Here is a 72089-nt window from a genome sequence, read left to right on the forward strand (position 1 = left end):
GACTCTCCTGAGCGTTTTCAGTCGAGGTCCTGCATCTTTCATCCCTAATACTAATCTATCACAAATTTGTTCCTCTTTTATGATTTGATAATCACATGAGTCAGACATATTGCAGATAGTTTGCCAATAGACGGATATACTGGTTTTCTAGATTTTTTATCATAAACTCATAGACTTTAAAGTCAGAAGGGACCGTCATGATCATCTAGTCTGACCTCCTGCACGTTGCAGGCCACAGAACCTCACCTGCTTCTGAAATAGACCCCTAACCTCTGCTGAGTTACTGAGGTTCTCAAATCCTGGTTTAAAAACTACAAGTTACAGAGAATTAACCATTTACACTAGTTTAAATCGTCGAGTGACTCATGCCCCATGCTGCAGAGGAAGGCAAAAAACCACCAGGGTCTCTGCCAATCTGACCCGGGTGGAAATTCCTTCCCAACCCCAAATACGGTGATCAATTACACCCTGAGCACATGGGCAAGACCCACCAGGCAGACACATGGGAAAGAATTCTGTGTAGTTACTCAGAGCTCTCCCCATCTAGTGTTCCGTCTCCAGCCATTGGGGATTTTTGCTACTGGCAGTCACCAATGTGCCACATGCCATTGTAGGCAATCTGATCGTACCATCTCCTCCATAAACTTATCAAGCTCAGTCTTGAAGCCAGTTAATTTTTTTGCCCCCCACTGTTCCCCTTGGAAGGCTTTTCCAGAACTTCACTCCTCTGAGGGTTAGAAACCTTCGCCTAATTTCGAGCCTAAATTTGTGATGGTCAGTTTATATCCATTTGTTCTTGTGTCCACACTGGCGCTTAACTTAAATAACTCCTCTCCCTCCCTTGTATTTATCCATCTGATGTATTTATAGAGAGCAATCATATCTCCCCTCAGTCTTCTTTTGGTTAGGCTAAACAAGCCAAGCTCTTTGAGTAGGTAGGTTTTCCATTCCTCAGATCACGGTTATTGAAAATACTTTTGAAGCCCTTTATAAGATTTTTCCATGGGTCCTCCTGGTCTGCTGCTAACATATCCAGATGGTACTGGAGTACGTGGCAATCTTTGCCCTTTTCAGCTAATAGCATGCTTGCTCTTAGCTTGTTTTCCTTTTTTTTATCCAGACCCTTTGTAATTTTGTAGCTTTCCCATTGTGATCTAAAAATGTCCAGTTGCTCAACACATCCCTTGTCATATCTATATGCACAGAAACAGGAATCTGGTATGCTGCCAAGATGGTGTGTATTTGTATTTTGCAATATTTTAGTTTCTGATTTCATGTATTTGTAGGAACTTAGTCACTCATGACACCATGTTCAAACACCAGAAAAGAGTGAGCCAAGACAATGCAACACTTAGGCATTATTTCTTCCCCCACATGTCCTCTCTCATCAAGTTCTTCCTGAAAGTAGATTTTCTAAGTTCCTAGACATTACCATACACATAAGTATACTATATTTCCCCCTATGGGGAAACTATCATAGCACCCATGGCACAATTCTAAATAATATAAATTAACCATCATCCTAAACGTAGCTGTATTAATGAGGACCGTCTCCATTTCCATGAGGTTTCCCCATGGAGAACAACACTGAACAAATATGGGTCAAAAATGTATTAACTTAAGATAACATTATGCACCAGTGGGCCATGGATAATAAAAACAATAGTCTCTGTTGCCAAGCTGTTTAAATGATGAACTGGGTATGTGGCTCTGAATTCTTAACATGCTAACTTTTTTTAATATGTTATATAATTTGGTATTCATTTTCGCATCTTAGATTTTAGTTAAATCCCTAAATCTGGTGTAATTATTGATACAGTGCAATAGCCGTGTACGTCACTTATAAAATTCAAAGGCCCTGGCCTAAAGAATAGAACAATTATAATGGAACAAGGTTCTCTTACATTCTTTCTTGTTTGCCTATCACCATCTTTGCTTTTGATAGAAAAATATTTTTTCATTGATTTTCCTCAGAAAATAAATATGTAAATGTTAAGAGGGGAAGAGATGTCACAACACAGACTCAAATTGTGTAACTCAAATCTCTTTTGGGGCTCTGTTCAGATAGAGGAAAAAAACTTCCAGTACATCTGTGTAACTAGTTACTAAAAAGAAAAATCCTCAGGACATCCTTCTGTTAAAGGAATGAGGCTTGAATTTTCTTCTTGTATTTACAGAAGCATACTAATAAGGTAGAGCCACCAGACTATCCTTAACTGAGATTTCATTTCAGTCCAGTTATTCAGCAGACTGTTAAATACAAGGGGCCAAATCTTATTTGCCTTACTCATGAAAATATTCTGACTGACTCGAGTGGAGCTACCTATGTGAGTAAAATAGGAGGATGTGGCCCACTGTCTTAAAAAAACCCCAAGTAAATCAGACATCTGCGAAGGGTCATGCGGGAATTGTTAGCACAATATAGTTGAAAGCATTTTCTTTGCTGACCCAGTAACAGATGGTTGTGTGAGAGTGAATCGTTTACATGACATATTACATACACTGTGTATGCAAGGCAGGCCACATTTAAGGAATTCTGCTCAGAAGCTGATGAAACTTGCAAAGATTTTCTCAGTTAGAACTACTGTTTCTCTCTGGCCTCTCATAAGAAGGCTGTAGCTTGATTTGCATATTTAAATATTTTTCCTTGTTAAAAGTTTGAGGTACAAATTTCCTTTAAAGAGCCAAACAAACAAAAACGATCCTTTAGCTTTAGCAGTGGTTATTATTTACTATCTGTATTGCCATAGCCACCAAAGGCACCAACCAGCCTTGGGGCTCCATTGTGCTAGACACTGTACAAACTTATCAAAAGAACTATCCCTGCTCTGAAGAGCTTACTGTCCCCATTGTCAAGAGAGAGGGTATGTTGTAGTAATTGGGTCTACAAATTTACCCTCATTGTGAGCTTAACTGTAGAAAGAGAGCGAAGGGTTATAAAAGGACCCAATAACCCATGATAACAAATCAGAAAAGGTACAAAAGGTAAAAACAGACGGAATCAGTCCAAACAAAAAAGCCTACTGATATAATTCAAGGACTGTGTTAAGACCATGCCTGGTAAACAAGAAAAGTTTGGGACCAGAAATCAGTGAAGCAAAATTGGAAACTAGGCCTAAGTGATAGACAAAATAAAGAGGGGATGGACTATTCTGCCCACTACTCCCTTTGTGGGTCCTTAAAGAAAGAGATTTTGGGGAGAAAAATTGGCCACTGGAGCAAGCTTCACCATCATGGCTGCAACCCCTGCCGTTTTCTGGTACCTCAGGCCTTCTTCATCCTGATCCTGAGAGATGTGAGACCAGTCCAGAGAGACCCAGATGACATTGCCACCTTTAGCAGCTACAGCTGAATCCCCAACGCTATCTGGGATAACACCGGATTGGGCTTTAACAACAACAGCTCCAGCCCATCTCAACTAACTTCTCTTTTCTCCAAAGGGACAGTTATTAGACATCTAAGAGACTGTCAGTAGGGGAGGGGAGTTCCTTCAAAAAAACCCAAACCCCTCTCTCCAGCTAAAGGGAACAAAGGATGGTTGTTAAATGAAAGCCTTATTTAATACTTTACATTTCAAATGTATTACCTGCCTTTCCTTCTCTTCTTTATCTTTGGTAAGAGGTTAAAAGGATTTTTAATGATGTGTTTGCCATGGTACTAAGCAGGCGGAGGTCTCTGTATATCAAACCCCAAACCTTGTTTAACACCGTTCAATGTTGGACAGTGACAGGGTCACGTTAACACCTTTGAGCGCCTATATTTCCATCTTCAGATGGTGGGAGTGGGGAAGGGATGCAACATAGTAGCAGAGTGATCACAGTATTGGGTCGCAAACTCCATCTTTATATATAAATCCACCTGAAGAAATAAAATTTGTTCTATATGATTATTTTTAATGCACTATGAGGGAAGGGGAGTGAGGGGGGAAAGCAGGAGGTGGATGATTACAGCAGGGAAGTGGGAAAGAGAAAGGAAGGAATATAAGGCTACTGAGGGAGGGAATAGGAGAGGAAAGAAATTGGGAGGGTGGGGAGTGACTGCTAGGTGTAGATCGGCGCAAACAAGCCAACCACTAGACAGAAAATAATGTCCAGAGTCTAACGTGAAGGAGACATGGAGTAGGGGCTGCTTAGCCCTTAGTGGCTTTTGGAGAGAGGTGCCCCAACCAGGCCACAGTCCAGGAGGCAATGGCAGGTGGACCCAAGCTGTATCTTCACCCCATTTTGCTCATCCTGAGCTGCCCTGGCCTCTTGCTTTGGGAAGAATCTTTGCTTCAGGTCTGACTCTGCCCTGCTCTTAGCTACCCCCCCCCCCCGCCCACAGGGGGCCACTTCAGACCTGATGTCCTGGGTGGAATGGTCTCTCCAGGTGATCTGGTGATGGGCAGGGAGTACCCAGTTGGTGATAGATTCTAAGGAATAAAATAGAGGGTCAGTCAGACAGGTTGTTTTGATCAATCAATCATAGCAAAGCTTGTAAATGCTCAGACTTATATTGCTTCTCTATTCACTATTTGTTTAAAATGCCAAAGCTGGAGCATGTAGCGCCTGAAGCCTTTAGTCACTAGTGAAAGCGGGAAACATTTGTAGAGACAGGATCCTTAATTAGATTGTAAACTCTTTGGGGCAGGGGGCATCTTTCTTTGTTCTATGTTTGTACTTCAGCTAGTACAATGGCATCTGTGACTAGGGCTCCTAAGTGCCATGGTAATACGACTATTACTAATAATAATAGGAGCTCCAATATGTTTCCAAAAGCAACCTCTTGTCTCAGTGGGCCATAATCAGTTATTAGCATCTAAACTGTGACTGAAGTACACCATAATTTAGTTGAAGCAAGCATGTCTTCTAATTTTAAAAAAATACCATTGATTAGATTTCTATATTTTGCAGTTTTGCTTGTCTAGAGTTTACTTGTAGAGGGGGCGGGGGGAAATTTTCTGGCAAAACCATTCAGAAATCAGCTTCAATTTGAACAGCTGCACTGTCTCTGAACACAGGAATTATTCATAGCACATAAAGGGAGACAACATCTTGAAAATATTTTAAGGAAAACAAAATTCTGGGAGGATCATACTTGAATTTTACATCTGTATAAGTCAATTCAGGAATGAGTCTGTAAAATGGGAATATAAGTAAATGAAATGATTTGAGGCCATTTTATCCTTTTTGCATTCGCACGTGGGGACATAATTTGGCAAAGGTGTTTGTGTGTAGATTTGTCAGGTTTAAAGATAAGCAGCAGCACAGTCTAACCTCCTACCTCTGTTTCTTTCTCTCCCTCACACTTTCTATGTGTCTGAGAGACACACACTTCTTACTGGAATTCAACTTATTGGCCTGAAAAACATGGACCGAGAATAAGTTACTCACAGAGTGTTTTCCTTATGGTCCTGATTCAGAAAGTTATATATCTTTAAGCATAAGAGTTGTGCCATTGGGACTACTCATGAGCTTAGAGTTAGGCACTTGCTTACATAGCCTACTAATGTACTGCTTCAGCAAAACATCCCTAATCAGGATCGCAAGTAACCGTGAGATAGCCGCTGGGGGTGTGCTTATCTCCCCACAGGGACTTAAAGTTAAGCAAAGATAGAAAGAAAATAATGCCACCTTCTCTCAGCTCTAATTTTGAGTAGTCAAACTTTTTACATGATCAGCATTAGTAGTACCCGAAAACATCATTATGTCTCACTAACAAATATAAATACTCCAAGACTTGTGCTCAGATGTTTAAAGAAGCCCCTGGGGGCTCCTAAGCACTATGGTACTACCGATAATAAATAATATTTTTTAAATATTATAGGATATGCTACGAGTCCAAACTGTGCTACTTGCCTTCTCTCACGTCAAAGCACAAATGAAAACCTTCAGAACAAAATAACACTTATAAATATATTTTATTCATGGGGAAATCACATGTTCAATTCTGGTGCGCCTCAGGCAGCCAGCTGGAGTGTAAATAGAGCACCCTGGGGCTTTCCCTTGCACCTGTTATAGATAACAACATGCTTTAATGGTGGGTTGTTTCCAAATCATAACAGTTCACAATATGCATGATCACGCTGTGTACTCTATCCATGTATTTCCCATTCATTTTCACTATGTTAGACAGGGAGTAAGGCATTGATGGAAATTACTTATGAGCCCATACTTATACTTTACAAATATATTGGGTTTTGCTCTAGTACACACTGAAAACTGTGCACAATAGTCCCAGCCATATTCACTCTCCTGCAGAGATGAGGAAAAAACCAAACGCTTCCCCCATATTCACATAATTGGCTGCAAGAAACTTTCTAGGGCAGAGCATATGGCCTACATGTCTCTCTACAAGTGGTGTGATCTGCACTGGCCCTTGGCGCTTCACGCATGCACAGGTGTTTAGTAATGGTCATTACTTTGGTTTAAGAAGCTTGTGTGTTTTGGTGGTGTTTTTTTGGCAGGCTTTATCTTTAATCTTTTATCTTGTTGACTGGGCAACAAAATGGCAGATGAAATTCAATGTTGATAAATGCAAAGTAAATCACATTGGAAAACATAATCCCAACTATATGTATACAATGATGGGGTCTAAATTAGCTGTTACCACTCAAGAAAGAGATCTTGGAGTCATTGTGGATAGTTCTCTAAAAACATCCACTCAATGTGCAGCGGCACAGAATGTTGGGAATCATTAAGAAAGGGATAGATAATAAGAGAAAATATCATATTGCCTCTATATAAATCCATGATATGCCCACATCTTGAATACTGCGTGCAGATGTGGACGCCCCATTTCAAAAGAGATATATTGGATTTGGAAAAGGTTCAGAAAAGGGCAACAAAAATGATTAGAGGTATGGAGCATCTGCCATATGAGGAGAGATTAATAAGACTGGGACTTTTCAGCTTGGAAAAAAGACTAAGGGGGGATATAATAGAGGTCTATAAAATCATGACTGGTGCGGAGAAAGTAAATAAGGAAGTGTTATTTACTCCTTCTCATACCGCAAGAACTAGGGATCACCAGATGAAATTAATAGGCAGCAGGTTTAAAACAAACAAAAAAGTATTTTTTCACACAACGCACAGTCAACTTGTGGAACTCCTTGCCAGAGGATGTTGTGAAGGTCAGGACTATAACAGGGTTCAAAAAAGAACTAGATAAGTTCATGGAGGAGCTATTAGCCAGGATGGGCAGAGATGGTGGCCCTAGCCTCTGTTAGTTAGAAGCTGGGAATGGGTGACAGGGGATGGATCTCTTGATGATTACCTGTTCTGTTCATTCCCTCTGGGGCACCTGCCATTGGCCACTGTCGGAAGACAGGATGGTGGGCTAGATGGACATTTGGACTGACCCAGTATGGCCGTTCTTATGTTCTTAATGGTTAGTAAGAAATAAGACATTAACAAATAGGGATATGATCAGGGCAGTCTAATAGCTAAAACCCCAAAGCTGAAAAGGTCAGATTAAGTCAAATAGGCTGGATCAGTGGTTAATACCTGCTCTTGACTAGGGCATTGCAGTGGGAGAGGGTGCACCAAGCAAGGGGCCAACTTGTTTTTGAAACTCTTTGGGGTTGGGAATAGGAGTTTCAGGGCCCATTGTGAAGGTCTGGGATCAATATCCTCATATAGCTGATACAATGATTCAAACCACTCCAACCAGGGTCCTTTGGCTGGATAGATGAGATTGATTCTCCTAATATAACGTTTATTTCCTGTATTGCACATACAGTATGGAGCAATTTGGAAAGTAAGTAATAGCAATCATAGCAATAGCATAGCAGTCATAGATCGCTTCAAATATCTCACGACACCCAGGGATAGATCCATGATTCAGAAACTCAACAGATGTTGTGACTCAGGGTGTTGGTGATGCACTTGGCAGCTTGTTTGAATGTACAAACACTGACGGGTACATTTGCAGTTCAGCATGTGCATAAGTTAGGCATACAATTCCTATTAATTAACAGAAGTTGCATATCTAATTCCCCATGCATTACACAGAAAACATCCCTATGTGTGTGTGTGTGTGTATGTGTGTATATATATATATATATATATATATATATATATATATATATATCTCAGTACCCAGTAGCACTGCTATAGACAAATGTTCACCAGGATTGCCAATATAACCCTGTTTACAATGTTATTTACTTAGTGAATCAAGAGCAGAAAGTTATTAAAAAACAAATCAGGATTGTAATGAATTTTTCTGAAGTGTTTAAAAATTAACTGAATCATTTGAAGTTTCAGAAATAATAATTTTAAAAACAAGTTTGCCTGTTGATGTTGTTTAGTGCTTATGTAAATAGATTCAATAGCTACTAGCTAGGATGGGCAGGGATGGTGTCCCTAGCCTCTGTTTGCCAGAAGCCTCTGTTTGCCAGGGGCACCTGGCATTGGCCACTGTTGGAAGACAGGATACTGAGCTAGCTAGACCTTTGGTTTGACCCAGTATGGCCGCTCTTATGTTCTTATTCACATTCTTGAATTGCCTACAAACTAATCCCTGGTGAGATTTTTTTCTCAGATACAATACCTAAAGTTTGATATGAAACTGCCTGCTATTAATAACTGTTTTACACGACCGTTTCTTTTTACCGACAACTAATAATAGAGATTACACTATGCAAGCTGATAATATAGTTAATGGATGGAATTTTCACAAGTGACTAGTGACTTTGGGAGCCTCAGTTTTTAAGTTCCTGGCTTGAAATACCTTACAGGAGATTGGTTTTCAGAAAGTACTGAACACAGAAAAACAAGTCACTTTAGGATGTCTCAAGTTGGGCACTCAAAATCACTGGCCAATTTTGAAAATTTAGACCACAATATATGTACTGTGAGCCTAGACTGAAAAGGATACCCAGAAAATAGGGGAACATGGAGATATATACATTTTTACAGTGATTCTTTGAGTAAAGTGACCAATACTAAAAGGCCTTTTCATATCTTCAGTGTCAAACTTGTACAAAGGTTTGTTGTGTTTTCACTACTGTAGTTGGACTATGGCCTAAGAGAACTAGTAGCAGCCGTTCTGCAGCATGCTGACATTGGCTAACGAGACTTGGAGTTAATAACAGACTGTGCTGGCTTGTTTTGCTGGCACCTGGTGTGGATCATGGTTGCGTTGGCCCACATTGTTAAAGGTATTTGGCAGTGCAATACCCAACTAATTTAGGTTCTTACATCAGTTAGACTGAGTGCAGCAATGCCTAAATACCTTTTAAAATCTGGGGCTTTGTGTTTTACCTGCACAAATGCCTGTGTGATGTTTTTAAATCAAATCTGGGAATCCTGAAATTGACAGATGAGCCTTATTTTTTTGCCATGGTTAATTTTTAGACTTGCAGCGGTAATATTCTCAGCATCCAAGAGGAAATGATCTCATACAAAGGAAGATACCTTAGCAGTAAAGTTCCCAGGAATAAAAGTCACCACAGCATTTATTCAGGTGATGAAGGCAGGCTATCTTACTAGGAAGAGAAATCTGTCACTGTGATAATAGCACTAATTCTGGCAAGTGGGGCAGAAAAAGAAGGAGTAGTGGCAGATTCTGTGCAGGAGCAGCTGGGTAAGTACTGATGTCAAAAGCAATTCTAAGAGCAGTGAGTAAACATTGTTAATTCCTTTCAAAATGTGACTTGGCTTTGTCTTCACTACCCGCCGATCCGGCGGGTAGCAATCGGTCTATCGGGGATCGACTTACCGCGTCTAGTGAAGACGCGGTAAAATCGATCCCTGATCGCTCTGCCGTCGACTCCGGAAATCCACCTCGGCAAGAGGCGGCAGCGGAGTCGGTGGCAGCGCGGCAGAGGTCGACTTTCCCGCGTCCTCACCGCCAGGTAAGCCGACCTAAAATACGCAACTTCAGCTACAGTATTCACGTAGCTGAAGTTGCGTATCTTAGGTCGGACCCCCGCTGCAGTGTAGACCTAGCCTTAATAGAGAAGGCTCAAAAGGCTTAAGCTTTACCAATCAACTTGATCTGACTTGCTTAGGTGGCCATGTTGCATGCAGCTGTTACTCTCCACTACTACTTTCATCAACAATATTACATCACTATTGGTTCTGTTTGCCTATTCGTTATTTTAATAGTCACTTAAAATCCCAAAGAGCCTTGGCTAAGATGTGACCCCTTCAGCTCTGAAACTGGTTGTGGGTGTGTTTTTTTGTTTTTGTTTTTGTTTTAGTAAGAATACTAATGGGCTACAGAGGATTCAAGTCCAACCGCATTCTTTTCTGAAGTGGTTTTATAACTTTCATATAAACTATAAAAGTAGATAGTAATGGGCCACAGAGTGTAGATGTCAAACCACATTAGAACTGCTGTACCACACCCACACGCAACGTGCATGTTAAGTGTGCTGAAGAAATACAGTGCTTCCTATTTACCTCCCAAAGGATCCTGCTTTCAGCATAGTGAGTTTTTCTCCAAAATAAGATTTACTCTGCCACTAAATTGAAAGCAGAAGAGTCGTCTGCTGTTCTTAGACCATAACCCTCCCAATGCCCCTTTCTATGAAAAACCATGGAACGTGATCAACTTGCAGGATGACTGTCTTCTTATTTTGGGCGGGGGTCAAGGGAATTATGAAACTCAGACTCAGAGGTTGTGTGTCAGGTAGCAAATTAGATGCTCTTACAATAAATTATCTCTCACTCAGACTCCCTTAGATCTATTATCACCCACTCCACTGGAGTGTGAAGTGGTCAAAGTTTGTGTAACTTCACAAGTACTGTTCTTCTTAAAAGGTGAGGAGTCAGATGTATGGGTAAGAGGTGTATGTTAATGCTGGGTTGTGGGTATTGTGGAAGCATTGAGCTTGCTGGTGTTTCTGCTTTATTTGGACTGAACTGAGCAGGGCCAATTTTCTTACAGAACTCTCATAAACAGGCCTCCTCTTTACTTTGCTGTACCTCCAGGATCCTTTGACGTAACCACAAAGATAATGCAAAAGTAACATGACATTCTATTAACTATACATTATCTATTTACTTCTGACCATTGTAGCAACTTATTCCAGAATTTGTTATCCTACCCTCACCCCTGGTAAGAAATATATTTTCTATTATTTTATCTATTTATTTTAAAATGAAGCAGAGTATCCCAATGACAATCTCTGGAAATACTTAGCTGCAGGGAGCAAGCAGATATTCTGAAAGCAACATTAGCAAAGCACTCAGATGGTAGAAGACACACGGTGGTGTTAAGATTGTGTATAGTGTATTTTATACACAAAAAACATTATGTGCTGGAAAGCAAAATGTGATACAACATAACATAGATGGAGGTCGAGAACTAAATCAACAAAGACATGTTTATTAATGTAGGATAATGTAATGCATCAATAAATAATTCAGGTTCAATAAAAATAACAAGGTACCTCATATGGGCTTCCCACCATATCTTCATAGCAAAGCAATATAATCGGAATAGATTTATTTTAAAACATATTAAAAAGATAATTTTCAACCCAACTTTTAAAAGCACTGTGACCTGATCGTGTTCTCATTTACATGGGTTTAACTCCCGTTAAACTCAAAGTGTAACTGAGACCAGAATTTGGTCATAGAAGAAAAATTCATGCCTTAGAACTAGGTACCTGACTCCATTGAAGTAGTTGCGTAGATATACATCCAGGCAGGTTTTTGATTGGTAGACTATAGAATAGTAGACCATGTTTCTTTATAGAAAGGAATCCTAGATGTAAAGGATAAGAAGGCTTAGTAGCTAAGATAGAAAACTGTAAATATTCAGCCAATATATTGTACATCGTAGTCTGGATAATTTAGACAGGGCCAGCTTTCGAGGCACTTACATTTTAGAAAGGATGCCATTGATAAACATGGAGCCAATAAAGATTAGTAGCAATTTGAGCTGTAAAACTGGTGCTTGTGAAATGTTTAGCTGAATCATTTGCAGTCTGGTGAAGAGAATACAAAGCTGAAAGAGCAGCAGCAGTAGGAGGAGGAAAGCCATATTAAAGATATACTAATAAAGACTGCTTCTAAGATTGGCATAGAATCATAGACTTTAAGGTCAGAAGGGACCATTATGATCATCTAGTCTGATCTCCTACACAATGCAGGCCACAGAATCTCACCCACCCACTCCTGTATCAAACCTGTGTCTAAACCATTGAAGTCCTCAAATCATGGTTTAAAGACTTCAAGATGCAGAGAATCTTCCAGCAAATGACCCTGCCCCATGCTGCAGAGGAAGGCAAAAAACCCCCAGGGCCTCTGCCAATCTGCCCTGGAAGAAAATTCCTTCCTGACCCCAAATATGGCGATCAGCTAAACCCTGAGCATGTGGGCAAGACTCACCAGCCAGACACCCAGGAAAGAATTCTCTGTAATAACTCAGATCCCACCCCATCTAACATCACATCACAAGCCATTGGGCTAATAGTCAAAGACCAATTAATTGCCAAAATTAGGCTATCCCATTATACCATCCCCTCCATAAACTTATCAAGCTTAGTCTTGAAGCCAGATAGGTCTTTTGCCCCCACTACTCTGCTTGGAAGGCTGTTCCAGAACTTCACTCCTCTGATGGTTAGAAACCTTCGTCTAATTTCAAGTCTAAACTTCCTGATGGTCAGTTTATAGCCATTTGTTCTTGTGTCCACATTGGTACTGACCTTAAATAATTCCTCTCCCTCCCTGGTATTTATTCCTCTGATATATTTATAGAGGGCAATCATATCTCCTCTCAGCCTTCTTTTGGTTAGGCTAAACAAGCCAAGCTTTATACCTCAACCACTGAAGAGAACTATCTAAGATCATTAAACATAACTTTTTATTTAGCTTTACTGGAATATAATTCAATATGGAAACTTCCCATACCCCCTTTTGGTGTGTTGTAGGAAAGCACAGAACTGATTTTACTGATTTTATTTTTGAGTGTTTAATATTCCAGTAACAGGGAGGAAGGATTGTCTTATGTTTGAGGTACTATTAAGATTTTCACCATGTAGCTATGAAACATAAACAAAGTACACATTTGAGAGCCTTAATTAATAAAGAATTAAAGAAGGGTAACATAATGCCAATCAACATGGCTTTATGGAAGATGGCTCCTGTTGAATTAACTTGATATATTCTGAGATTACAAGTTTGGTTGATAAAGGTAACAGCGTGTGATGTAATAGACTTCGGTAAGAGTATGGATCCCTGCCAGAATTCCTGGCCCCTTCCTCTTCTCTCCTGATGCACTGAACAGAAGCTTAGCTCAGCAGAGAAACAGGGCAATAAATCACAAGGCTTTCTTCAAAAGAGTTCTTTGCCAGCCTATGTTACGTCATGCTTATTTGACAAATATACAAGAATATTGCTGCTGTAGCTGTATATTTAAGAGAGATTTTTAAAAGTCTTATGCATTTCTCATGAGACTTACATTTGAATGGAGAAGGAGATTAATTTAATACTGGAGGAGGGTTGTGTGTGTTTGTGAGTATTTAATCCAAGAATGTTCCCGGAGTATAGACCCATATGTTTGTATGTCACATATGTCATATTTAGTAGACATTTGAATATGAAAATACAGCTACTGCTATATCTCTAAATACAGCTCTTAAGGAACTGAAATAGCAGAATAAGATATGCATTTCTCATCCTTTTCAGAGCAAAGTTCATTCATGAATTAAGTGACAGTAAGTCTCTTAAAGTCAATATAGTTATGTTAGATCTGAATTTGATGTACAACTTACAGAAAACTGCCAAAACTTCACTTATACATTGTTTCGTTTTCTCCTATTGGGTAGGGTTTCTTCTGTAGTTGACCACATAAGAGGGTCTGTTGAACTATTTTTTATAGTATATTGAAAACAAAACAAAATTTGACATCAAACCCTATATCAATAAAAAACAAAACTAGAAGAACTGCTACTAGTAAGACTTTAAAAGTTTGTGTTTAGCAATATATATTACAGGAAATTTTATTTTGAACTATGCCCCTTAAACATTTGGGACACACACTACTTCAGAGAAGTGATTGAAAAGGCTTGCTGGAGGGTGTACGATACAGCTAAAATCTTCCAGTTGTCTTTTCACATAGAAAATACTACTGAAAATACAGATCAGGCAGTAGCCTGAAAAAAGTGGCATAAAATAATAGTTACAAAACTTAATTTCCTTTCTGTCAATCCTCACCCAAATATATTTAAACTCAGAAGAGAGGAAATGAGTCAGTCATTCCTAACTGAGTACAGAAAGGATGCTGTAATTTTGGTTGTTGTTACCTTAGCCAGTATATGAAAATATTTATCTGAAAAGCATACACTGACCCTGACTAAACTATTTAAACAGTAAGAAGCCTTTTGAGGAGACTTTACAGAAACAATCTATAGGTACAAATATCTTCTTTTAATAAACAACAGTTTACCAAGAGAATGCAATATATATGGATCCATTTTCTATCACTTTCATAAACACATTTAACTGAGTAGGTTCATCAGCTAAGATGAAGGGATGGGACAGCTTCATGACTATTTAAAATTACTAAGAAGTAAATGCAGTACATCACCAGAAGTTAGCTATGTTTGTTAAGCCCCATTTATTTCCCAAAGGATTATTACTAATAGATAGAGCTGGTCAGAAAATGTTAATTGAATAGTTTTGACAAAATTGAAATTTTCCATGAAATCATATCACTTTTGATAACACTTTCCAGATATTTGTAATCTTCCATTTTGGAAAACATCATTTAAAAAAAAATTTTGTTTTGAAGTTTATTTTACTAATTTGTACATATTATTTTTACATTATTTCATATCAATAGCACTAGTGCAAAACATAACATGTCCGCATTATGTCCTATTGACATAGTCAGAATATGTCATTTTTATTTTCCTTAAAAAAACCTAAGGGCAGCTGTTACTTATTTTCTAGATCCAAGTGGCTTCTGTTTGTGTTGTAATGAAACAATTTGACACTTTAAATAGATAAAGTGTCAGTGTCACTCTTTCATTACAACACAAACAGGAGACAGTTGGATCTAGAAAGTAAGATAACATGTTTCAATATGAACTATGTAACAGCTCCCCTTCATGTTTTTATTAAAAAAATTAAAATATTTCAAGTAAACTATATCATGACATGACTCGACATATATGACATGACTTGTCATATGACATGGCATCATATTACATTACTGATAGCTCATGAAATAATAGAAAAATAAAATTGAGGAAAAAAACACAACCTTTTTCTGAAATGTTATATGCTAAAATATACAACTTCTGTGTGCTTGAGCTGAGGAATGAGGCAACCCTATGCTATCCTTCCCTACACCCCCATAGCAACACAACTCATGGTTTAGCCTATAGTGTTTTGTTTAGTGACCACATGAATGAATAACCCTCCTGTCTGATGGCTGTCTTCATAGAGATCACATCTTTTGACACTATGGCTGAATTGCTTTTCATTAGCTTTTTGGTTTATGAAATATTTTGGGTTTGATGTTGTGCCATATGAGAAATTTGTATAAAAGTCCAATTTTGAAGGCAGATAAATGTCCATGTGTATATGTAGTGCTGACACAACCCATCACACCAATGATTACTTTGACTGTAATCTAATAGAGCATAAAGACCATTTATGGCTAAAATAGTAAGATCAGTAGGAACAACGGGGACAATAAAGGTTTTATTGCTCCACTGGTGCTTTCCTCCTCTTTGTTAGTAGAAACAGTACCACTTAATTTTTTCCCCTAACACTTAAAAATGTCCTCAATTATATCACTGCTCAAGCGCCAACTGCTGCACTTGACATCCCATAAATCTTATTCTAAATTGTTTGTGGCAGAATTGTACAAGGGATCGAAGGATTCATTTACACTGATTCCCTATTCTCTTACTGAAAACGTGTCTGCACATGCAAAGGACGAGATTATCCAATTTGCTTCACAGCCTCTTAGCCGTCTCAGTAACCGCAGTGTACCTGGGATGCAGGGGATAACGAAGGAAGAATTAAATCAGGGCTCTGCTTGAACCCGCCACTCCCAGCACTGCTTAATCTTTAACATGAATGGAGTGACATGTTGGTTTGTCCCTTAACCCCCACCTCTCCCACCCATTAACAATAATTTACTGTTAATTCTTGGAAGGGACTTTCACAAATGTTTCTAATTATGAAATGGTAAACAAACCACACGTTCTATTGCAGAATATCTGTGATTAGTGGCTCCTGCTTCTGTCCCTGCTGCATTGCTTCCTTTTATACAAGATAACCGTAAGGGAGAGTGTTTGGGATTATCACCCACCAAATCCAGAGCAGGCCTGAGCATGAACATAACTCCTATTAACATTATGTACAGTAACTTTCCCACTACTGAGTTTGGGCCCAATTTACGTTGTTAACAAAGGAAGGTCCATAACCTTGACTAGAGAGGAGCTGCTTGTATGCACAGGATCAGATTACAGGATTGGAATTTCAGATTATAAAGCTTTCAGGTGGTGGGGCCATCTCTTCCTATGTGTTTGTATAGCACCACAACAAGATCCTGATCCAGGCCTCTGGGCACTACTATTGCAGCATGAAGAATAATAACAAATAACTAGGGCTGTCGAGTGATTAAAAAAAGTAATCGTGATTAATCATGCAATTAATTGCACTGTTAAACAACAATAGAATACCATTTATTTTAAATATTTGTGGATGTTTACTACATTTTCAAATATATTAATTTCAATTACAACACAATACAAAGTGTACAGTGCTTACTTTATATTTATTTTTTATTACAAATATTTGCACTGTAAAAAAACAAAAAGATTGTATTTTTCAATTCACCTCAGACAAGTACTGTAGTGCAATCTCTTTATCATGAAAAATGAACTTACAAATGTAGAATAATGTACAAAAACCTGCATTCAAACAGTGGCGGATTTAGTGTTAGTGGGGCCCTGTGCTCAGCTTCATTTTTGGGGCCCCTCCTTGGGACCCAGGCAAGAAAAAGGAATATTCTCTCTTATCTCCCCCCGCCCCCGTTTTTTTCATTCTTCATCCTCCTCCTGTAAGTAATAGGAAGTAAATGAAAATAAAGTGAGGTACCTTGATTGTTTTTGTAATCTAACTTATTTTTCCACAGACCACTTGAAAATCGCTGAGGGTCTCGGTGGACCACTTAATAATCTTTCCAAATATTGTTTGTACCATTAGCTAACTATTGTAAAGTGCTTTGGATAAGGGAGTTGGGGTGTGGAGTGCTTACCTGGGGCAGCTCCCATTTGGTGTGAGGGGTGCAGGTGGGGAGGTGTGCAGGAGTCAGGGAGGGCAGGGAACTGGGGGTGTGTGAGAGGGGTGCAGGAGTGAGGGCTAGGAGTGTGTGAGGGGGTGCAGGAGTCAGGGAGGGCAGGGGGCTGTGTGTGTGTGAGGGGGTACAGGAGTCAGGACTGGGGGTGCAAGGTCTGGCCAGGAATTAGGATGCAGGAGGGGTCTCATGGTTGGGGCAGGAGATTGGGGTGTGGAGCACTTACCTGGGGCAGCTCTCATTTGGTGCGAGGGGTGCAGGTGGGAATGTGGGGTGTGTGTGCAGGAGCTCCCATTTGGTGCTCAGGGTGGGGGTGGGGATGTGGGGGGGTGCAGGAGTCAGGGCATGGGGTGTGGGGGGGTTGGGTATATGTGGGGGGTGCAGGAGTCAGGGAGGACAGGGCTGGGTGTGTGTGAGGGGGGTGCAGGAGTCAGGCCTGGGTTCGTGGGGGTGCTCTCAGCCCTCTGCCCCCTGCCAGCCCCCTGCCCTGAGTGGCTCATGGTGGGGGGGGTATGTGTATGTGTAGGGGGAATGCGGGGGCCCTGCCTTTGCTCCGCCCTGCCCCGATTTCACCCCCTTCCCCAACGCCCCGCCCCCGCCTCTTCTCTGCCTCCTCCTCTGAGCGCGCTGTGGCCCCGCTCCTCCCCCTCCCTCCCGGAGAGACCTGAGCATGGCAAACAGCTGTTTGGCGGCGGGGGAAGCACTGGGAGGGAGAGGGAGGGGTGGGAACGTGGCACGCTCGGGGGAGGAGGTGGGGAAGAGGTGGGGGAGGGGGTGGCTTGGCTGCCAGTGGGTGCGGAGTCTGCAGCAGGATCCCCAGGAGCCGGCAGCACCAAGCATTTGCCCCAGCAGCTGCCCGGCCCTGGGGGCCCCTGTCATTGGCGGGCCCCGTGCCTGGGCACCCTGTGTTTCACTGTAAATCCATTTCTGCATTCAAAAATAAAACAATGTAAAACTCAGTCCTACTTCTTGGTCAGCCAATCACCCATACAAACAAGGTTGGTTACACTTTGTAGGAGATAATGCTGCCTGCTTCTTGCTTACAATGTCACCTGAAAGTGAGAACAAGCATTCACATGGCACTGTTGTAGCTGGCATTGCAAGATATTTATGAGCCAGATGCACTAAAGATTCATATGTCCCTTCATGCTTCAACCACCATTCCAGAGGACATGCTTCCACGCTGATGATGGGTTCTGCTTGATAACAATCCAAAGCAGTGCAGACTGACGCATGTTCATTTTCATCATCTGAGTCAGATGCCACCAGCAGAAGGTTGCTTTTCTTTTTTGGTGGTTTGGGTTCTGTAGTTTCCTCATCAGAGTGTTGCTCTTTTAAGACTTCTAAAAGCATGCTCCACACCTCGTCCCTCTCAGAGTTTGGAAGGCACTTCAGATTCTTAAACCTTGGGTTGAGTGCTGTAGCTATTTTTAGAAATCTCACATTGGTACCTTCTTTGCGTTTTGTCAAATCTGAAGTGAAAGTGTTCTTAAAACGAACATGTGCTGGGTCATCATCCGAGACGGCTATAACATGAAATATATGCAAAATGAGGGAAAACAGAGCAGGAGACATACAATTCTCCCCCCAGGGAGTACAGTTATAAATGTAATTGACGCATTATTTTTTTAATGAGCTTCATCTGTATGGAAGCATGTCTTCTGAAGTGGTGGCTGAAGCATGAAGGGGCATATGAATGTTTAGCATATCTGGCATGTAATTACCTTGCAATGCTGGCTCCATAAGTGCCAAGTGAACGCCTGGTATCACTTTCAGGTGACATTGTAAATAAGAAGCAGGCAGCGTTATCTACCGTCAATGTAAACAAACTTGTTTGTCTTAGCGATTGGCAGAATAAGATGTAGGACTGAGTGGACTTGTAGGCTCTAAAGTTTTACACTGTTTTGTTTTTGAGTGCAGTTATGTAACCAAAAAAAATCTGCATTTGTAAGTTACACTTTCACGATGAAGAGATTGCACTTCACTACTTTTATGAGGTGAATTGAAAAATACTATTTCTTTTGTTTGTCATTTTACAGTGCATAAATTTGTAATAAAAAATAATAATATAAAGTGAGCACTGTGAACTTTATATTCTGTGTTGTAATTGAAATCAATATTGAAAATGTAGAAAAACATCCAAAAATGTTTAATAAATTTCAATTGGTGTTCTATTGTCATAAGTGTGATTAATTGCGATTAATTTTTTTGAGTTAATCGCGTGAGTTAACTGCGATTAATTGTCAGCCCTACAAATAACATGCAAAACAGTAGGTAAAATGTTTAAACCAATGAAGTAGCCACGCAGATTAACTTCAGACAGGTGCCCTAAACCCAAGAGCTTCAGCAGGGCATAATCCATTCCTAGGTGTGTTTAACTATATGCGTGATTGCTCTGTCACAATACTCTGCTGAGAAAAGGATTGCTTTTATAGGTTTATATTTTATATCTGCAGGGATAATTTTATTTTGTGAGTCAGAGGAAGAACAGATCAAAGTCTGAAGAATGTCAGCACTGTTCTTTATATGCATCACACTGAAAAGTATCGTTTCTAGAATATTTTAAACATTGTCTAACTTTATAAGGACCAGATACTGACCCCACGCTCCTTTCTGCTAGTATAGAAGGCTATACAATTAGCGGAACCACTACTCTTCTCCTGCCTGGGGAGGAGAGGCGACAAGCTGGCCTGTGCCAGTTGACTTGGGCTTGAGCTGTGGGGCAATTTAATTGCAGCCTGAGCTTGGGGATCCTCCCACCTTGCAGAGTCCTAGAGCCCAGGTGCCAGCCTGGGCCCAGAAGTCTACAATGCAATTAAACAGCCCCACAGCCTGAGCCCCGTGAGCCCAAGCCAGTTGGCATGGACCAGCTGCGGGTGTCTAATTGCAGTGTAGGCATTCCTTAAGTGTACATCTAACCCTCAGTATGTATCGAATCAGCCTTTTGCTAGCAAAGACTGATCATGTGTCTCGCAAACCCTGGCTGGAAACTGCTATAGAACAATCAAAAAGGCATTGACATTGCATGACTCTGCCCTGGTAGAACAACAGGTATGCTGAAGACAGTGACTAACCTAAAGGAAGATGGTTCTCCCAGGTTGTCTGCATCGGGTGGGGTTGCAGCAATGGAAAATCCCCAGCAGAAAAGAGGAACAAAAAAGAGGTGTTAGGAGCTACTATTAAAAAGGAATATGTTCTCTGAGGCCTTGGCTACACTTGCGAGTTACAGCGCTGTAAAGCCTCCCCCAGCGCTGTAACTCACTCCCCGTCCACACTGGCAGGGCACTTACAGCGCTGTATCTCCCTGGGTACACCGCTGCAGGTACTCCACATCTCCGAGAGGAATAACAGCTGCAGCGGAGTGGCTATGACTCACGGGTGTGAGTGTAAACGCTTGCAGCGCTGTACTAATCACCTTGTCAAGTGGCCAATCCTCTCCATTGTTGTGACCGGCTGCAGGAATGCGGAAGTGCCGGTTTTAAAGCTCCTACAACAGAGAAAAAGCAAACATTTTGCTGTTTGCTTTGAGTGAGTGAATGAATGAGCAGGGGGCCGGGAGTTCGGAACTTGCAAAATAGAGAGCTGACACGCTCCAAAAAGCACTCTCTCCCCCCACACTCCCTGTCACACTCCACCCCACCCCCGTTTTGAAAAGCACGTTGCAGCCACATGAATGCTGGGATAGCTGCCCATAATGCACCACTCCCAACACAGCTGCAAATGTTGCAAGTGTGGCCACGCCACTGCGCTGTCAGCTGTTAGTGTGGACAGACTGCAGTGCTTTTCCCTACTCAGCTGTACGAAGACAGGTTTACCTCACAGCGCTGTACAGCTGCAAGTGTAGCCAAGGCCTGAGTGGAGGAACCTTTTGGCTGCTGGACCTGAACAAGCTAAGGGCAGCTTGTTGAAGGGGAGGGAGAAGAAACTAGAAGCAGGTAAGATTGGGCAGGAGGCCAGAGGTGAAGGAAGAGAGGAGGTTCCTGGGACTCTGAAAACACACTGACAAAATCCGATGGGGATTTTGGAGGGTGAGGAAACTGAGGCAGTGATATGCCTGCAGGTTTTGTTGTTTTTCTCTGGACTTGTACTGTCTTAAGGTAAAATGAACATGTGTTTAGAAATGCCCTTGCAAAGTCTGTGTTATTTGCTTACATTGCCACACAGTCCCTGAGGCCCATAGCAGAGGGTCCAACTTTGGTGCGACTCTCAACGCAGGCAGCAGCTACTGATAAGGCTTGGGAAAGCCAGCACCAGTTTCAGGGCCTAGGCAATTGGACTTAGGGGTCCTCACTGCCAAGAGAGGTATCAGACGTGGGGCCTGCACCTGGAGTGTGTGTCTAGGGTCCCAAACCCAGAGAGATAATACTTAAATGCCACCCTAGCCCCTCACCCCTAACCCTTCCTCATGCACAAGAAGAGATCCAGATGTGGATCCTCTGAGGTGGTCTACTATTATAGTGCTCTGTGAGGCACTCCACACAAGGCCTGAAGGGGTTAAGATGGCACTGAAGAGGCCAATTAACCTTCATAATTGCACCTGAATGGAGGCCCAGGGATTTATAAATTCTAACTGCTGATGAAGCCCAGCTGGAGGAGAAGCTGGGTAAGGAATATAAAGAAAGGAAATCTGTAATAGCCAGGGGCTAAAGAGAGTGTGTGGAAGAGAGTGCATGCACGCACGCACGCACGCACTCATTCTTTCTCTGGGAGTTGAGAAGGTGGAAGGGGCCACCATCCAGAGAGCCAAGCCCTGGAAGAAGGATCAACCCTATAGGAGTTGTGAAGGCAGGGCAACAGCACCAGGAGGGGGACTGAGTAGGCCTTGGTTGTTGGTTATTGTGTCCCTGGCCTGGATCCCAGTGTAGAGGGAGGGCCTGGATTCCCCTACCAGGCACTGGGAAGTGGTGAAGAACTGTTGGGGGTGCCATCCAGACAGCTGGTCTGGTGAGAGTTTGATACCCCAGAATAGGGAACCATATTTTGACCTCGCTGGAGGACTGAGTCATGCTGAGGGACTGCTACAGTGATGGAGTGACCATTGGCAGTCGGTGCCATATGGTAAAAAAGCTGCTATGCCATGTCTAGTGAGGAGGAGGCACTCTTGTGGCAAGTGAGGTCCATTACATGCTCATGAGAGTTTTATATGAGTAAAACTGATGAGGCAGGGTAGTCCAGTAGTTAGGGTGCTAGTCTGGGCCTCAGAAGACCTGGGTTCAATTTCCTGTTGTACCACAGACTTCCTGAGTGACCTTGCATAAGTCACTTAAAGTACATCTACACTGCAGCTGGGAGCGTGCTTCCCAGCTTGGGCAGACAGATGTGCTAGGGCAGTCCTATCATCCCCATTTTACAGATGGGTAACTGAGGCACACAGAGACTAAGGGTATGGCTACACTGAAGTTGGAAGTGTGCTTCCCAGCATGGGTAGACAGACATATTCTAGCTCTACTAAGTACATATGCAGGGGGTCCTGGCAGGTTGTACTCAGGCGGCTAGTCTGAGCTGCCAGCCGAGCTACGCTGCTATTTTTAGCACACTAGCTCAAGCAGAGTTAGTGTGTGTCTCTGTGAGCTGGGACACAGGTTTCCAGCTTCAGTCTGTGTGCCTTAGCTCCCCATCTGTAAAATGGACTTCCCTACCTCATATGGTATAGTGGAACAAATACATTAAAAACTGAGGTGTTGGGTACTATGGTATGGCGTGGTAACATCATTGGACTTATTTCCAATTTACACTGGTATAAGTGAAGAGAGACTCAAGTCTAGGGAGTATTTTTTTAGATCAATGAATGGAACTAATTCAGGATTTAAAGTAGTTGTACAGGGTTTGCAATTTAAAATGGATGCACTCAGACATTTCATGGCCACTCAAGATCTTTACCCATATCTTATAGCCGTAAAGCTCTTTTAATTAAACAAAATGCCAACAATATATAGTAATTACAATGCTCCTGTCTGTTACTCAACATTATCTGTGGAGGAGAATAAATGGAGAATGTTGAGGGCCAAATGCTGCCTACGAAATCACTTATGTGGCTCTAGTTGAGGTCAGTGGGAGCCAGGTATGCAGCTCCAAGGGCAGAATTTAGCCATGAATTATTAGAGGTATAACTCCTTGGCCTCCATTACATGTGTATGGAAGAATTATGGGGTTTGCCTTCAAAATCATTCCAGTTTTATCTTGGAAATGTGTTTAATGCTGTGTTTTTCATAAAGAAGGAATGATAGAGAATACATGTGGTACATGGGACTGTAGAGCATAAACTCCAGTCTCCTTTTCAGAATATTTGTAGAACTTTAGTGATTCCTCCTCTTCTCTCATCCCTGCTCTTTTCCCCTGAAATGACTCTCCTTCCTGCTCCAAACCTGATTTCATACCATTCATAATAATAAACTAACACTATCACACTACACATAGTAATGTTCTGAAATTAGTCTGAGGAACTGAGTGTAGGTTGCATAAGGCACCATTTGTTGCAAACCTAACTTTGCAAGTAGCATAAATTAGAGCCAGGGAAATGTTATATAACACACTATGAATGGTAACCTATATCTTTCATTTTCATTCACACCCACAATTTGAGATCCTTTCTCACAAGGACTGTTACCGGGAGGTAATCTTTTGGGAGGGAAGTCATCAAAAACATGCCATCCCCCTGCTGTTAAGTATAGCTGAAAATATCAAAATAGACACTCTGCAAAGCACTGCTCTTTCCATAGGCTTCTGCTGACTACCAGCAAATGACTCATGTAAGGCTCTGGTTTTCTGCATATCATGTTAATATGCAACTAGGATAAAATTTTCAAAAGCACCTAAATGACTCAGGAGCTTAACTTCCATTTTCATTGATTTTTTCCCCATAAAGAAACAACACACAAAAAGGTAAATGACTGACAGCATGTCTTTCCAAATACCTAACTGCCATTTCCACAGGTGACATAAGCACCATTTACTTTTAATGAAACAAAGGCTCCTAGACCCAGACTCTCAAAGGTATTTAGAGGCCTAAGTCCACCATTTAGGTGCTACTGACATTTTCAAAACTGCTGCTCAGCTGGCACCTAAATCCCCATGGCTCCTAAGTTTCCAAGCTGTTTAGACCCTGATGCCATCCCGTAGCTAATGAGCAGCTCCAAGCCCTAGCTCAAGCCAAAACTCCAGAGGCCCCAAAGCAGAGTTCTCAAACTAGGTGGGACCGGATCCTGTAGCTTGCTCAGCACACAGCTAACACCTGGTACCTGTCTGACCCTGCACCAGGAGAGCCAGATATGCCCGAGGGCCTTTAAAACTCTGGCCTTAAGTGCGTACATTTCTTTTGAAAATGGGACTTCTCAGACACTTCTGAAAATGTTTCCCTTAACGATTGATGTAGATATAAAGTTCCTTACAACTTGTATGCTGTACAAATGTAGTAGCTTATTCAGAACTGTTTCTTTAATGCATATTTCAAAATTCCACCGAACATGCTCTCTTACATGACACTGATTTCTGTGTTCTTGGGTGATGAGAATTCATGAATTATAGGAAATGTTATAGGAAATTCAGAAAGGCTTGAGTTTGGGAAGCTAGCTCCCAAGATGTCGTATTTGTGCTGCTACGGTGGTGCAAAGCAGACTTAAATCTGGCCTGAGTGGTTATAAGAACATAAGAATGGCCATGCTGGGTCAGGCCAATGGTCCATCTAGCTCAGTATCCTGTCTCCAACAGTGGACAGTACCAGAGCTTCTGGGGAGTGTACAGAACATGGCAACATGGAGAAAAAGACAGGGGTGGATTTCTGCTGGCTTTTGGCAGTTGGATGTTTAGGGTTTCCCTAAGCATGGGGTTACTTCCCTGAACATCTTGGCTAATAGCCACTGATGGCTATTGATGGTCAATTGGGGTTTCCCCTGTTATGGACTATGCCAGCTATATACCTTCCCCCTCAGAGTCCTTGGGAGCTACTGCAGACAGCCATAATTTAGAGCATAATTTAGACTCCCTGGTGACTGGGTAAGTGCAACTGTGCCTGGTCTCTCCCCTCACATCCTGGCAGAGAGACTGCTTAAGGGAGTGGACACAAGCTGTCCCCTTGATTTTGTTATTGAGAGCTCATGTAAGAAAACCTTAGTCACCATGTAAGATTCACAGAGGGGGTTCTGTCCCCAGGAAGCTAATATGCTGTCTCAATGTTGCTTTAAGAGGAAATCAAAAAAGAAGTTGGAAAATATCAATAACTTAAAAGTGCCAGTTTCTCTGAATTACAGACAGCAGTAACTCAACAGCAGCAACAACAGTTTGACCAGTTATTTAAATTTTAATTTCAGCCGAGTTCTACATGGAAGTGTGCAGGAAAATAAGATGGGAAGGGGAATGGAGGATAAGAGGCTGTGTGAAGTGTCTGTACCAGGGGCTTCACCTATGCAATCAGCACCAACTCCACTGCTCTCTTTACACAATAAGAAGTACTTTGGTTGTACCCTTCAGCAGTTTGTTTTGTAATATTCTGTTCCCCTTTTTTTAATCTTAGTTAGTGACTCTCCCTCCTGCCAGAAAAACAAATAAATGCCGTAGCTACACCATTGCGTTGGAAATTCTGAGATCAAAAGAAGACGGCTTCAGGCTGAAACTGTATCACTCATAAAGTGTATGAACTAGATTTCACGACCTGTCTCTGTCCACTGGGTAGCCTTTAATATCGGGATGGTCTTGGTTCATGTCTGTGCCTTATGCTGCTTCTCAGGGACTGTGTTTGGAATGACCTTTTTAATATCAATCCAGATAGCTGATACTGTGGCCAATAATTGAACAGTTAAGATGGTAACATGCCAAACAGCATGAATGAGTGTGGTATAAAACATCAGTCCGATATCTAATCTATCACAACTGAGACAATTAGTTCACCACAGCCTTGATGTGGGGACAGTGGACCTCTATGTCCCATTACACTGTGCCAAACCTGATAGCTTAGAAAAAGATATTCCTTTAGTATCTAATTTGGAATTAATGCATGAATGTGAAATGAAAGAGACCTCATGTTCTAATGTCTATATTTGAGGTTTGGAAAACTAATGCCTCTGTTTCTGAGGGCGATGGGGCTACTGGCAGCAAGAAATGAAAAGTATTGGAAATCATAGGTTATGAGATGTGATAATTCAAGGTATCAGTTCAGTTAGGATTCCCAGAGCAGGAAAGGGTTTTAGGGCCCAATCCTGAAAATACTTATTCAGGTGAGTAGTCCCAGCGATTTTACTGGGATTATGCATGAGGTAAAAGTTACTCAGCTGAATAAGTGTTTGCAGGTTCAGACATTCAGAGAACATGTGTTAATGATGCACAGTGGGAGTTTACTGGCATAACAGTTCAGAAAAGAATTGGATAAAAATCTCTGGGTTTTGTTTTTCATATAATTAATGGTGTAAGTAAAAATTATGGGGAAATTTATATATATAGCTATTAAAAACAAAGGAATATATATGTGCACACTGAATGTGCAGTATGCATATTTCCACTCAGTATGTCCACACAGAGTATATGTATACACATATATTAATCACAGAATAGTAAAATTTATAATAATATGCTTGGGTTTTTTTAATTCCTCATAGGCAGACTCCTGCTCCAGCTGATGTCAATAGGAAGAGGATTGGATTCACTGTAATTTAAATATACATGATAATGGGGTAATCACTATTCTGATCACCAGTATCTGACCAGTGTGGTATATCTTTCTTTCCTCCCAATTTTTTAGAATTTTGCATGTCTCCTTCCTCATACTCTGTACATATGATACATTCACATTTTCCCATTCACTTATCAAATTTAGAACTCTCATGCACAATTCTCAGATTATAAAGAGTCACAATATCATTTTAGAACGCCACAAATGCTGTTATCAGGCTACAGCACTGTTTCTATGGCATTCAGTATGCTCTGCCTTTAATTCAGCACCAATTGTATTTAACATGGCTGCTGTGTTTGATTGTAGATGGAACATGTAGTAAAGGTTGCTTAATCATTTCCATTCTAAAGGGCCTTTTTCAGTTACTTATAACTTTCTTGTGCTTTCAACTTTTGGGCTGAAATTTTCTAGATCTGGTCTTTGGTCAATTGTTTGGAAAGGTTGAACCAAATGGTTCACTCATTTTAAAGCAACAAAGGAATTAAATAAAATTACTTGTTTGCTATTTAAAAAATGGCAATAACAACAGCTCTCGCACCACAGTGGTTTGGCATGGACATTTAAAATCTGGCAGGAATTGCTGAGTACACAGCCTCTAAAATTCAGCTCATTTTCGGTGTCCCAACATGGGCCCACAAAAATTGAAGCACCCAAAATTACTAGTCTATTTTGAAAATTTCAGCCATGGTCCCTAGGTTGTGCCTTTTGGTGGTCTGGTGAAAACACATATTTTGCACATATTTTTGTTCTTTTACTAAATGAAAGATCTTATTTTTTACCCATGATCTCTCAAAGTTTAACACTTTGCATATATGTGTGTGTGTCATTTGAGTGGAATTATCTATCTCTGAAGGTGTTGATTGAAACTAGGCAGGCAGCCATTATATATTCTTTCAACAGTTTTTTATATAGACACAGTTTTATCCAGTTGGGAATATTGATAGCTCAATTTGGAAACATTCTTTAATACATGTAGGTTCCCCTCTTTATGGAAAATTCTAGAGAATTGAAAAGAATTTGTAGAATAGATTTTTTTTAAAAAAATATTCTCTATTACATTCTATAGGTTCTAAAAACCTGTAAGTTTATTTCTGTGGAACCCTATTGACTTCATCCCTATTTTCCGTAAGGGCCAGTTAAATATATTATGAAAAATGTTTTGGAAAAGGACTTACAGGTGTCGAAGTTTGTAAAGATAATTCAAACTTGAAAAAGTGAGTTTCAGTTCCCTCCCTGTAGATCTGTAGGAGTCATTTGAGGAAGCATTATGACCCCTTGCTACACTGAATGTAGAAGGAAGATTTTTATTGCTAAGATAGTACCCAAACCCAGAGGAAAACTATCATCACTGTAATTCTTAAACCTGCCCCAAAGTACAGAAACTGTTTAATAGTTATGGATAATATTATTATATTTGCATAGAAATGCAAATGTATTAGGTTAACGTTAAGGATAAATATGTATATAATTTAAATGATTATCTTTTCACATATGTTAGTGACAAATATAAAATTGACAAAAAGTAAATTAATTACCACAGGCTGTATAAACCTAATCAAGACACTAGCTAGAACATCAGTGAATGTTCTCCTTAGCAGTATTGACCCTAACATATGTGGTTTTGGCAGATGTAAACATCCAAATAATATTCAGCTGCATTAATAAGCCTAAACCAATCAGACAACAGTTGTGACTCTGCTTGCTCACTCTTGAGGCAGAGAAAGCCTTTGTCAGAAATATATTGAGTTAACGTTTTTGCTACTGCTACACAAATTTGACTTGAAAACATTTGTCATCACCGCATTGAAATTCTTTCTGTAGCTATAGGAGCCTCATCTCTTACTAATGGAGTTTTATTACGCCTCTCTTAAATACACTGGGGTTTAAGACAAGAATGTCTGCCTGCCCCTCTCCTTCCTCTCGCTGTTCAATATGCTTTTGGGAACCCTTGCATTAGCCATTAGATAAAAAGAAAACCACCCTTTAAAAAATCCTTGGTGCAAATCACTACCTTGGAACATAACCCAGGTTCAGCTTTGCCGAAGGCAGGCTAAAATCGGAACCTCTTCAGGTTCATCCATTCCTACTCTATCACCTTCTGGTGAATCCTTTTCTGATAAGGCTGTGATTATATTTTAGCTTTTAAAGAGGTAGCGTGGACCAGTGGCTAGAGCAGGGGTGGGCAAAATTTTTGGCCCGAGGGCCACATTGGGATTGCAAAACTGTATGGAGGGCTGGGTAGGGAAGCCTGTGCCTCCCCAAACAGCCTGGCCCCCGCCCCCATCCGACCCCTCCCACTTCCCGCCCCCTGATTCCCCCCCTCATGACTCCCGACCCATCCAACCCCCCCTGCTCCTTGTCCCCTGACCGCCCCCTCCCGGGACCTCCAGCCCCTAACTGCCCCCCGGAACCCCACCCCCATCCAACCCCCCCATTCCCTGACTGCCCTGCCCCCTGACAGGCCCTCGGGACTCCCACGCTTATCCAACCCCCCCCGTTCCCCGTTTCCCCCCCAGAACCTCCGCCCCATCTAACCGATCCCTGTTCCCTGTCCCCGACTGCTCCCCTGGACCCTCTGCCCTTTATCCAACCCCCCGGCCTTGGCCCCCTTACCATGCCGCTCAGAGCAGCATGTCTGGCAGCTGCGCCAGACACGCTGCCGCACTGCCCTGCAGGAGCGCGCAGCCCCGCCGCCCAGAGTGTTGCCTGCGCGGCGTCGTGACTGCAGGAGAGGGGGGACAGCAGGGGAAGGGCTGGAGCCTAGTCTCCCTGGCTGGTAGCTCAGGGGCCGGGCAGGACGGTCCTGGGGGCTGTAGTTTGCCCACCTCTGAGCTAGAGAATGTAACTGTGACTGACCTGGGCTCTATTCCTGCCTCTATCCAGTGACCTGCTCTGTAGTCTTGGGCAAGTCACTTCACCTCTTAGTGCCTCTGCCTTATCAATTTATGTTGTAAGCTCTTTGGGGCAGAGACTCCCTTATGTGTCTGTGCAGTGCCTAGCACAGATAGGCCCTGATCTTCAATAAGACCACTAGATGCTCCTCTAATAATATCTGGCTGATTTGTTTGTATTAATGTGGCTTAAGTCCATGGAAATGCTTTGTGCCAGGTACATTTCAGAAGTGGTCTACAACTTATAGAAAAAAAAAAGAGTTGAACGTGACTTGACTGAAAAGAACAGGGAGCATTTTAAACCACTTAGCAGCTAAGCTACTCGTGTTTACCTGCCGATGTCATTTTGTGAGGGCTGTCATGCAGGGCATGAGCCAAGCCTGCAACCACTTTCGAGGCACCTTTCACCATGGTAGCCTGGGCTCATTGGTTCTCTAGAAATTAGCCATGTAATGACTTTCACCAGATTTAATGTAGATAAACAGTCACAAATCATCCAAATTGTTTTATCATGCAATTTTATTAGAAGAATTAGTTTCCCAACTAGACAGTTTCAATTTTCTCTCTCCACCAAGGTGCTAATCTTCACTCTTTTACATTTCTCACCTTTCTTCTGACTTGGGCATGCGCACTTGTTTTGTTTTGTTTTTTCATTGTTGGCTCAGATGTCAGGGTCACCCGCATATAACTAGGCCATTATCCAATATAACAGATACATCATTGTAACAATTGAATCATCTACAGATGCCTATAATTACTTCCTTTTCATTAGACAGATGACATATGGACTTGATCAATGTTGTTATATAGCGATGGTGCCAGCTAGCGTCACTCTAGGTAAAGCTCCTTCAGTATTTTCATTATAAATCCTTTTATCACTAGTTTATAATCCAGAGAGACAAGGTGTGTGAAGTAATACCTTTCACAGTACCAACTTCTGTTTGTGAGAAAGACAAGCTTTTGAGCCACACAAAGCTCTTCTTCAGGCAAGAAGAGCTATGTGTAAGCTCGAAAGCTTGTCTCTCTCTCACCAATGGAAGTTGTTGGTCCAATAAAAGATATTACCTCACCCACCTCGTCTGTCTAATATCCTGGGAGCAACATGGCTACACAACCACTGTATGCAAACATAGTTCATAATCTGACCGTAAAATGCCCCTCTCGGTTTACAGAGACCCTACCTGGCAGCAGCTTGTATACTGAACAGTAACTTGTTTTACTCAATCACACGTGACTGAAATCAGCCTGGTTGTTTTGAAGATATGAAAGTAAGGTGAGAGCCTTTTGCCTGTGTTATGCAGGAAGTCAGACTAGATTATCACTGTCACAGGTTCAGGTAAACTGCACAAGTATTCCACCTCTGTGGTCCACTCCTATTGTATTCAGTCAGGTCTCAGATCTCCAGCTCTCACCTGTCTCTGGGTAGGGAACCTTGTCCCACTCCCTTCTGACTGAACTTTTAAGGCTGCACTGCTTCCCGCCTTATGTTGTGATATCCCCAGCAAGCCAGCCTGCCTAACAACTAGCTCTTGTGCATTGCTTTCTCTTTGAGGGCTATGACCAGAGTGACTAACCATTAATCCAAACTGCTTTTTCTAAGCAAGCACATATATTCTTAAGGTAAAAGCATTACAGAGAAAAATATATAAAAGTTAGATTTAAACCCACACTAAACATAGCAGAGAACCCCCCTCACTCTTTTGGGGCCCTAGTAGGCCAAAGTCCTTCCAACCCTTCAGCAGGATTGGGGCTCCCTTGGGCAAAAGTTCATGTTCATTTGCTGGCTCAGAAAGAAGGCCCTGTGTCAATTTGAGATAAACCTTTTATACAAAAGCCCTTTCTTTGTTTCCTATTCTCTGGAAAAACCCAGCTTGAACCAGTATATGCAAGCTACCCCAGGGTGTGTTACCTCCCTGGAGTTGTTTACAGTCTGAATGATTTGCCTTAATCACCCCCTACTGTTTTTAGTTCCTGGAGGACCTATGTTAACCCCCCATCCCATGGAGCAGAACATAATACATAACATTACAAATGGCTTAATACAACGTCCCTGAAGATACTGCATGGGACTGCAATATCTGTCAAAATCATAATGATCTCTTCTAGCCTTAAGATCTTTAAGCCTATGAAAAGTATGGCCTTTTATAACTTGAACCATTTATTTGAAAACTTTTTTGCCTGGTACTAGAAAAAATAGTGGGCTCCTAGTAAGTTAACATGAGGGATGATTGCCTAAGTTTGGATTGTTTCATTAGAATCCCAGGACCCTTGTACTAATTCTTAGCACAGAGTGGGGGGGGGGGGGGGGGAGAGAAAATGATGCGGAAAGTTTGAAATGTTTGAATTTCTGTTTCTAGCTCCATTTTCTATTGTAGTCTAATTACCATAGGGCAATGCTGCCCTCTTCCCCTCATTGTGGAGCACCTGATAGTCATAAAATCAGAGCACTTCCTATGTGTGAAGGGCTTACAGGAATCGAGCAATTTAGACAACTAGGGGGTGGGGGTAGAGGAGGGCTCCAGTTTCCCCCCAAATTTAAGGATTGTATCAATAAATAAAAGAAACACTTAGTTTGGAACAGAGGCTCATTTTCTCACTTTATTAAAAGTGGAGAGGTTTAGTTATGGTTCAAAGCTACTCACTGAAACAATAAATTAATGGAGATATCCTATCTCCTAGAACTGGAAGGGACCTTGAACGGTCATATAGTCCAGCCCCCTGCCTTCACTAGCAGGACCAAGTTCTGATTTTGCCCCAGATCCCTAAGGATCTGGGCCCCCTCAAGGATTGAACTCACAACCCTGGGTTTAACAGGCCAATGCTCAAACCACTGAGCTATCCCTCAACAGCTTTTTTTTTTTTTAACCTCTAGTCCCACCCCTAAATAACAAAAGGTGTCTATGCCCCTAAAGGATGTCAGGAGCATATGTAGGGGTATGGACTCCCTGTATGCTGTGCAGCAAAGCTCCCAGTAGCTCTGTAGCCTACCGTGCAAGTTGATTCTGTGAGGAGGGGAAAATCTAAGCTAGTAGCTCTGCTGCTTCAGTCATATTCTTCCCTGTCTGCCCCTGGGAGGGGGCAAGCTGCAGCCAAAGGGTCTGTTGCAACCCTGAGCAGTTCTGTTACCTCTTCAAATCCTGAGGGGTAGAGAAGAATTCCATTCCCCCCTTGGGTCACTAAGGATCTCCTCAGTGTACACGCCAGTTTCTTGGGCCTTCTTGGGACATTTGGCCCCAGAAGAAAATGAGCACAGGCTTCATTGCCACACATCTCCCTCACAGATGTGTTGTAAGTTCAAACACTTTGAACTTCTCACATGAAAGATGCTTTGAGAGTCCATCTCATCATCACCATTCTATGCTGACAAAGTAAGTTTTCCCCTTGGCACATTGAGGTAATGGGGCTAAATTCCTGGGGATCAAGTTTAAATCTCTCTGATGGAGATTCACAGCTAAACCATTTAATAAAAGGATGACCCTGATTTTTTAGCTGCTATTCTCTCTGCCAGTGCAACAGGTCCAAGGATGTGTGAGAGCAGCTGCTGAATGCAAACAGACACTGTACTATATACTGGTATTTAATTCTTGTTAATACTGCTGAACTTATCGTAATTAAACCTTTTGAGGTTTCCAATCACTTTAAAGAATGAGAATTCACAAAATATAAATAAATGAAACCCTAATAAATATTTCAGTTAAACTACAGGTTAAAAAGCACAAGGCACCAGAATGATAAAGATCATTCCTATAAAAGGCAGGCCTTAAATAAAGCAAGTCATAAAAATGTATTTCTCCTTTCTGATAATCAAAGACAAATTATTGCACGTCTAGTAGTAAAAGATGTTTTTCATTTGTCTTTTTGGATTACATTTTGATAAACAACATACTGTTTATGCCTCTGTGGTTTTGATTGATCAGTCCCTGTTCTCCTTGGTGTGCCATGAACGGGGTGTACTGACATTTGATTAGTCTGTGTCTTAAAGGCACAGCCATATTTTGGAGGAGAGAGAAGAAAGGGATTTTGTATGAGGGGGGATTGTTTAATAGGGTTATGCAGTGGGGTGAAGATGGGGGGAGGAGACATTTTTTAGCTCTGCCTTAATATATTTCTAATTATATTTTTAATATAGAGAGTCGAGCCTAAGGTAATTGCTGTGATAAATATGGACATAAACACATAAAAAATTACTGCATCTGATTCTGAAGAGACTGTTGCCTTTTTTATTTGTCTGTACAGTGACTAGTGCAAAGGGATCCTGATCCTTGATCAAAGTCCCTATGTGCTACCATAATACAAATACATATAATATGTTTTGAATGTCCCAGTCCTTGAAGTGTTTTGGTTACTTGAGCTACCACTCCATCTCTATTAGCTTTTTTCAGCTGGGTGTATACAGAGTGATGTGGATCTCAGGCTGACAATGAAGGGTTTAATCTCATTTTCACAACTAGTCGAAATGACACAATAATTTTAAGTCTGGAAGACATAATTGCTGTTAGATTTCATCTTTGATTAGTGCCGATGTCATTTTTAAATTATGTTGAGAGCAATTACTGATGGTCTCCTGAGATTCTGGAGTTTTGCTAATTAGAAGAGTAAAGAGTTGCTTTTTCAGTTCAGCAACTTCAGTGAAGTCTCAAAATATTTATTACACCACATTATATGCATGCTATCTATATAAAAATACATTATACTACTCTAATGACCACTCTATCAGTGGCCCATTTGAAGACTACACTTCTTTTTTGTCCTTGACAAGTGATTCAAGTCAATAGATCTATTAATGGGGTGAGGTACTACTAAGCAGAAGTAAGGGTGGCAAAATCTGGTCCTAAATATCCTCTTCCCCTGTTTTTAACTTCATAAGTCACCATGATAGCCTTTGACAGATAAAGTGGGAAGTTGGATGGCTAAGGGGCTATCAGTGAAGTCTCATTTTGAGTCTGACCAAGTATGCTAAAGGTTTATTTTGTACCCCTGCTGTGCAGGAAATAAGAAAAAAAATCTCTGCCTCCACCAGGCATCTGCAAAGTCCCTAGCAGCAGCAAAGCATGGATAATTCTGGTTGTTGCCATGAGGCAGCGCTGGTGGAACTTGTAGGCCTCAGATTTCCCTGATCCCAGTCAGCCTGGTTTTAGGCCTGAATACAATACAGAAATTGGGCTAGTTGTGTTAATCATTCTCCCTCCATCAATGAACAAAGATCAAGTGTCCAAGCTAATTTTGGGAGTAATGTCAGCTGCCTTTTATCAGGAATAGGGAGAGCAAAAGAGAATGAGCAGATGAGAGAGTGGATCAGCTCTCACCTAGCTGTTAGAGTCTGTAGCGGCAGCCCCATCTAGTTCATGGAGGCAGGGGATCCTGGGCCCTCCCGCTCCACTGGGTTCTGACCCTGGGCCCTCTTGGGCACTGTGAGGAAGGCATCTTCTACTTGCACTTGAGCTAACACATTCCCCTAGCTCTCTTCCTACTCCTCTGACCCTCCTTGGGGTGCGTCATGGCTTGTGGTTGTCCCTTGCAATCCAGCCCATGGGTCCTTGCTGGCTTGGGAGTCCAAACTTTATGCAGCAGTACTCCCCCGGGGATACCCTCCTGACATAGTCCCACCATGGTAGTGAGTGCAGCTGTCTCTCCTCTACCCACTACCCCACTGTCCTGAAGATTCCTTTTAAGCCCCTGCTCCAACTGGAGCATGCCCATCAGATCTGCTGGAGTGGGACTTCCTGGACCCAGAGTTGTGCCTGCACCCCTGTCTCTCCAGTGTGAGGTTTATCTACCCCATCAGAGACAGGTGGAGTCAGAGACTTGGAGGCCCTGCACTTCCCTCATACTGCAGCACTAGAGGCAGCTGGGAATACAAGGAGCCTTGGAGCAACCCACCTATTGCACTTAGCCAGCAGCACAGAAAATAGTCATGGGGAAGAGGAGCCCTGGGGTTCCTTCTTCCAGGCCAGTGACACTGAAGTAGAATTCCCTTGTGTAGCAGGCATCCCGCTATGTGTTTGCGTCTCTAAGAAGAATGGGGAAAGAGTTGGGGCTAGCTTGGAGTGGCTAGGAGGGGGTTTTGGTAGCCAGATGCTGTTTGTAACTTTATATTTTACACACCATAGCTTCCTAATCAAAGAACTGTGAATTAGCTCTTTAAGTAGCTGAGAAAGTCATTGCTTTAACAATTATCCATTGGACTGAATGGTCTGTCAGTATTAGTCATAGTCTAGTACCTTGGCATTCTACCAGTACAGTGTGTGTATGCATGTGAGTGAGAGTGTATATCTATTTTTATAGGCACTTTTACCTATACACATTTAATCTTGTCAGTGGCTGTTATGTTACTGAAAAAACAAATATGAGGCCATATCATTATTAACCAATAATTCCCAGTGAAAAATTTGGACTTTGTCTTTACTGAAATAAAAGAAAAAATTTTTCAGCAGCAAATATCAGTGAGCATAAAGGAATCAGGATCTAAATTTTTTGTCTCCCTAGGGTGGAAGAACCATGACATTTAGACTGTAAACTACATATAAGGGAAGTCTAGGCCCCATTGAAGTCAACAAGAGTTTTGCCAGTGACTTCAATGGAGCCAGGATTTCATCCTGTATATTAAGTTGTATATTTTACAACATAGTGCACACGGTTGGGGGTTAGTAAATAATAAAAATAAAACTTGTTTGGAAGTCTTTTATGGTCTAAATTGGAGATAGGTCTGAGGGTTTGGATCTGGGGTTTTGGTTCAGGTCCATTATAGTGATGGGCCCAGTTGCAAAGTTTAGAACTGGCTCCCAATATCACCAGCTAAGAGTGTTCCTATATTGGGTTTTTGTGTGGCACATCTCACTCAAATACAAAAATGTATTGTTAGGTGAACACTGTTCATCTCTGGGTTTATAAGTTACTTGCTCAATGGGTTTTGTGAGTCAGGCATGAAATGAGAAAGATAAACCACTTATTCCAATTGTTTTTCCTTCTTTTACCAACATAATATGCTGCCCTGTGTGTTCTTTTCCCTTATTTGAATCCTGTCCTTTTGCCTCCCACTAACAAGCTGCATTTCTTAAAATTAGAAACTAGATTTCCAACCCAAGTTTGTGACATTTAGGAGGGGTTGGGAGACACATTAGGCCAAACTGATCCCTGATGTAACTCCACCACAGTGAATAGTTATACCATGATTAATTTTGACCCATTCAGTCTGGATTTATGAGTTGCAGGAGATATGTTAGCAGTATATTATAGAAGTGAGAGATTATGGGTGAAGGAGTGGTTTGGTTAAACAAAAACGACAAGAAAAACATTCAGTTTATAGCTTATTTGTATTTGCATGCAGTTACACGTAGAGAGGAAGGATGATCCAGTAGTTAGAGCACTACCTGAATGCTTGAGAGATCTGTCTTATAGTCCCTGCTCTCTCACAGACTTCCTTGGACAAGTCACTTAGCCTTTCTGTGCCTCAGTTCCCCATCTGTAAAAGAGGTATAATAGTAATTCCTGCCTCAAAGGGGTGTTGTGCAGATAACTACATTAAACATTGTGAAGCTCTCAGATACCACAGCCCCAACGCTTAAGAGAAATGCTAAATGTTGACTAAATATAACAGGGCAGAACCCACCTCTCATGAGTGCTCCCTTCTGGCCAGGTATATCTGCAGTCTTTCATTCTGTTGACCCCTAGAAGTGGCTTCTCAGGTGGTTTTTAGTGACTCAGCCCTCTGGCCGAGTCTCTCACACTGTCTGTATGTGGATCAGAACAGACCCCTTCCACGGTATACAAGCTATGAGAGGCCTATCTCAGTACCCCTCAGTTGGCATCTCTCTAGCCCTCCTCAAACTCAGTCTTTAAGTAGTCCTGACCCTGGTATGGGGCTGTAACCCCAGGGCTTTTTCCCTGGAGATACTGTCTTCCTGTGTCCCTTCCCAGGCTCAGTCCTTACTCAGTCCCAGCAACCAGCCAGGAAGTCCTTCATTGGTCCCTGGTCCCTGCCAGCAACTGTCTTAAGCTCAGTTTTAGCAGACAGCAAGAGCTCTCTTGCTCTCCCAGTCCCTGGTGGCACTGAGCTATCCATGGTCCTGCTGCTCTTTCAGCCTCTCTTCTTCAGCTTCAGGCAACAAATGACTGCTGCTTTGTTCTGCAGGTCCTTTTATATAGCCCTGCTGGGCCCTGATTGGCTGCTCCCTGCAGCCTCTCTAATTGGCTGCTTCCCTGCAATCACTCTAGACCACTTGGAGGACTTCTCTTCTGTTCCTTCCTGGGATGGGGTGTGGCAGGACCCTAGGCCTCTGGGCCTAGTCCACCCCCTCACAGTAAATAATAAATAAAATTAGTATTTGCATGCATAATTATCAAATATAAAAATATATGTAGTTTGCTTGTGGCTGCTAATCACCATTATTATGAAAGCAGAAAACAAGTGCTAACTAAAAAAGAGATACTGGCAACTGATATTTTCTGTTTTCTTCCACTAGCTGAAATATCACTGCCAATCTTTTTTTCTGTTTGCAGAGCATATATATATAGTTAATGAATAGCTTTGCTTCCCTAGCCAGAACACTGGCAAAGCATGATTGTCAGCTGTTCCAAAAAGAAATGTTGCATAAAATACTTTAAACTTGTGAACTATCTTGACTGTCACTTTGTATTACTGAAAATCTGACTGCTCTATTCACACAGTATGTGATGTGAAATAGTTTAGCTGAAGTATTCATATTCACACTTTTGTACTGAATAAAGCACCCTACCCCTCCACATACACATACTCACACATTTAACAGATAAACTGCTTCTATATATTTCTCCAGGTAGACTTGAACAAGGTATTTTTCATGAGCAATGTCTTTCACCGAAAACAAATAACTATTCTCTGTTTTCCTGATTAAAGTTAAGAGCTAACAGATACAGTGCTATAATCCCCTTTGCAGTGCAGCTCTTTGTCCCCCAGTACAGACTGGCCCACAAAGTGGTTTACAAGTCAGTTATAGCCTTTGACCTAACAGAGCTGTGTCCTTTAGCTCAGGGAGCTAAGGGTCATATTTTTAGATCCAGAGGTCCCATGTTTGATCCTGGCTGACAATGACCCACCTAGGGACATTGTGTTACAGTGGTAATACCAGCAAATAAAAGCTTGAAGTGTTTTGAATTTTGATATACTGATGCCATGATTGCCATTATAATAATGGATCCAACTAATTTTAAGTGGTGTTTGCATATAGGTAGAATGGAAGGAAGAAGCCAGATTTAAAATAAGCAGTTGGTGAATCTGTCTGGAAATCAATCTCTCTCTCTCGCTCTTTTTAAAAAATTTGATGCATTGTTTTGTGTCCTCAGATATAATATGCAGATCAGACTATATGTACACACATTAAAGCATCTAGCATAGTGTGGGCACTATGGGCTACATCATGGGTCTCTCTAATATGGACATGTGGTGTAGGAGATAGAAGTAAGGAGCTCCATCCTCCCACTAGAGGGAGTGCAGCATCTGCTACCTTGGTTGCAGGGAGTTCAGTTGGTCCCCATTGGAGCAATTCGTTGAAATGGCAGCTGGAGCCATATGTTTGTAAAAATAAAGGTTTGGATTTTCAAAAGCCCTCAGTTTTGGCCTAGCTGTTCCCACTGAAGTCAATGGCAAAAGTCCTACTAATGTCACTGGGAGTGGAGCTAGGCCAATATTGAGCCTTTTCTGAAAATTCTACCTTAAATGAATAGTAAAATATTAAAATTAACACCACAGAAAAAATGAAGCTTACTAATGAAGGCTCTTGTGAAGTGCAGAGAACCCCCTTACCCTATTCTAGTCACAACACTGGGACATGGTTATTTGACTTGTGAATGGTGATGACTGTATAAAAGCTACTGTATGCATATAAAAAGATTGTGTTAGGACAAAGACATAAGCCAATTCTTCACCTGGTGTAAATCAGCACAGTTCCATTGGCTTCAATCTGGCGCTAAGTCTCTTAAATACATCTTCTCTTATCTATCCCAGGCCTTCGACTGTTTGTCTGGCTTCCAAAGCTTTAATCTAAGGCTGGTTTCTCTTTACTATTTTTGCCAGCAGCTCCCTACCACCTCAGTTTCAAAAGGCCCCAACTCTAAACTTCCTGGCTACCGCTCATCTGCTTTATCACTAATTACAGTAAAACACATGTATCCTAAGGCAAACACTTGCATTTATTTAGCCAACTCTCTAACTGGTGACTACATCTATTTTCACAATGTTACCAAGTTTCCCCACAAAAATAATTAAAAACAGTATTTGATGTGCTTCCTGGTGGCCTCTTGTCTCCTTGAAAACCTCCTGGAAAATGATGGAGGGACAGGGTGTGTGAGGTAATACCTTTTATTGGACCAACTTCTGTTGGTGAGATAGAGAAGATTTTGACCGCTCTTCTTCAGATGGAAAGTCCTGTTTGGAACTATTAGACTGAACAGTTGGTACCCTAGTGGAAATTCCAGTTAAACACTTTCATTTGGTTTCTATTAGTTGTAGTTGACTAATCCAATTTTAGAACATAGCAACATTCCACTGTTGCCTGGGGCTCCTGATCCTCTACTTGAAACTATTGGTGTCTTCTGGCCTCTAATGGACACAAAAAGAAACCAACCAATATCTAGCCCATACCACTCAGGTGCATTTTATTGCCTCCCTGTGTAATAATAATAATAATAATAATAAAAAATTAATAATTAATAAGATACAAACTAAGAGCCTGATCTGCTTTGATTTAAATCAAGGGGATTGGATCAGGCCCTGCATTTAAATTCCACATTAGAAACCATTTGTTCAGTCCTGACTTTGAGACCAAATATTTATACAGCTTAGAAACAGTATTTTCTTTCTGATAATTTACATATTCAGTCAGAAATAGATTGGCCAGAAACAAACTTTTGGCACAGTTCAAGCAAACTGTATTTATATAATGGTATGTTTCCAGTGGTATGGTTTCCATAAATTCAGTTATTCCATCCATAATATATTTATATCTGTTTCAGTTAAGCTCTGGCATCACATCCTCAGATCCAGTTTCTGCTGCAGCCAGGCTGTGTAAAGTAACCTGTTTTTAATGAATCCCTGTCATCAGTGATGGTCTTTGTAAATATGAATTGAGAAGTCATTAGAATATATAAATATGCACACCTGATAATAATGCTAATTTAATTTCTTAAAAACGTGTATAATCTAGTAAATCTTGTAGGTAATGCATTGTTGTTGAATCAGATATGTCTGAATTAAGTCACATTTATCTCTTTGCTTTTGCTAATTCAAGAAGGATTTTACCAGAGTTGAGTGAATAATTCATAACAAATGATACATGCAATGTATTTTCATGCATGTACTGTCCATTTGTGAGCAGACTGCAATTTGGTTGGATTTATTAATTATTTTAACTAATTTACAAACTATTTCTTTCCATTTATTTTTTAAATGTAGTGCTTTGCCACTTAAAATTTAAACTGATTTGCTTCATTTGATTGGTTCAGTAAATCACATAACATCACTTCTCTGATTGGATAAATGTAATTTACGATCCAGTTTGTAGTGCAAATTCTTGTAGAGGGTAAAATTTAAATTAGCTGTCTGAGAGCCTGTGGAAGTATGAACTTAAAACTAACTTTTTGTGAATACTCATGTTACTAAAATCTATGGGTTTGAATGTTAATTTACAGTAAACACAACAGGAGCATGAATATGGATGAAGTGAATTCCTTGAAAAATTCATACCAATATCTGCAGAACATTTTCTACACTACTCATCCAGATTTAAGCAAATATGTATGTATATACTTAGTCTCATTAGTTACAATAATTCTACTAACATGCATAAGTGTGCGTAGGATCAGAGACTTAGGTATTAACTATTAGAAAAATAAATAGTCTTGCATTATGTGTTGGTGCAAAAACATGGCTTGAACGATCAACTTTGATTTTAATAAAAGATTCTAGAAAAAGATCTAGCTCAGAAGAGGATTTGTGCTGAAAATTTCAAGCATATTAAATGCTAGTTTATCTTATTTTCTTACTACCACACATAACATTTTGCTAATAATATACCTTGGTCTTGGTAGTATTGAAATCAGCAGAGGATTTCCAAGATTCCTACCGAGAGTTTATTATTTAAGATTTTGTTGTTTCTGTTGAGTCAAGTACAGTAAAACATGTCTGTCTCTTAGGAAATGGTTTACAAGTCTTCTGGGGGCTGCCTCAATTATACCTCCATCTTCCTCATTACAATATTTAGATAGTGCTTCTGAATTCCCTTGCTGTGATGGTGATGGGTCCTATTCTGTTCTGAGGTCTCGACAGAATACAACAATGATTTCTCTAATCATAGGCAATTTGACCACTATTGTCACAATGTGCTGTGGTGGATTTGGAGCTACTCTGTGGTAGTATATGAATATTGTATGTTGGCCTGGTTGTTGAGATGTTTATTCTATAAATGTATTGCATTAGCGCAGTAGAGAACTGTCTGAAGAAACAGGAGGGAAGGAAAAGAATGTCTCAAATTAGCCACCTCTCAGTAAACACTGAAGGATCAATAAGAGACAATGTCAGAACTATTAGATTTCATGATTTTGCTTCCATCTTCAGCCAATCTACAGAAGGGTCAAAACCTCAAAATGCAGAAAAATATACAAACTCTGGCAGGACTTCAAGGAACATTCTCATGAGAAAGGCCAGTTAATCAGAGGGAACCAAATGGAGACATACATACCTACTGGGATGTCTGAAGAAGCTAGAACTGCTTATGTCACCAAATGATGGCAAGTCTTTAAATCAGATAGTCAAGTGTGAAGCACACTATTAACAAAACCCTTTGATAGTATGACCTGAGATTATTGCACAGCTGCAATTTGACATTTTTTTTTTTAAATGGAGATATACATATCTCCTAGAACTGGAAGGGACCCTGAAAGGTCCTCGAGTCCAGCCCCCTGCTTTCACTAGCAGGACCAAGTACTGATTTTGCTCCAGATCCCCAAGTGGCCCCCTCAAGGATTGAAATCACAACCCTGGGTTTAGCAGGCCAATGCTCAAACCATTGAGCTATCCCTCCCCCCACAATTGTATACAACAATCCACAATTGTTGCTGTACATGGGATAGTTGCATAGTGCAGATTCTCCCAGTAATTCTGTATTGAAGACATTTTCTGATTTCTTATCATGGACCTTTCTTACAGTATATTCTCTCCAATATTATTGTTTAGTTTGACATTCTGTTCGGTGATCCCATAGTTAACTCCTTTCATGGCAACGTTTTTGACAGAATTCCAAATGAACTTTTTAACTTTCATGTATCTATGTGTTGCAATATGTTCAGCCAAGCTGAGGTCCCTCTTCTTGATATGATGCAGTCATTCTATGAAGCCATGCTGTTTTCTTTGTTCTGGTCACCAGTGATACAGACTTGTCTGAACCCACACAACAAAATATCAAAGAATGAGTGTAATGGAGTATACAAACCCCACCCTGGACAACACGGGGCTAAGGAGCAACTCTAGGCTCAGCCAACTCTGCCCCCCAACACCTGCAAAGCATGCATGGGCTGGAGGAGGAGCTTAAAAGGGAACCAGAACATTTCACTTGTTGGCAGACCAAGAAAAGAACACACATTCAGTTCCTAAGGAAAGGAGCCAAAGAAGGCAGGTGCTTCCCAGATAGTAGCCCCCTCCCTGAGAATCATTCCCCTCTGTATCTTACTAATTCAGTTTATTTGCATTAATTCCCCTTGCTTTTTGTTATTCCAGAAGGGGAGAAACTTTAAAGTGACCTATCCGGAGGGTCAAGTCACAGAGGCTGAGCAGCCATTGGCAGAGGCACCAGTGGGGAGAGAGCTGCTATACCCTGCCCGGACACTAGGAGGCACCAGCAATGAGTTGACTCCTTCACATGAGACAGTCTGAACACAGGACTAGGGGCCATGACTGCTGTATTCTGATCCCACCACCACCACCACCACCACTGATACTTTATGAAACTTTGGATAATTCATGAAGACATCAATTCAGCAAGGTATTTAAGCACCTGCTTAACTTTAAGCATGTGAGTCATCAGTGGGTCAACTCACACAGAATCATAGAAATATAGGACTGGAAGGGACCTCAATAGGTCATTTAGTCCATCTCCTGCACTGAGGCAGGACTAAAGATTATGGAGACCACCCCGAATGGTGTTTGTCTAACCTAGTCTTAAAAACCTCCAATGACAATGACAACCTCCCTAAGTAATTTGTTCCAATGCTTAACTACCCTTATGGTTAAGAAGTTTTTCCTAATGTCCAACCTCAAACTCCCTTGCCTTCTTGTCCTGTCCTCAGTGGATAAGGGAAGCAATTTATTACACTCCTTTTTATAACAACCTTCTGTTTACTTGAAGATTGTTATCATGTCCCCCCTCAGTCTTGTCTTCTCCAGGCTAAACAAACCCATTTTTTTCAGTCTGTCAAACTAACATGTTTTAAGTTAAACAGGTGCTTAAATGCTTTAATGGACTGTTTTCCCATCTGTTAAAAAATTGTTTTTCTAACCCCCTGGGAAGAAAGAAAGATAAGTAAGGGGCTGGTAGTTAGAATCATAGAACTGGAAAGGACCTCGAGAGGTCATCAAGTCCAGTCCCCTGCACTCGTGGCAGGACTAGTTATCTAGCTAGACCATTCCTGACAGGTGTTTGTCTAACCTGCTGTATAAAAATCTCCAATGATGGAGATTCCACAACCTCCCTAGGCAATTTATTCCAGTGCTTAACTACCCTGACAGTTAGGACGTTTTTCCTAATGTCCAACCTAAACCTTCCTTTCTGCAATTTAAGCGCATTGCTTCTTGTCCTATTCTCAGAGGTTAAGAAAAATAATTTTTCTTCCTTCTCCTTGTAACATACTTGAAAACTGTTATTGTGTCCCCCCTCAGTCTTCTCTTTTCCAGACTAAACAAATCCAATGTTTTCAATCTTACCTCATAGGTCATGTTTTCTAGACCTTTAATCATTTTTGTTGCTCTTCTCTGGACTCTCTCCAATTTGTCCACATCCTTCCTGAAATGTGTTGCCCAGAACTGGACACAATACTCCAGTTGAGGACTAATCAGAGCAGAATAGAGCAGAAGAATTACTTCTCGTGTCTTGCTTACAACACTCCTGCTAATACATCCCAGAATGATGTTAACTTTTTTTTGCAACTTCGTTACACTGTTGACTCATATTTAGCTTGTGATCCACTATGACTCCCAGATCCCTTTCCGCAGTACTCCTTCCCAGGCAGTCATTTCCCATTTTGTATGTGTGAAACTGATAGGAAGGAACAAAGTGGAGTACTTTGCATTTGTCCTTATTGAATTTCATCCTACTTACTTCATACCATTTTTCCAGTTTGTCCAGCTCATTTTGAATTTTAATCCTATCCTCCAAAGCACTTGCAACCCCTCCCAGCTTGGTATCATCCGCAAACTTTATAAGTGTACCCTCTATGCCATTATCTAAATCATTGATGAAGATACTGAACAGACCCAGACCCAGAACTGATCCCTGCGGGACCCCACTCAATATGCCCTTCCAACTTGTCTGTAAACCACTGATAACTACTCTGGGAACAGTTTCCCAACTAGTTATGCACCCACCTTATTGTAGCTCCATCTAGGTTGCATTTCCCTAGTTTATTTATGAGATGGTCATGCGGGACAGTATCAAAAGCTTTACTAAAATCAAGATGTACTACGTCTACCACTTCCCCCATCCACAAGGCTTGTTACTTAATTAGTGTTTCTAAAATTCTTTGAAGATAAGCACTCAAGTGCATGTCCTATGTATTATTATGCATGTCCCCATGTATTTAAATTAGAAATGGGCCCGAACCAAACCACCATCTCAGAACACCATGGACTTTCAACTGGGAAAGCAGAGAGGGATCAGAATCAAAATGCAGGTTTTTATAGCTCAGACTCATTTCTAATCTCAATGGAAAAACCCGCTGCCTCCATAGTGATAATGAGAATAAGAGTCTAAAAGATATTATGATTTAAGAGGCTAAAAGAGAGGACCATACAAACTGACCTGCTTATAACTCCCTTGCTGCTCTTGCATACCTCAGAGCATTGGAGGTATCTGGAAGTACTGATCCTGACATACCCCTGTTTTTAATGCTGAAGGCAGGATTTTGAAAGAAAAAAAAGAGAGACTTTGGCGTCTCAATTTATAATGGAACAATTAAGCAGAGCTGTGTTGAAAAAATGCACCCAGAAATCGAAAGCAATGTCTGTAAGCAACAGAAATGGGGTGGGAGTGGAGAAGCACAGGGAAAGCCCCTATATGAATTTAAGGTTTTTCGTGGTTCCTAGAATTCCGGTGCTTTTACCTGTAATACGCTCCACCTTTGCCATGCCATAGCCCATAGTGTAATTTACTCTAGCCCAGTTATAGACTTTTGGGTTGTAGATACCTGTTTATTATCACCAGAGCTACTAATTAAAAAAAAAACTGAAACTATATATTAGCTACATCTGTGCAGCCATGAATTAATGTACTTTTGCCACCAAACTGTCAACACGCCTTGTATACTTCTCATGCGCATGTAAAAATGTGATTTTTATATATGGCTTGCTGGTAATTGACTTAGATGTTCTCAAACTTTGTGATCCCAGCTGGAAAAAAGTTTATGGCACCATAAATTTACTCTTATCATCACACAGCTCTGCACTCAAGAACAGAAATGTGGAGAAACCTGCTCATTGCAGGAGTCACCTGCCTCAGACATTCAGGCACACTGCCAACTAACTAAAACGAGACACAAGGTGGATGAGGTAATATTTGCTATTGGATCAGCTTCTGTTGGGGAAAAAGACAAGCTTTTGAGCTACACAGTGCTCTTCTTCCTCACCCATCTTTTCTCTCTAATAGCCTGGGACCCAGATTCCTCCAACACTACAAACAACTTACTAAAGTGTCATGGGCTTGCATTGCTCCATGTCATGTGATGTGGGTCTTTTATTGTATTGGCGATGTCTTTTATGTGAGTTTACCAAGATGTCTTTTATGTAAGCTTACTAAGACATCTTTCTGCTGATAACCATAACATAACCAGACATGAAGAAGAGCTCTGTGTAAGCTTGAAAGCTTGTCTCTTTCATCAACAGAAGTTGGTCCCATAAAAGATATTACCTCACCTACCTTCTCTCTCTCATATCCTGGGACCAACACAGCTGCAATAACAAAACAAACCATAATAGTGCCATATTTGGTTAACCAGGGAGTGCAATCCATTCTCTCCCTCAAAACTCCAAGGTTATTGACTTTTTAAAAAAAGTATTTTCAGCTATACAACAACACACAGAAATGCAATGTAAAACCAACATTATATATATAACTTCCTTTCTTTTGTTCAGTCAGAATTTTCTCTTATAATCAAGATGTATTAAAACTAAGGGCTGGTCTACACTGGGGGGGGAGGGATCGATCCAAGATACGCAACTTCAGCTACGCGAATAGCGTAGCTGAATTCGAAGTATCTTGGATCGAATTACCTGGGGTCCACACGGCGCGGGATCGACGGCTGCGGCTCCCCCGTCGACTGCACTACCGCCGCTCGCTCTGGTGGAGTTCCGGAGTCGACGGTGAGCGCGTTCGGGGATAGATATATCGCATCTTAACGAGACGCGATATATTGATCCCAGATAAATCTATTGCTACCCGCCGATACGGCGGGTAGTGAAGACGTACCCTAAGAGTTTAGTAAATTGAAAGAAAGATAGAGTCTGAAATTTCAAATTCCCGGGACGTTTTCCCCCATATATGCTAAGAGGGCCACCAAATTTAAAAAAAAATCCTCATGATTTTTAAGCAACATTCATGATGAGTAGCTGGAAAGGCAAACTTCTCTTTCTTACCATCACAAAGCAATGGTGGAGATATATGTACAGTAAATGACTGATCTTTTGGGGATATGTTAATTGGAAGCAGAAAGCTTCCTTTGCCTGTTTTCTAGTTGTAATGAAGTGAGTGGAAGCTGAATGAAATAATGTTGTATAAATGACTCGCATGTTATCTGACTCATACTAACGTTCTCTCTCCTGGAGGTGTCAGAAATATTTCAGTGCATAAGTAAGAATGCTCTGGTTACTGCCCGGAAGATTGGAACATAGTGATGATCTTGCCTGATGCTACTCTTCAGTTTCCAAGCTATGACCGTAAGTCATTCAGTTCCAAGATGACCTGTTTTCTTGTCATAATTGTTTGTTGAGTAATGATACTTGGCACTGTATGGAATATAGGAAACATGGTGATTCCATGAGAGGTTTAAACCCTCGCTCAGCCCCAGGCCCCACCCCCATACCACCCCTTCCCCCAAGGCCCCATTCCCACCCCCACCCCTCTTCCAGCCCTACCCCTCCTCTTTCCCACCTCTTTCCGCCCGCTCCACTGAGCGTGCCCCATCCCTGCTCCTCCCCCTCCCTCCCAGTGCCTCCTGCATGCCGCTGAACAGCTGTTCTCCGGTGTGCTGGAGGCACTGGGAGGGAGGGGAAGGAGTTGATCAGCAGGGCAGGCAGCCGCAGACATGACTCGTGGACCCCCTGGAGCCAGACGTGACTCGCGGAACCCCTGGAGTACCTTCGCTGACCCCCTGGGGTCTGTAGACCCCAGTTTGAGAACCGCTGCTATAAGCAATAATTAGGACACAGGCCACCAAGTGGCCAACGGTTGTATTCATTACAAAGCAGTACGGAAAATAGTTTGCTTTAAATTAAAATTAGTTGGTAAATTGTAACTGATAGATTTTTTTGCTTATCCAAAACACAGTCTTTGGGTGAAAGGGATTGTTAATCATATCTCTTCATGACATTAGTAATTAACAGCTACAGTATATAAACACACATTTATTAAAGGGCATACTATTTTGTTTCTCTGTACTTGACTGTAGATATTGAGTACAGACATGTTCAAACAAAGAGTATGTAAGACCGTGTTTCTCTCAGTTATCTTTCATTTATTTGAGGGAACATGCACAGTTGTTCACCTGCATTACATTTTTCCATTCAATCTTATTACGGTCAGTATGTGCATCATTTGGCATCTCCTTTAAAGGTCAGGGCAAGTGACAGCAGGTTATACATGAATAAAAGCATCCATGTTCTGCTCACAGAAGATCTCTACAAAGGTGTAAGGTCTATATTTTTATCCAGGAATCAGATTAAGACAACATAACTTCCATGGATTTGTGCTGACTAATTTAATCATGTTGGAACCATTAGTGTAATAGAAATTGAGTTTCTATTGTATAGTGTTTAAGCAGCATTTTCAGGGAGTTAAAATTTAGCTGTGAAAATTAGCTCTGGCTTCAGTTTGACTTGCTTGTACTTACAATAGAGCAGAGCAGACAGTTGAGGGGAAAAGTCTTTACAAATGTGTTCACAAATACTGAATCGCAAATTGATCCAGCCATTTTTGCATCTTTTTTTATTTGCCTCTTTGAGAAAATTTGTGTAAACAGCTTTGTTTACACATGGGTGTTTGGGGAAGAACTTTTAACTATGCAAACGCATCTATTTGCATGTAAACGAATGTACTCATATTTAACTGTGTAGGTAATACAAACTGACTTTTTGTTTGCAGTATTTTAGCCATGTGGGTCCCAGGCTATGGGAGAGACAAGGTGGGTGAGGTAATATCTTTTGCTAGACCAACTTCTGCTGGTGAAAGAGACAAGCAGTTGAGCTACAAACTTCTTCTTCAGCTCTAGAAAATGTAGTCAGAGCTGCAGCTGCACCGATGCAACTGTGCCACTGTAAGCTCTCTAGGGTAGCTGCTCTAAGCTGATGGGAGAGATCTGTCCCCAGCCCCCATGAGCAGCTGTAGCTCTCCTGCTGACATAGTGCTGTCCACACCGGCGCTTATCTTGGTATGACTTACATCGCTCAGGGGGGTGGTTTATTTACACCCCTGAGCGACAGAAGTTATGTTGACATATGCTGTAGTGTAGACATAGCCAGAGTGTCACAGCTAAATACAAGGTGGGACAGATTATTTAGCATAAGGGGTAAACACATGATGCAGGAGAGCATTTAAAATGAAGCGGGCAATTAACACATCTGCAGTCATAGGACAAAGAAGGGACAGCATGTTACAGTTTGTGACAATGAGTCATAAAACCAGTACCTTTGTTGAGTCCATGATATTTAGAATCTAAGGCTATGTCTACACTACAGCTTATGTTGACATAACCTATGTCACCCTGGTATGTGAATAAACCACCACCCTCGAGCGACATAAGTTACCATGACATGAGCTTGCATCTTCGCGAGTTGCGCCACTGCAGCACTGTATGTGTAGAAACGTCCTAGCAGAATTATGAATTTAAGCTCCCAGGCTCGTCTTTTGAAGGTGTTGTGCAGGTTTCTTTTGAGGACGAGGACTGTGAGGTCAGAGATGGAGTGATCACTTTGTGAAAAATGTTTGCCCTCTGTGATGGGGTGTTTTTTGTCTTCATCATTTTTCTGTGTGAGTTCATTCAAGACGATAGCAATTGTCTGGTTTCACGCCAGTAGTTGTTGGAGAATTTGATGCACTGGATGAGGAACATCACATGTTGTGATAAGCATGTGGAGGACTCATGGATCTTGAAAGATGTGTTGTAAGAGGGAGAATTGATCATTGTAGCAGTGGAGATGTGTCTGCCGGTTTTGCATCTGTTGTTCTGGTAGTCTGGTGCTGCTTTGAATCGGTGTTTCCTAGTCTGTGGGAAACTTGCCTCTGGTGATGAGTTTGGAGAGATTGGGGCCAAATGAAAGCCAAATGACAGGGGGTCAGGAAAGATTTCTTTAAGGAGGGGGTCCCCATCAAGTATGGTTTGTAAGTGTTTGATGATATCCTGTACACATTCCAGTGTGGGGTGGTTGGTGACAACTAGGGGTGTGTGGTTGATGGGTTTTTGTTTTTGTTTGTTTGTTTGTCTTGTGTACTGAAGCAGGTTCTCTAGGGTTACTAGGGTGGCCCATTTCATGATGCAATCTACTTCTCTGGTGCAGTGTCCTTGTTTGGTTAAAGAGGTTTTAAGTGTGTTAAGGTGTGTATCCTGGACTTTCTTTCTGGAGTGTACTCTGTGGTATCTGAGTGCCTGGCTGTAGATAACAGATTTCTTGGTGTGTCTCGGGTGGTTACTGGATGTGTGGAGGTATGTGCGCAGCTCTGTAAGTTTCCAGTATATGGTTGTCTTTAGGGTTCAATTGCTGAAAGTGATTGTGGTGTCCTGAAAGTTGATACTGGTGACTTCAGATCTGTTAATTGTGCACTTCATCTTAAATGCTGACTGGCAACATGTGTTTATCCCTTATGCTAAACAATCTGTCCCACCTTGTATTTACCTGTGACACTTTGATTACCTTTTTCAGACCTGAAGAAGAGCTCTCTGTAGCTTTAAAGCTTATCTCTTTCACCAACAGAAGTTGGTCCAATTAAAATATATTACCTCACCCAACTTGTCTCTCTCACAAACTGACTTTGAAAGTCCTACCTGAGTCACCTCACTTGCAAACACACAAACAACTGAATGATCATTCAGAATAAAGAGCAATGAAAAAGAGGGGGCTGCGGGGAGATGCTTGAGCAGCAGAAAGACACCTTACCTTTGCAAGCATTCCAGACCCAGAACATGGACTGATATGTCCACAGGTGGATTCAGTGCCAATGGAAAGCCACACAATGAAGTGGGTCTCTGTGGGATATTTGGTTCTGAAGCCATTCACGAATGTGATATCAAAGGGTCACTGCCAGAGAGGGGGGCATCAGCCTCTATGTCAATTAGTCTTGATGGTTTATCTCTCTCTCCCCTCTCCGTCCAAGGCAGAAGAAAATAACCAGTGACATTTTTAAATATGGGATCCTCAAATGTAGCCACAATATAATAATCTTTTTTATATATTTCTCTGAGGTGGCAATTACCCGCCCACATTTTTTTCTGCCACGTCATTATCCTCTTACAGCTTAACCACAGAAGTTATTTTGTTCCAATACACAGATCAATGGAATGACCTAGCAACAACCAGCATCATTCTCACTCATAAGCCTTGTGGCATCATCATAGAGCCCTGGGAGTCTGATCAGTGGTTAATCTCTTGATGCAAAGGGCAAGTGACCCTCTCTCTGGGCCTGAGAGAGGACAGATAGGTAAAAAGCCTAGATAGCAATGCACTACTTAGAGAGGCGGCTCAACATGTGGTGTGTAGCATTCCACAGCATCACAATGTCCTGCTTCTGTTGAGGATGGTGAAGTTGATGCTTTAGCTGGTGTAACTACTTAATGTGCATAACATTCAATGATAATTTAAACCATTTTCTGTTCAACAAACTTGATTTTTTGTGTGAATGTACAAGTTATTTGCTAGTATTCTTTGGATAGTTTATGCTAACAAATTTAAGTCCTGGGTTGCTTGCAAAATGTTCTGATAGGTGACCATTCACACACTGCACGTATGTCACATGGTATTGTTTCTGTTCCTTAAGTGCAAAACTAAAACTTTTAAAACAGAAGACTAATAATCAACAAATGAGGAATAATGCATATTGCACTTTAGGTATGGGCTTCCATATGTATACTCATTTTTGCAGCTTCTAACATTCAGTACTGTTTTTATGAATACCTTATTGCCAAATACCCACAAACCACAAATAATATGACCCAACAAATCACAGTGACCCAAACTGGCAGCTTTAATTTGTGAATCAATATTTTTTAACATTTGGCTGCTCTACAGTTGGAGAACACATCACATAACATACACTGGGCAGAAATGGATGCCGACCTTTCGGACCATGCTGTGAAGATACTCAGCTTTTGCCTCACTACTGAGGAACAACTTCACCACTAAGTTGATGGTAATTATTGTTATAGGATTTTACGCTTAGAAGTAGAGGTTACCTACTTATTTAGATATGGGGCTCTCTCTTAGATTATTTAGCTCATCTCTCACCATAAGCTGGTTATTATCTAGATAAGTCATATTTTTTTCATAAGACCATTTAAACAATAAAGTGGTGCTTCTTCCTGCAATTCATATTTAAAAACGCATTTGATACAATGTAAATGGCTTTTTCTTTAGTGAATCACTTATAAATAATTCATGGTTCAGAAAACATTTAAATGAGAGGGAAATAAAACCTGTGCTGGAAAATGTATGACCTATTCCAAACTCCCAGGGTTCTGAATACAATATAGAGGTGGGCAAGTGAATTAGTTACACAGGCTTGGGACCTCATATATCTAAAAAGGAGACTCTGTAAACAGACTAATTCTTTTTGAGATATGACTACATTTGTCCCTAGAGTCACATCTAGAATATGTCCCATTTACATTTCCAAGGAGCTGAGTTTGATGAAGCTGGGGAAAGGTTCCAGCTTCTCCCTGAGATGACATGAGAGCAGGGTGTTGGTTTTTTTTTTTTTTTAAAGGAGTCATTTTAAAAAGTGAGAAGCAAGAATGTAACACCAAGTAACACTTGTGCAAAGCTCCATGTTGTGTATGAAAGGGTCGTCACTAACCTCATTAAGCATAATGAATAAAGGCTCCACGTATATGACTGGTCCCTGTGCAGAGCCACAACAGATGGGAAGAAAGGCTTTTCCTATGGTTCGGAAGCATCTGGGGGTAGCACTGAGCATCCCAATGGGAAAAAGAAAGGGGAGAAGCCAAAGGGCAGAGTCAAGGGGATTGAGGGACAAGAAAGCAAATCTCTGTCTGGCTTGGCTGTGTGGCAGTTTCCCCCTTCTCCTTGGCTTGTACAGGAAGCTCTCCACCCTCCTTTTTTCAATCTACTTCCATCCTTCATCCACTGGTTGGAGCCCTAGATTCTGTTCTCAGTCCCCTCTCTGGAGTTGGCCATTCTGAAACCCTTCCCTGAGTGGCAGAGGTGAAATTCTAGTGAACGAGCCCTAAAGTCCCCAGGAATAATTCTTACTGTAACAAACCAGAATTCCTACTGGTCACTCCTGCTGTAGGATGGCCCCTTGTGTGTCAGCCCAGACTGTTTGCAGTGTCGTGTTTTGTGTTTGAAGATATGGGGACCTCTGTGTTCCTCCAGTTGTATGTACAACATAACTCCAGTCATTTCAATGCAGTTACACTGCCCTAAAGCTGGAATAATGCGGTGGTGAATCAGGAACAGGGAGTGCAATGTAACATTCTTTCCATGTACTCTTTATTCAGTGAAGATGGGATGGACCTTTCATTTATAGTGTGTTCTAGGAAAGGCTATGGTTTGGGCAAAAGTCCAAGGAGGTGGTTCTTTTAGCTGAACAATTTCTCCCCTTTTTGTCAGAACAAATTAGTTTAACTTAAATAAGAAGTGGCTTGGACTTTAATCCAGTCCTCAGAATGAACCTCTGAATGCTTCTGTGACAGGGTGTATAGATTGGCCAGGAAGGGGTTAAGGAACAGTTCTGGGCTAAGGAGACCCCCGACCCTTAGCCCTTGCTGAGCATGCTTGGACTGGAGGCAGGGTTTAAAAGCCAGCCAGGCAGCTCAGTCTGGGGCTGACCAGCCAGAGAGGAGGACATACCCTAAGAGCTCCCAGAGAGGACTGGAGTGGAGACTGCCTCATGCTGGCGAGCAGGAGACACTCAGTACCTGGCAGGGATGAGGGCTGGGTGCCCAAAGGTGACATTCCCCAGAGTCGGGTGGTGGTCAGATGGGACCTGGACTTGAGTAGGAAGTGACTCAGAGAAGTTGACAAGAGTCCGGACACCCTACAGAGAGAGTGAGCAGGCGAGTCAGTCTCCCAGAGCCCTGGGTTAGAACCCGGTGGAGTGTGTGTGTGGGGGGGTAGGGTTCCCTTACTTCTCTGAATTCTAGCCATCAGGTGGGACTGCTGCCGATGAAACTCTAACCACTGCCCCTGCAAAAACACCTCCCTGATCACAGCTTCCTCTACCATTTCCACTCTAGACCAGTGGTTTTTAACCTTTTTTTTTCATTTGTGGACCCCTACAAATTTCAAATGGAGATGTAGACTCCTTTGGAACTCTTAGACATAGTCTATTGAGCCCCAAGGGTCCACAGACCACAGGTTGAAAACCACTGCTCTAGACTATCACCATGGTTTACATATTTTCTGTGTCAGATGAAGTGGGACCAACTTAATTGTTTCATTTCACTAGGGGGTTTCATGCTGAAAGATTCTTTAGTTTCATAGGCAGCTAGATACTACCTCTCCTGGGGCTTTGCTCTCAGGTTCCATTCAAATCCTAAGATATCAAAGACTATATTGTAACTTCACAATCTGCACTAAGGGGGAGTGCACAGCTATAGCATCCCAAGAGCAGACGAGAGAATGAACTGGGATTTAGACCCACAGTTCCTTGTTTGCTCCCACCTTGTTCTTACGGGGAAGTAAGTTATTATTCCTTTCCATGAAGCAACTTATTCCCCACTGCAAATCTCGTTTGTTATGTTGGTTGGTGAATGGTGGTTGGAGTCAGGGTCCCCTTTGCTCACAGAGGGGAGTATTAGGTGAGTATTTCCTTCTCTCCTCCCTTTGACTGGCATAACAATCTGGGCAGGGCCAAGCAGGGATGCAAGGGAAACCTTGTTCCCTCTTACTCCCCGGCATGGCTGAGTAGGGACTTTGACAACAATCTAGCCCACAGTGAAACTAACTTGAAACCACGTAGTTTTGATGCAAAGGCAAAAATTGTCCCAGATTTATTTGAAACTGGCTCCAGATTTGCTTAAAATGTTATACCAATAGAATAAAAACCAGAGCAAAAGAAAAAAGTAAACAACGTTGTTTTGACTACTTATTCCTATCACTACTTATTCCTTATACACACACACATACACATATATTTAGAGAGAGATTCATTCACACAATCAGTCATTTAAGTTCTGTATAGGTGTTATAGTTACCAGCCTAGAAGTTGCTCATGCCAAGTTACTGGCCAGGTATCTTGGTCATGAGGATGGAGCCGAGTCTGTGTCAGGTGCGCCTGATGCTCCTGGAGGCTGGCAGCAGAACCAGAGACTCAAAGTCCTCAGTCTTGAGAGTCCATTCTTATAGGTTTTAATTCCTATGTTAGTCTATGGGAGCTGTTTCATTCTGCCGTTGCTGACTCAATCAGCAGATGGCACATTCCTGGACACATTCCTGGGCACATTCCTGGTGGCTCCAAACTGTCCAAAGTTTGTGTTTTTCATCCTTCCAGGTGATGGGGTGGATCCCAGTTTACCCTCCGGGGGTTGTCTGGTTATTCACTTGACACATTCTTCGGCCGATGGATACTCCCTTTCTAGGCTGGCACCTCCCTAACCATTCATGTATATCAAGCATTCATCAGCATACATTCCATATCTTAACCATATTTTAATTTACTGTCTCCACCACTTTTGGGGTGTGTGCTAATTCATTTGAGACTCCCGGCCCTTTAATCACAGAGGGTGGGGGTCTGTCCTAGGAGCCGTTGAATGAAGTGAAAGTCACTTAACGGCTTATAGTGTTTGTTTACATTGTATCAATTACTTTAAGAACAAAGTCAATTAACTTGTTTGTAAGTTTTACATAGTAATAAAGTATCTTTCACAGGATAGATATAATCAATGGTTTCTACAGACAGTAGCTTACAAGTTTTAACAGAAGACCCAAGAGATTTTTGTCCTTGGTGAAACTGTTGGATTTTAAAGTGTGGGGTATAAATTATGAGGGGGTCACTGTCACTTGGGGGATTACTGTTAGTACCTTCTTTAATATCCCTACAAAAATACTAGCAAACTTCATTGAATGCTTCAATGATGATCCTTGGATGAGTTTTAGGTATGTTCTTCAATCTGAAAACTGGTGAGTTTCACCTGTTTTCAGGATTGTAAATGAAAGTTTCAAACAACAACTACTATAAAGAAAAATATTAAATGACTTGCATGATTAAGAGATTATTAATGCTCTTTTCATTTGCTCTGGTCTTAAATCAACTTGACCCTTTTTATCATAGTTATTTCAGAAAGTCACTCTGAGTTTCTGATGGTCTTCAACATAAAACAGCAATGTCGTCAACATGTTAAACTGCATTTTGGAGAGAGGGATCTCAAATTTCAGAATTCTTTGATAATTTTTTTAGCAGCTTTCTTTCCCCATCCAGGTCTCAAGAGCATCAAAAGGATATTATAACTTACATCTCTGACTATCAACTAACTCCACTCCTACTTATCATGCAGGAAGCTGATTCATACTTGCCAAGAATCACAGGGAGTTTTATATCCTTTGCAACCAACATCAATGAATTAAATTGGCTAGAACAAATAAGGTGACAAAGGGTAATGATGAGTGACAGAAGAAATGGAGAACCAATAGTTTAGGGACTGACAAAGTCATTGCAGTTTACTTGAGAACAATCAGGTACAGTAAGTGTCTCAGAAATTAGATATTATACAATTTCTAGCTTTTTAACAGCAGACTGAGAATTTTGTCAAGTTGTCTAAAGCAAGTTGGGAGACTGTCACTGGGGAGAGGGAGGAATGGGGAAAAGCAAATGGTGCTCTGCTGATCCTGGGTTTGTGCAGCAGTCAGCATACTTTAGAGGAACTCTTTAGACTTCTGCTGGGCTGTTTTGGCCCATTGCTGGCCTAGGATCAGGCTGTGCTGAGTCAGTTGTGCCGATACAGCTGAGGTTCCAGCCCATAACTTCCTTGAGAGCTATTTACAGGATATGAAAAGTGGACTTTAATATGTCGACAATTCATATTTGATATAGAGTAGAAAGACTGGTGAGAGGAAAGTATCCAAAAAATGTAAAGATAGACAGCTTTACTCAGTCTAACACCTGCAGCCAGGATCCAGGCAGATGACAATTTAGATTGACTAAAGTGCAGAGTAGGTCAGAGTGGCATTTCAAATGCCAGGTATTAAGTTGGGAAACACCTCCAGAGCTAGATTGGGTGGAATGTGATGATATGGAGGATCATAGCCATTTTAGGAAGAACAGAAGGAACACCCCGACATTGCACAGTTGAGATGCTCTTGTAACACTGGCTGGCCTGTGTATAACAATGAACTCTATCACACCTTGACCATCAAAAATGGGCATTGTAAAGGAGTGGGATTCAAAGGGAAGAGGGAACTGAAGACACCTAAAACCAGAGGCTCTGTCTCTGAGGTGCTGCTTGGCCAACAGGGGCAGATAGGGACATGGCTAATAAGCCTGGAGGCCAAAAGACTCTGAGGGGGAAAAAGAGAAAATGTGAGGTATTATGTTATTCATAGTAATCAACCCTATGCCATATCCATTTAGATGGGGTTTTTCAGTTTCAGACTAGATCTGTTTATACAGACAGTTTCTTTGGTTTCAATTTTCTTTTCCATATTCTTAAGAAATCTTGGTTTTAATTAGATCACTTGAGTCATAGATTTTGTTTGGGAACTTCACACAGACCATCCTGGGAGAAATAACCTTCAGGCTATAAGAAGAGGTAGCGAAGGAAGGGTATTGGGAGCTGAAGTCACATTCTATAAAATATGGGAGAAGATTATTGAAAAGTATCTGTGTGAAACAGTTGAAATTTGGATGGGTTCATATGCATTTATGCTGGGAAGGAGTACAGTTGATGCCCTATTTACTCTATGAATCCTCATGGAAAAGTTCAGAGAAAAGAGACTGCAATTGTGTGGACTTGGAGGTGTATAATCATGTACCAAGAGACTTAGTATGGTGTAGTTTGTGATGGAGAGGTGTGCCAGAAGGATATGTCAGTCTAATCCAGGATATGTAAGAGGAGTGACTAGTATGGTCAAAACCAAATGGAGCTACAGCAGAGAATTTCCAGTAAGCATTGACCTGCATCAGTGTGGAGCCAGTTTTTGTTTGCAGTTATCATGTATGTGAAAAATGAGAATATACAAAAGGAGCCACCTTGGAATATGTTTGCTGATGACTTAATGAAAAGTGCAAAAGATTGTGACACTCTGAAAACCAATTTAGAACAGTGGCAACACAGTCTTGAGCAGAACTTAGAGTGAACACTGGTAAGACTGAGGCTTTGATAAAGGAGGAAGACCTGCTATAAAGGATGTTACAGGCAGAGACCTTGGAGTGAAAGAATCTAAATGCCTGGGATCAATAATTGCTGATGGTGGTGCCCTCTTGAGTGATGCCCAGCATCATACCAAAGCTGCCTTGTGCAAATGGCAGGAGATGACCCCAGTTCTCTGTGATAAAAAGATGTCAGAGTTAAAAGGTAGAGTATATAAAACTGCAATTTGACCCATCCTAATATATGGAACAGAGACTTGGCCAGCCCAGGAAAGGAAATCAGTAGGCTCTCCATTATGGACATGAAGACGTTGAGATGGTCAAATGGTTGGAAACTAAATGAGGTTGTGAGAGGCCAAAAGTGGGTTGACCCAATAGAAGCCAAGATGAGAGAGGCTAGGCTAAGTTGGTATGGACATGTCCAGTGGAGATTTGAGAGCTATATTGGTAGGATGGCCCTTGCAATGATCCTGGATGGAAGATTACCAATGGGTTGGCCAAAGACTAGGTACATAGACCAGTTATCAGCAAACCTTATACACATCAATTTGCACAACAACCATACAATTATGGGTTTTGGAGGAAGGCTATAAAAGTCGCCAACTCCAGATAGGGATGTGAAGGGGAAAAAAAGTGATTGAAGGGTATTTGGAGCTTGGCACTTCCAGGATTCTTGGTCAAAAGAAGGATCATCTGCCATAAGATGTGTCTCTTGCTGGGCTGCAGTCCAACAGATGCACAGAGTTTCCAACAACCACATATAAAATATGAGTTAAAGGTGTCAAAGATGATGGGCCCAAGAATGATCTGGTTAATGGAATCATAGTCCATGAAAATAACAACATAATATTTAGTACATGCATAGTAGTTTACATATTTTACTTTATCAGGAATAAAAATCATGTGCCATTTAACTGTGCTGTTCTGATAATGGTCTTATTGACTCCTTATTGACTCCAGGATCCATAAGTAGAGCTGAGTAAATAACTGACTTTTCAGTTCACTGGCAGTTCAAAAAAATCAAATTGGTAAGGGTCCAACTGAAATTTTTTTGAACTTTCAGTGAATCAAAAAAGTCAACAAATTTCATTTTGGGTCAAATAGCTTATTCCACAAACTCTATTCTGGTCAATTTCCCTGTATAGACCAGCACTGACTCAATTAAAAAACAAATGTGTATAGTCTTGTGTATAAACACAAATCATAAAATCCATGGATAACAGCAGAAGCTCAGAAAAAATGATTGGTGTATTGAGTCTTTTACTATTTGCACAACTCTCTGAAACTCAAATATTCTGTAAAAGATCTCAAGGAAGGAAAATATTTGAAATTTCTTGAGCTGGGAGGGAGGAAAGTGATGGTAACTCTCATCTATTTTCTTTTTTCCCAGTATTTTTCTTCCCCAGTGCTTCTGTCACACCGCGACTCTTCCCCCCGCTTGCATTGAAAATGTAAGAAGTGACTGTGATGCTGTATGATTGAAACATGACCAGGTATATCATTAATATTGCCACTAAGTCAAATGCAACAAATCTTGTACAAAATATATCATATAAGGCATCAATGGAAAAGTTATGATTTGCTGAATATGACTATCCTAGTCATATGCATGTATCATTTTTGTATCTGAAGTTATGAATATTAACTATGTACCAGTATTTCAAATGTGTTTGCTCCTGGGGTAACACCCAGCAGGTAGTTTACATCCAGTCTAGCCAGCACATTGTGAATGGACTATTCACGTTGATGGCCCATCAATAAACACAATATACAAACATAGAAGAAGCTTATCAGCACCTGGTGAGCCTTCCTTTAGACACTTTAGCCAGAATATGGCTGCTCCTATGACTCATCAAAGCATGAAAGGACATGTGACTTGCTCATGTGACCCTGGAGTCCATCCTGTGCCTATAATATTCCACAAACTAAGTCTGATAGCATTCCCACCACAAGGGAGAAAGTATAAAAGGCCCTGGAAGCATCTCCATTTTGCCTTTTTCCTTCTCTGATCTCTGGGCTTACATCAAAAGGAGCATTTCAACCAATGGACTGAGGACCTTCCAATCTTTTAGAAGTTACCAGAGACTTTACAAGCCAGCAGTTTATTCCATCACTGCTACAAAACTGATCCAAGAACTTTGCAATGAATGTATGTATTTGTTTTCCTTGACCATTATAACTCTCTCCTCTTTCTTTTCTCTTATAAAGAAACCTTTAGATATTAGATACTAAAGGATTGGCAACAGCATAATTATTGGGTAAGATCTGAGTTATATATTTGCCTGGCTGTGTGGCTGATCTCTTGGGATTAGAAGAAACCTTTGTTTGCTGAAATTGGTTTAAATAGCCACTCATCATTAAGTCTAGTGTCTGGGTGGTGAAACAAGGGCTGGGATACCTAAGGAGACTGCATTTCTGACTTCTTGTTAGTCAGTGTAGTGAGCTAGAAGTTTACTTTTGTTACTGGCTTGGCATATCTTATGGAAGAATAACCACCAGTTTGGGATGGGTCTGCCCCATTTCTCAACAGTTTGTCCTGAATCTGGTATTCTCAGCTATGACCCACTGAGGCATGGTGACCGTGACAGATGATCACTTCTACCCCACAAGTGAACTTTGGTTAAAATAGTAAAAACAAAACCTCAACAACAAAACAACAACCCAAAAACCATAGCCTCCAAACTTCAACAAAATATGAGTCATTCTGGAAGTCAAAGAGCTGGGACTCTGCAAATGTGGATGACAAAACAAAAGTAATTATATAAATTTGCAGTAACAAGGGTGTTTTTGGAATCTACATTTTTCATATTTTAGGGATTCTGTCAGGACTGGCAACTGTCTCAATGGTGACTCATGTGATTTAAGTTTTTAATAGCTCTTGTGTAATATTGGTTTTAGGTTTTTTCTTTAATTCCACCAGAAGGAGGTTCTCTATAAGAATGTAATTTAAAAGAAAGACCTGACACAGCTGCTGTGTTATGTCCCTTTCTTAATCTAATCTAATATGGATAGAGGCATCTTATTACTCATATGTAGAAGTGAGTAATAGGCCATGGGCAGTGCAAGTGAAAACTGTAATTTTATACTTTTTTTTCTGCAGAAGTTTGTGTACACAAGTCTTTCAAAGTACAGCAACTCCAATTTAATTCTAGCCATCATTAGGTTACAGTGGGGAGAAAAAGTAAACAAAACTAGATAGGGCCTGATCCTGTTCTCACTGATCTCAACTGCACATCTCCAGTTGAAGCAAATTGAACTACAAGCATTCAGCATCTCTGAGAATCAAGACCTTGTCATGTCAAATTGGATTTCCAAACTAGAATCACAAATTAGTGGATTTTTTTAATATAATGGTGGTCTAAATCTATATTTTCTGTCTGTCAGACAAGCCAGCTCAGTTTTCCCATGCTCCCCCCTTTTTCAAAGAAACAGAAAGCTACAGGGACAGGGAGAGAGGGAGGCTGGCAGGCAGGCATATGGGAAAGAAAAGATAGTATGTATTAATAGCATGTAAATTGGGTGTGTTTTGGATTCTTACACTAAGTTCACTGACACAGTTTCTGAACCATCACAGACCAATACCACCTCTCAGCCAGATAAGTCTCTCCTGTTCATTTTATCTGACTGTTGATATGGTTGGCTAATAATTTACCATCTTTTCCTCCAAATAGCTAATGTTTTCAAAGGGGAAACTTAAAATTGATTGTATTAATCAGGGATGACCCAATTGATACATGCCTGTTGATTGAGTTCCACAGGCAATGAATGAACAGGTCATACCAAGGAGTATGCATAAGATTAAAAAAAAATGTATTTCAGAACTGCATGTTCTCCCACTCACTCTTTCTAATCTAAACACTCTGTGGATAGAGAGAGAATTCCTTTAATCCCTGGTACAGTGTTGATTTTTACAGTTCATGTAAATTATGGATTTGCTTGCTTCTGATTAAGAGTAGCATTTGATTAGTTCTCAATTATATATTGTACAAAAAAATTTTTTAGACTATTTTGGTGTTTGATTTACAGTAGTTACCATCAGAAATAAACCTATGTGCATTATCCTGTATTGTGTGCCTATGATCTTTTTTTAAAGAGGAAATGAAGGCTTCCATATTTGTGGCTTTTTAATTCACTAGGTGATATAGTTACGTGAGCATTTAAGGTGTAGGACAATGAATTGAGCTCATGAGGTAAAACTGGTCAGTCTCTCACTACTTGAGAGATGATTTAGTTTTAAAAAAGCCTGCTTTCTTTACATTTGAGTTTAAAGTTTCTGGTTTGTGTTTAAAAACAAGTGTTGAGTGTCATGTTATCTGGTTTTATCAGACAGCAACAAAATAAGGCTCTCTTCAAGTTTATCACGGTTTAATTAATTGAGTCTTTGCTACGGGTTTTACCTCAGGACTCTGAGAATTAATTCTAACAGTTCCTTGTTTTTATCATTGTCATCTGAACTGAGCTCTCATGTCCCTGGGGAAAGCAACTAGAGAGTTTTGGCTGGTCCTAGTCTCAGGGAATTCTATAAAATGTAAAATTCACTCTTTTTATTATGAATTCTCTTCCCATATGGAAAATGCAATTAACAGAGGTAGCAGATACTCTGGTATTCAGAACAAATGGAATTTCATTTTTGCATATGAAACAAATGTCATAGTTTTGTCCACAATTAATCCTGACATTCTCAGGGCCCAATCTGCAGTTGGTGTGGCTCTTGTGAAGCCTCAGTACACATACCACAGCACTTTAAATTGATCAACCTCCATCATAGTAGAAATCAAAATAGTTTCATAAGTTATGTTCTATGGTTTTTAGGTAAAAAAAAGTAGGTTTATCATTACGTTTTCAGGTATTGAGAGAGAGAAGGTTTGTTATTTTTTATTTTTTAGCTACTGCAGTACTGCCAACCCCAAACATTAAAAAATTATGAGTTAGGCCCCAAGAAATCATAAGATTTACTTAAATCTTTATTAAAATATATTTTGCATTCTATTTATTTGCCTTCTGTTTTAGAGCCTTTATGATTCACATTTTCAAGGTTTTGTCCACAACCAGCAGGGCTTAGAATAGGGCTTGTTGAAAATTTTCCATTGACACTGTATTTTGATGAGGGTGGGGGTGGAAATCAAGTTTTCAACCAAATGAAAATTTCATGGGTTTGGTCTACTTTCTGTGGAAAATTTAAACTTTTAATAAAAAAAAAATTAAAACTGAAAAGTTTTGGTCAAAACCTTTTTTTAAATAAAAAGTCAAAGTTTTCCACGGGGGGAGGGGAGGATCATTTTCTGACCAGATATAGTGAGAAATTTTTTTTAAAATTGTTAAGAGAAAGTTGAGATTCATACCTCCAGGAGATAAGTTAGGGAAGCACAAAATATCATAACTCATGATAAAACCATCAGCACTTGTAATACATTATACTTGAGTACATTTTAAAACCTTCTTTCTTAGTTTTACAAAGAAGAATTTTGCATTTATAATGAATGCCATTTACCTGAACAATTTTTCTGTCATGTACATAGTCATAACTCTTGGAAAGTGTTTGGAATTATGTTTTTATTTTAAGTACATTTTATTAATCCAGTTTTCTACAGGAATTTATTAAATAACACATATAAAATGTAAGGTTTTTTTAAACTTTATTTTCTTCTCTTCCCACACAGTAATATATGTACCTTGTGCTTTAAAGAGGCCAATTTTCAAATGCTAAAAACAATCATAAGCAGACCTGAGTGAATGTGTGTGTGTGGGAATATTTAAGCATACAAATATGAATGAGAACGAGACATTGTTTATGATTTATTGGAAGCCCAAAACCCCCATGATTTTTCCATCATAAAAGGAGGCTTCTATGGTTAAACCATCCTAAATAAAAAGGGAAGTGAAAGAAATGATAAAATATTCGCACTAAGTATAAATTAGCAATTAGCATGTCCACCCGTTTCTTTTCCCTAACCTGTGATCAGCCTTCCCCTTATAGATTGGTTCCAGTATTCTCCATTACATCTTCCCTCCCCACACAAAGTATAGCTCAGCCAGCCTTAGAGCCCCCAACCCGCCCTGCCACCCAACTATGCTGGGGCTCTCTCTCTTAAAGGTCTTCCCTCCAATCCAGACATTTCTCACAGGTGCAACAGGGCAAAGCCATCTGAGCCCACACTGGCTCATTAACCCATGTTGTCCAGTGTGGGGTTTGTATACCCCATTACAGTCTTACCAGTCTTCTACTGGGCAGTAAATTCTCTGTTTGGGGCATGGTCACAATCTTAGTAGTATCTGCTTCATCTATCAGAGGACAACTCATTCCTCAGGGCTTCTTGTGGGTTCTCAGCTCCAAAAGGGAGTGGGACATCTGGATCACTGCTCCCAGAGGGGCCTTACCAAAGCTGAAGTCACTTTGCCCACAGCTCCAGGCATCAGCCTCAATTTCTGCTGCAACCTGAAACCACCTTCCCCACCTCTCACAGGGTGACCAGTGCTCTTTTTAAACTGTCCCACCAGCTGGAGCATGCTCTACAGCTGTTATGGGGCAGGGCCTCCCTGGCCCAGTCCTGATCCATGCCTTGCTCCGGTTTAGTGTTAGGTCTGTAAACCCCCATCACAACCACCTTAGATACAGTGGCAGGAGATGAGAGTCAAACCCACTGCAAATGTATGTGTTAACCAATTCCAATATTTTTTCTAAACAACTTCATCCAAAAACTCTCATTAAAACAAGAACCTTCGAATAAATATTCATCTCTTGGGTAAAAATAGCAAGTGATCTCTCCATTTCCTCAGGTTGGAGGGTTTTGTAGCCTATAGAGCTTGCTTATGTTTATATAGATATTGAAATGTAAGTAGGCCCCAAAATCTATTTCTTTAAAAATGGAACTGACAATAGTCAAGTCAGACCTGGAACAATATGAGTAAAGTGAAGCAAGACAATTAAAAGGCAAGTTGAAGATAAGTTAGGACATAACCCCAGGTCACACTATAAACATATGTTAGTCGTAACTGTTTTTTACAAGAGTTTTAGATAAAATGTTAATGTTTTGGAAAATGCTATCGATATTGATAGTTATTGGTATGGCATTTTCAGAGATATTGATTAAGGTGATGCTTACTGTTAAATAGCCAGTAAGAAAGTCAAAAATATTTAATTATGGAAAAAAGTGTATTTAATGTTAATTAACTAAGTGGTGTTAGAGAAAGAATTATACCCATTCTCCTCATTTTGGGACTGATCACCCTAAATGCATCATTTCATCTTAGAAAGTGAATATCAATGCAGTGTATGGTTATATTGTAATGCCTGTTTGCTTAACTATTTTATATTAACTAATGTTTTTAATTTTATCTCTTATTGTGTTATTCAGTCTTCTATTAAATTAATTTTGTATCAGCCCTGGAGGCTTGAACCTTAAAGAATTCAGTTTGGTTTTATTATGGTAATGGGCAATTTTTTTTAAAAATGTACTTTTCTAAAATGTCTACTTCCATTTCAAAAGATGAATTACAGGTATGTATGGTCCCTTTTCAAGCCTGCAGTTAGGAAAGCTATACATTTAAGCTGGTTGTACTTGAAGTGATGCACCTGAATATTCAGGTAATTATAGAGTTTCAAAGTACAGAAGTGTTACGTATATGTTGGTACACAACTGGGATGCATATTTGGAACAGTTACCTTATACGTTACTGGTTTATAGTCCGTAGTAGTTGGGTATTGATTGGTACATAAGTAGTGTATACAGTGAAATAACATAGGACACAGGAATTGCCATACTGGATCACCTAGTCCAGTACCCTGTCTCTGATAGTGGCCAGCACCAGATGCTTCAGAGAAAGGTGTATGAACTCTGTGGTAGGCAGATGTGGGATAATCTGCCTCTCACATACCCTATCCACCTGATCTCTAATAGAAATGGTTTTAAACCTTGAAACATGAGGTTTAATATAAAGCTAAGCAAAATTTTTCAGAGAACCTTTCCCCCCCAAAATGCAGATTCAGGTTGACTGAAACATTTTGTGAATGTGTGTCAAATTTGCCAAATTGTTTCAGTTGAAGAAAATTCTGAAAACATCAAAGTTTTTTTTTTTTTTTTTTAAATGAGCTGGTGAACTCATAACTCATTTTAATATCCATTCCTAAATTTTATATCTCTTCCCTTCCCAATTGTTAGCATTAATTATGATAACTCTGAATATTCTTATCCATATAAATATTCAGTTCTTTTTTTAATTGAAATCCCTTACTAAATTCTTGGTCTCAGTGACTTCCTGTGGCAATGAGCTCCACAGTGTAATTGTGAGTTGTGTGAAAAGCATTTCCTTTTATCAGTTGTGAACTTGCCACCTTTTAATACCATGTAATGGCCCTTTGTTCTTGCATTATAAAACAAGGAGTACTATCTGGTATATGGAATATAATTTCTATGAATAGATGATCCCCATAAGTGGGGACAATTTGTATAGGAGATATCACTCACAAACTAGGTTGCTTTACAGTTCTCAGGAATAATGAGTAACTGGTCTGGCGAAGTCCCATCTGCCATCAAAGCTGGCCTGGGATTGTCTGCTTCTAATTATAATTTGTTCAATATCCCAGAATCTTGCTATATATTTAGCCACATCATCTGTGTGGGAGTTTCTTTTGTGAGCCAGAGTACTGTAATGCATTTCATAGCGGCTATTGTTAATATTTAGAATATGTCTTTGTTGCTTTAACTTCAAGAAATGTAGTAAACTTGGGTCTTATGAAACCAAATGCTGAATGTTTATCTAAGCTATCATGTATGGGTGGCCAGAAGGTTTGTATCTGAATGCAGTCCCAGAAAATGTGTGTGTGGTAACTAATCTGCCCACGATCATTCTCTCACAGCATTTGGATGGATTTTATTTGCTCTATCTGGTGTAGAAAAAAAAACAGGAGAACTTTCCACTAGAATTCCCTCAATTATGGAGAAAGGTGGTAATTATATGGGTTTTTTTTGGAAAGTAATAGGCCAGGAGGATTCTCCTGTTATAGTGAAATTCTACTTAAAAATCTTTTATATCTTGTAACTTGTGTCTAATATTATTCATTTGTATGACATTTGCACTTAAAGGCCACAGTTGAAATCTGGACCCTATTGTGCTAGGCATTGTACAAATGGACTGTGAGAGGCAGTCCCTGCCCTGATGTTTTTACATCAAAAACACATGACGCATTAAAAATGATCGAGGAAACAGAGGCATACTTACTCAAGCTCATGAAACAGGTGAGAGGTAGAGCCAGGAATTGAAACGGACTCTCCTGAGTCCCAGGCTAGTGCTCAATGTGCTGTATCACACTCCGTCTCACTCTTTCAACTTCATTCATTCACTTATAGTATGGTGATTAATCTTTTCCTTCTCCTACGTGTCTAGGCTCTTTCAGTTCAATTTCAGGTTTGAACATCAGCTGGCTGAGGTAATCCCAGTGGGAGGACAAATGGAGGTAATGATACCACTGGAGATATTTGTGAAAATCTGACCTTTCTAGTTTGCATTTCAGGGTTAGTTGTTCAAATGATTTCAGTTTTGACAGGCTGAAAATGTAGAGTAGGGGAATCAGTTTGTTCTGCTCCCATTTGGCTATGATGTCATGGAAGACCCTAGGTGTAAAGTCAGGAATGTCAAACATTGGTACGTGTAACAGGTAGGATAATGGAATTTCTACTTCTGACATTTTCTAGTGGACAAGACATTTCTGACCCATATTTGGCTACATATTAATTCTATTTTTGTAATATTATAAAAGGGTTCAAAGTTTCAGAGGTGTAGTGATAAAGGCTGACTGCTGTGATTCTGGCAAACCAGGTGTCAGCTCATGTCAAGACTCGTAGGCCTCACCGTACACTGACAAATGAATAGCTGGAAACCAGTCTGGCTCACCTGTGTGTTAGCATTGTTAAAATAGATCTTATGTTTATAAGAATGTGTTTAGTATTTGGACTTTATGAAATGGTTGTGAGTTGCTGCATATATTACTCTCACTAATAATATCTATATCCCATGTTATAAGGTAACATGAGTGTTTGCTTTGAAACTGTATAACTGCTATGAAACCTACAGTCAGGAGAGAAGCATTACCAAGTATGCAATACTACGTTAGAACAAGAGGTGTCATCTCCTGCGCAACAAAAGAAGGCCTATAGACACCAGATGAACCATTGTGGAACATCAGTGGACAAAAGACTTTGTTGATTTGCTCTCCCCATACCCATGAAGAGGGGATGTGCACAAATGCTTGTCCCCTCATAGTCTGAACTCTGGGGAAGGGAATAAAAATCTCTGACCAGAAGAAACTGCATCACTATGCTGCCTGGAATTTGGAAGCTTAAGCAAGGGATCCCCAAGCTGCTTAGTTGGGTTAGTCCTAAAGGATGTATACAGCTTGCACATTACAGCAGCTTCTGTTACCTTTTGAAATCTAAGACTAATTCATTTGTGTGTGTGTTACCTGCTTTAACCTTGTAAATAACTTGCTTATTTCTTTTTCCTAGTTAATAAATCTTTAGTGTATTACAGGATCGACTACAAGCATTCTTTTTGGTGAGAGCTCTAGGGTACAACTGACCTGGGGTAAGGGACTGGCCCTTTGGGACTGGGAGGCACCCACATTTGTGAGTCACTTCAGACAGCTTGACAACTGAGCCATACATATCTGTATGTACATAACCTGAGGTCCAGCTTGCTAAGATGTGATGAAATTGGGAGGAACCAGCCCACCAGCTTCCCTGTGATCTTACATCACAAACAGGTACAGATGTTTGAATCTATTGAGTGCTTTCTCATATCCAACCACATGACAAAGTAGCTAGCTGCAGAAAGTGGTTTAAATGAAAATATTTGAGAATCTTCTTAGGTTGTCTGAGTCTTGTCTTGCTGTTTGAAGTAGCCAGTTTGGTGTAGGTTTATGAGGACATCCATTGAGTGGATTTAGGTGGTTGGTTATTCTTGTCAGGATTGTAGCTCAGTCGAATGGGGAGATGGGTCTATAGGAAGTACACAGGATCTGTGCCTGCCTTCTTTTGGCAGAATTGTAAGGGTTTTGAGAGAGATGTTCTATGGATAGAATGTGTGTAATTGCACCCTCTGAAGGTTGGGTTGTTTAAATCTGTTCTAAGAAGGTTTAGTAGAAGTCTGCCTCAAAACCATCTAGGCCCAGGCGTTTAGTGTACTCTCTCCTGTACAAGGCATGAACAAATGGACTTTCTGAAGGGATGCTCCCTGGGGATGAATTCTCTCCCCAGGGCATGGAATGCCAACAGTGCCACTTCTAGCCTTGGGATTCAATAGTCTCCATAGCAACTGTTTTCAGAGGGGGTTGAATCATGGATGTGAGTAGTCCTAGATTCACTGGCCATGTCTCTGCTCTCTATGCAGTGGACAGGATATTGCAGCCTGGTTGAACAGGCTGTCAACATATTGTTAGTTGTATGAGAAATATTTCTATTACAGTGGCACTCAAGGCCCCAGTCGGTATTGTCGTCCTAGCCTGCTGGGTGCTACATAGATAGAAAAGAGATAAGCCCTACGCGGGAGGGCTTACAGTCTTTACAAACACAAAGGGTAGAGGATGGGGTTATAACATACACACAAATTAATATGGTGATTAATTGGCATAGCGTTGCTACTTTTCCTCCCTGCTCAGTAAATTTAACGGGTTCTAATGCCCATCAGGCCACATAAACCTGCAGTGTGTGTGTGGGTGGGAGGGGGCAGATGAATGAATACTTTCCTGCAATACTTAGTTTTAGTATTTGTAATTATGGAACAAATGTACTCAGTTCCAAATAACTAGATTCATTATCATAGGGAGAGCTGCTTGTGACCCCTTTATTTAGATTGCCTTACATTTTCCTTTATAAAAGATTCTTGAAACATTTCTTTGAAAATCTCTCTCACCTCATTGTTTGCAGCAGGCCTTTGATATTCCACAGGGGAATGCCCTAGTGCTAGAGAAATTCTTTTTGCTTTGTCCCATAACATGACATTCGCTTTTGGCTGAGCTATAACCCGTTAAACATCACCATTTCCCTGCTCTCACTGGTGTTTCTCAGGAAAATGTTTGCAGCATGCCAAAATACTAACCAAATGTAAACCTTCTAAGGATGCCACTGCCAAAAGCAGCAGCACACTGTGTTGGGAACAGTGTCTGTATTGGGATATGGAGGAAAGAAAGGTGGGCCAGGGTCCATCCAGTGGCACTTCTGAGGGCACCAAATGTGAGAATAGCAGCTCTTCCTTGTGGTTGTGTGAGCAGTAGGATGAAACCGACTATAGAGGGAAAACAGTGACATTTACTATACACAAAGGGCCTACATTCATAACATAAACAGAAAAACATATTGTTCCTCTAGTCTCTTTGTTATAATAATCTGAGGTGTTTCTTGAGACAGTAGTAGGTAAAAACTTTTCAGGCAGAAGCAAAACGTTTTTAAGTTGTGGTGCCCCTTTATTCTGAGTGTTCAAACTCCCAAAGAGAAAATAAAAATGAACATGAGCGTGTTTTTACACCATGTTAAACACATTCTGATCTTTGGAAGAAATATAAAGAGAATAAACAATTAAGGATGAAATACCTGTTTAGAAATCACAGAAAGCCTGCTGGTATGTTCACTTATTTCTTTCTCCCAGAATGAAAGTAATGGAATATTAGCTTTAGAACACAGATCACATTCCTGAAATTAGAGGAGATGTGGTTTTGGAGTTAAATCTTGTTACTGATATCTTCATGTATTTATTGTTTACTTGATTTTTGCCTCTGACTGAATTACAAACAGATGGGCAGTGAATTCTTGGAGAAGCCCTGCAGTTAGATTGGATTGTTTATTTGCTCATTTGGCTAAGCCTGGAGAAATATAACTGGGAGCAAAGCCTGAGGTCAAAATTTAGATGCAGGTGTTTTGACTAAGCTTTCAGAGGTAATGCTGACTCTCCATATGGGTAGGAATTTGTTCCCAAGCATGTTCCCTACTCATAACCCCTCATTCAACAACTACATTGTAACAAAGTGATGGGGTTTTGTTTTGCAAGCAACTTTTATAAAGACATGAGTTTTGCATTGTTGTAGGGAAATAACCTTTCTGGCAAAACTTGATATCAAGTTATGTAGGGCCAAATCCTGAGCTCTTACTCAGGCAAAACAACTCTTAATTCTGGGCCAGATCATGGTCAAGGCTGTGTGGCCAGAGAGGAACACAAGGGAGGGTTAGACCCTCCCCCAGTATATTCATTCACATACTCCTTTGGTCTGGGTGCATAGAAGTAAGGAGGTGCAGTACACGAACTACACCC

This window comes from Emys orbicularis, chromosome 2, assembly GCF_028017835.1.
Source record: "Emys orbicularis isolate rEmyOrb1 chromosome 2, rEmyOrb1.hap1, whole genome shotgun sequence".
NCBI lineage: Eukaryota > Metazoa > Chordata > Testudines > Emydidae > Emys > Emys orbicularis.